This window comes from Phaethon lepturus, unplaced genomic scaffold, assembly GCF_000687285.1.
Source record: "Phaethon lepturus isolate BGI_N335 unplaced genomic scaffold, ASM68728v1 scaffold1688, whole genome shotgun sequence".
Classification (NCBI taxonomy): domain Eukaryota; kingdom Metazoa; phylum Chordata; class Aves; order Phaethontiformes; family Phaethontidae; genus Phaethon; species Phaethon lepturus.
In genome coordinates, this window is record NW_010559509.1 from 1,092 (window position 1) to 64,119 (window position 63,028).

A 63,028-nucleotide genomic window follows, 5' to 3' on the forward strand; every position below is an offset into this window, starting at 1 on the left:
CTGACCGCTGAATGCTTACAAGTGTCATGGATGCTGCAAGAATCTGATACCCCCAGTGCTGTGAGCTGGCTTTCCCTGTAGGCAGGAGCGTACACAAAAGGATCGCACTTTAAGTAGACCTAGATTAGAGTCAAAGTTGCGCTTACTTAATGACTTACAGGGGACTCCAAATACCACGTTTTTTATTTGTAATAGGCGGTATTTCAGAGACCCTTAACCATAGCGGGTGAAAACTCGCATCACCTTCTCAACTTTAACGGGTGTTTAATGACAGCGATGTAACTAGCTTCTCTTGATTGGGTTCTTTGGTGGTGGCGAAATCAGAGCAGAAACACTTGGTTTTCTCTCATAAATAAGCAGGCATTAGAACTTACTCGAAATGTTAAAATGTTGGAGATGTTGAAATGCTCTGTGGTACAGCATACTATTGGTGAATTTTCGTTTTGGGTCTTGAATGACTTTCCTGGGAATTCATAAAGGTCACGAAGGCCCCGCTTTGAATCTTAGTCATTTTAAGATTTCATCAGGCTGCCTAAGTGTACAAATGCCTTCTTAAACATGAACAGAGAAACAAAAGAAACATACCCAAGACTATAGAGATTTCCAGACTTGTCCTTCCTGTTATCCATAGTTCTCTAAAGCTGCAATTTTGACAGCTTGACATTCATTCAGTAAAATTTTATTTTAAGGAAGAAAATCTGCAAAGAGTTTCTTGTTACTAATTTGCAGACAGAAATCTTAGAAGTAACTATTAAGTACGTGTGCAAATAGATAAAAATTATTACACAGAAAAAAACTTAAAACTTTGATTACCTTTTCTGTGAGCAATGGTGACCTTGGTAATTTGGAATTTAAAGTTTAATGAAAGGTCATTCACAAAAGATTGACATATCTTTAGAAAGGGATCAACTGTTCCTCTCATGCAGTAAAATATATACTGTACAGTACAGTATGGGTTGGTGAGAAATACAAGCAGCAAACAGCCATAGCCGCCTGCTTACTGTGTATTGAAGAAATTAGGATAATTGCACGCAGAACTCGCCAATAACTTTTCTGCATTTTTTAGAACTTATTTTTTAATCTCCTGTGAAATGTAACTGTAAAGATAGCACTGGTGGTTTCTTTAAGTTTGTTCTTTATGTGGTAAATCACACATGCTCACTTTTCTGACAAACACGGGTTTTTGCTGTTGCCGGGGCTGGAGGAAAGCGATCTTGGATCATAAGAGCCAGTCTGTGCACTATGAGCAGAGTTATTCATAAAGTTTGTGCTACAGTTACGGATCCTGCAGTGCAAGTGATGCCGGGGCTGGAAGGCACCCTGCTTGTCTTTTGTGCCACAGTGAAAAACACTGTTTACTTGCAGAGAGAGCAAATCTTTTTTTTTAATATGAAATTTCCTGAGGGAAGGTAATGCTTGAACGCCCAGATGCATTTTTGTAAAATTATTTTTCAAAGTACAGCAACTAAACGATCATCATTTAAAAAGTTGAGGGATGATGTCCCCAAGTTGCGAACTTTGCCATGCACTCTGAGGTTTAGGGCCTCACACCGGGGGTGGGTGTTTTGGCTCTGGTCTGGAATTTGATCAGGTGCTCAACTCTAAGCAAAGTTAGTAATTCTGTTGACTTTCATCTCCCTTTTCCTGGCTAATGTTGGAGCTTTCTGGCCTCTGTGATCCTCACCTACTCTAAGGCCTCGGCACCCAAGCCGCTGTTAGAGCCTCCTGAGGCACAGTCAGTTCTGACACAAGTATAAAAAATCCCAGTTGATGTCGGCATGGAGCAGGTTGGGCCCATTATGGTGACCCTGAATATTAGGTTTAAATGATGTTTGTCCCCGAGAGACACAGGTAACTGTGCTGTGTCATGTTTTCTGTAGTTCTGGGACAAAGAATGCATTTAGATTGAGGAATATTTGTCCTCCCATTATTTATTTGACTCTTGGGACTTCACTAGAGTATTGAGTTGATTGAAATGTCTGTGTGCTTTATTGTGTAATATAATATATTTCATATAACACACGGCATGCGTTCCAATTTTTAAAAAGTTTTGTGATAGGGCATTACCATTTTGCTGGAAAGAATTTCACTTTTAAAGATGAGTGAGCTAGTGAGAATTATTATTGCTTCCGTGTTTACTTGCAGCAATGAAAATGGTTAAAAACACATCACTGCTATGAATCGCCTAGCTTGTAACTTCAATTTTGCGTGTGCTAATGCACAATGTAGCCGTAGACAGAGAATGGAGCGTTGTAGAAAAAAATATTTAAATTATGGGGCTTATTATTAAATGTTTTACCTAAATATTGTTGCCTTTTTCCAGAACATTGTCATGATTTTACGGTTTCGCTCGCCCGTAACTATTTACGGCGACTTCTGCTCCAGAGAGAGATGAGAAGGTAGGCTGGGCGGAAAGAGGCAGCCCCTTACGGCCGGGGTGGTGTTTGTCGGCTGCCGGGCACCGGCAGCTCCTCTTGACACAGTGGTTTGGGCTGCTCACCTCCTCCCAGGATTTGCGGGCAGAGCAGCAGTTAGGTGTCCGTACAGCTGTATCGGGTACCTGAAGGTAGAGGGGAGTGAGGAAAGGAAAGCTGGGAGGGAGGGGAGTCTGCAGAAAAAGAAAGGAATTGAGGTTCCCCGGGGGGGAAACGGGATGTAAGTAGCGGAAGCAAGGAAGTACAAATGAGGGAAAAGGGGAGAGAAAAAGAGTTTTGAAGGGAGAAAAGTGAAAGAATGCAATACCAGACAGGAAAGGAGACAAGCAGATAAAAGGAGAGGGAATGAAACAAAAGGAAAAAACCTAACTCTTGGCAGAAACAGGATCCGTTGTCAATAACACGCAGCATAGTTCAGTTGCTGGAAAAGCTATTTCACATGTGGGGGAGGAAAAATGGGTGGGGATCAGCCAACTGACCTGAGATGGGAAAAGTTGTAGACAGGAAATATGGAAGTAAAGAGTAAAAGAGAAAGGAGGAAAATAAAAAGACAAAGACGTAAGAAGGCTAAGCCTGACTGTGCTGTTTTCTGGGTTCAGCGACGCCCCAGCATGTACAGACCCGGCTGTTTTTCTATATTTTTGTTCCCTGGAGTACTAGACCTTGGGGAGGTTAGAAGTACAAACTCTGGTCCTGCTGAAGCTGATTGTAGAGGTTTTTCTTTTTATTTAATTTCAGCAGGGAGCGGGTGTTGTCCAGACTGTTTGGTGTTAGGTAATATTAGTGAAAGTGACAGCAATTAAACAGTGACAGGTGATGAAGATGGTATGACCAGTTGTCACTCAGTAGGAAGATGGTAACTGTTGTCGAAGAAGGAAAATGTGAGGCGCTAAACAGTGTGAGATGCTAGCATTTGTGTGGAAGGCATATATACCCAGTCTGTTCTACTTTCTCCAGAGGAGATAAAAATTTTGAAGAAACTGGTGACATTCCTTGGCAATTAAATAATTTCCTTCTTGAATACACTATTTGTCTACAAATCTCATGGACTGTAGTTCAGTTGGACTTTGTTTTCTGCTAAGATTTTTGTAGGATCTCAGTAGGGCATGTTTGGTGGTTGTAAAAAAAATTGCTTGTTTTTTCACTGAAATACATTGTTATGTGTGCTAGTAATAGCCACCTGCCTGTCCTTTTGTGATCCTGACACCAATATTTGGATTTTTAACTAATATTTGTACTCGAGGTTAATTGCAAGTAAGAAATAGTACAGACCCCAAATGAATGTCCAGATAAAAAACATATCTTAAAATGTATGTGAATTATTAACATTTGCATTACAGCGTGGATGAAGTAAATGTAAGGCTTAGGTTTATTTTAGTGGGCTTTGGTCTCCTGTGCCTGAATCAATATCAGGAAATTGTACCGGTGCCAGGACTCCCTCAGCCGAGCTGCAGAAGGGAGACTGACACTTCTAGAGGCTGTGGGGAAGTGAACCACAGACCTGTAGTCACTTTAATCCTAGTTAGTCTCACCTGCTTGCCTTACTTGCCTTATGTGCATTCATTTGCTGTTGGAGACAGGCTAGTGCTGAAGTGTAAGTGGAGAGATGTTGAGTATCCAAGAGGGCAGGAGGCCTGGAGCTCAGGTTACGGTCAGAGGCAGCACCGACGTCCTAAAAAGACTGCTGTGGATCAGGACGGTCCTTGGGAGCCTTCTTAAAGACACATTATGTCCTGGCCGCTAAAATCCTTGAGAACTACGGTAGCATAGGTGATAGCCAGTTTCTTGGCCCAGTTACAGTACTCGTTAGGAGAAACATGATTTATGAAAAGCATTTAATGGCCTTCCATACGGGCAACTGTCCTTCCAACAGCTGTAGATGAAGAAGGGGTGCCAAGTACCATGTGCAGGTACTCCCCTTCCCCTGCCAGCCAGTGTCCTGGTCAGAGGTACTAGTTGGGGTAGTCTCCTTTGTGAACTGCCAGCTCCTCCTGACTTGTGTCCTTGGGCGACACATAGTCCCAACACCTCCAGCTCCTTCCCCACCTCCTGTCCTCTCTTGCTCCAGAACTTCAGTTTGTCAAAATCCCCTACTTCAAAGCCTGTTGAATGTCCAAACTACTCATTTTCCCTTACTGGTCTGCCTCATAGGCTCCTTCTTGGTCCCAGGCCACTCTGCCAGATAGGGCTCTTCCCCACATCCAACCTACATGAGCTTCACCTCTGCCTGTCCCTTCTCATGACAGCTGCCATGGCCCCTGGCCCCTCAGTGCCCCTCCACCAGGCTCCCTACCTCACACACACCAATGCCAACTGCTCCAGACCTCTCAGCTTGTAACTCCAGAGGCCCATGCAGCTGGGTGCTGCTCCTTGGCTCTCCATCACCCTGCCCCTTCCAGCACTTGAAGCTTCAGGTCTCTGCATCTGCATCCCCAAACTCTTTTTACCAAGAGGGGAAATCTTTCACTGGATTTCAAGCCGCTTTGTTCTAGAGGGAAAATGAAGTTAAGTTAAAAAAAATAATCTTACTAAGCCACTAAAACTGAGGGCAAAGTGCGTGGGAAAATGGGAATGTCTTCCTCAAATGCTGTACTTCAGTAAAAATGGCCCTTTCCATCAGCTGCAACAGTCTGTGCAGCTCATTTACAAATCCTGCAGGTCTGTAAAAGAAGGGAGCTGTCTCCCATGAGGTCCTGTGCTGTTCTTGGCCGTGCTTTCGCAGCACAATCCAGGACTGTCCTGTCCGGGAGAACATAGGTCATGGGTGGTGCACAGCCTCCTAGGTAAGGAAGTTCCCCCTGAACTGAAACAAAGTCCTTGTGGTTATGATTTATACTTAAGGCATACCTTTTACGAATGCAGTGCTGCAGGATCCTGGTGTGGGCATCACACACACCTGCCTTGGCCACCTGTGTGTCCTGTCTGAGGCTTTTTTGTTCACTCTTTGCCTGGTGTACATCCCCTTCATGTGGTGAGAGGAGATAGAAAGGAGAGAGAGTCTCTGAAGGCACGTTGTGGACTGGGGTTGCTGAAGTTTTTTTTCCTTTTAGCAGAAGAATATGGAGATTCTGAGTCTGTAACTGCTAAGCAGTAAATGCAACAGAGCTGCGATGGTGTAATTCTTTGGATTTGTACCTGAAGAGAAAGTACAGTGAGCCTTGGGGGCAATGGGAGTGAGGAGAGCAAACATAGAACACAAAATCCACAGAAAATAGTTTGCCAGGAAGAAAGCTTTGTTTATGTTAAACTCACGTTATGGAAAAAATCCTCATAATCTGTAAAAACACTGTTATATCTTCTCAAACAACTCTTGTGTTTCAAAAATAAGAGCAGTTTTCTAAATCAGAGCAAAGTTTTTTTTACTACCCTTTGCAAAGTATAGCCTGAAAAGATTGAGCAGGGAAGATAATAGGAATCCGGAATGAAAGTTTTCAGCTGGACTCCACTGCTCTGTAAACATCTCTTGATTTTGTTGAAACAGATCCTGTCTGGTATTGCAGGTTTACCAAAGGACCATCTAAAGAAAGTAAAGAATATGGGAAGTTGAAATCCATTAGTAGGTACTTCCTGGCATCATTTTTCATATTTGCTACCTCCCTGAAATTTTCTTTAAAGATGTCATGCCTAGTACTTAGTAGCCAACACTTCTTGCTGTATTCTTGGAAAGCAGACAAACTTTGAGCAAATATTATCAGCTGCCAAGTTCAATGGAAGCAGACGGTTTGCAGTGAAGCTGGAAGTAAATAGAAGTTGGTGCCACAAGTTGCTTCTTCCTGCCTTCCCTGACTGCCGCCTCCATTCAGAAGAGAAAAAAGCAGTGGCAAAGGTAACCAGTCATAGCTTGGGTGAGACAGCAGCAAGTTGTGTTTCTTCTCCTCAGCTTCCTAAGGAAAAGGAGCCTCAGCTGGGGAGAACACAGCCTCTGATGCAGAGAGCTCCTGTTGTCATGGACATCTGATACAGAATTGAACAAAAAAAGTACCTTCTTGATTTTTCACAGTCACAAAGAGAAGAGTTGATTGAAAATTCCTAGGGGAGAAATGAGGATTTGACCATCCTGAAGCATTCTATAAACATTTCCATTTTACCACCTCGGGGCGCGGGGGGGGGAAGGCGGTGGGGAAGGGAGAGCAAATTGCAAAAGCATCTAGCTTTGATGTTTTCTTTAGTTTTATTTTTAGAAGTATTTAGGATCAAGGGGATTTCTTTAAGGTTTTTCAGAACTTCCAAAAATATGGAAAATCAGTTGTTTGCATACTTCTGCCGGTAAGATTCATGACTTGCGAGGTTTTGTGACTCATTTACCAATATAAGCTTTGCTAGTAAAATTCCTTTGATTCAAATCCCTTACAATACTTCAGACACTCATGGTGTGGCTAGTGAGGATATCCTCAGCATTCAGATCTCAGTGAATTTAAAGACTTGTGTTCAAGTGATCTATTTGTGTAGATATTGTCACTATAGGAGTACTATTTATGATCTCACATAGGCAATACACCTATTAAAGTCTGTCCCAAGCTGTAAGGAACAACAGTGTTATGTACGAATACAGCAACCTTGGTAGGACTCTGTGTGGGAAAGCTACTGAGCATCGTCCTGAGGACCTGTACCAGACTCTTGTCAATGTGAAGAACAAGCTGGTAATACAGGGAGACCAGGATGAGGAGGACATTCCTGTGCCTTCCTCCCAAAGGAATACTGTCAGTGGGTGCTACTTTTCCAGGATAGTTAACCACCCCTAAGCTACCTATCAGTTCAGAGGGCCTTACCCCAAAAGGAAGGGAAATTCACTTTAAAACCTGTTCTAGCTGGAAAAATACTCTAACTCTTCAAGATTTACTTAGAGACCATTCTAAAGTAGTAATGTCAGTGGGATTGGATTCATAAAGAAAAATGGGGTATTCGGAGATCATAACAGATACTAAGTTATTTTATTACAGAGGATGGAAAATTGTCTGTCAACTGTAGAAATAAAGGAAACTTTAACTTGTCAAATAACTTTGCCACAGTGAAGTGTGGACTGTCAGACAAAAGATTCACTTATTCTTAGATTTCTGCTTTTTAGAAAGGAAAAGGAAAAGGGAAAGGAAAAGGAAAAATTGCTGTTGGAGCATCAACAAGGAAAGGATTGTTGTTGGAGCAAATAGTGACTTCTTTTTTTTCTCTCCGTTTATTTAAAAAAATGCATTGGACAAAAGTAGAAAAAAGTTCTGCTAGATTCAGAGGACAAAACCAGCAGTCAATGTCTGCAGCAAATCATTCTCAACTTCGTATTTATGTTCCTAAACTTCAGTCTGTCAGTGGTCAGCAACATGTATTCAATGAGCAGGTGTCTATTGGGCATCACCGAACCTCTTCAGTGAATGTTATGGTGAGCTCTGCTGCAATGAAGACTTGTACTCGGGGCCTTCTGCTAAGCGTGCCCACATTGAGAATGTAAAGATGAAAAGCGAAATCTTGATGGCACTAAAGTGAATTGTGAGACTGATTTTCAGGTACAGTATTAATAGAGTTTTTTCACATTCTTTCAAGTGTGCCTTGGGTAATAGCTGTGCCTTAGAGTCAGAAAAGCCTATTCATAAAACAACATTCATATGTTCAGCCTATTTTTGAACATATTTTAAACCTAAGAACTAAATAATTTCTTGATCATAATTTGCAAGAGACCTCAGCATGCTTTAGGTTTTTAAAAAATCAAGATACTCTTTAAGGTCTGTACTTAAGGCCCACAAGGAGAAAGATATTCCTGGTGGGTCAGAGTTCCAGCAGAAGTCTGATCTGCAGGACTTAGTCTGGCAGCTGTGAGAGCTCAGGACTTTTCCCAGGCAGTGCTGTAGGGTTACGAAGAGATTCTGGATGCCTATTCACCAGTAGGTTGTGATGTTCGTTAATTTGTTCTATGTGACAACAAAACCTCACAAAATTTCTCTGTCCAAAATACATTTTACATTGTATCTTCTGGCTTTCATCAAGTTCATAGTTAAAACTCCTGGATAATGGTATTTTCTCTCTGTTAAACATGTGTTGCTAATCATAGCTATATTTGCAGTCAACTGCGGAAGCCAAAATCCATTGCAGTAAGCAGTGTTCATATGACACTTCTGTTGCACTGAAATGCCTATGCAGGAGTGGGGAAGGTAATTGTCAAAGATCTCATCACATGTTCTGTGATGGCAAAACAGTTTTTTCAGTCACGGGCAAATGGATGCATGCAGCATCAGTTCAGATTTGCAGACTGCAGCTGGCTTCTCCATTACATTTTTGTGGGACGCAACACTACTTCAGGTGCCTTTTTAGAAGAAAAAGGTTGCTACAGACCGTCCTGGTTTCTGAAGATGAAGTTAAGTCTTTAGTGTTAACAAACAAAAGGTCTGCAACTGAAATGCTGATTGGGACAGCGTGTTTATGGGACAGTCTCTTCGGCTATTACCTTGAGGTTGGTAACTAAACCTCACTGTAATATTTTGTTTCTGCTGCAGGTTAATGCAGCCACTTTTTCTGAGATTTTTGCTACCTGTTGACAGTATCACTGTGTATCAGCCTCTAATTTCTCACGTCCTTTGATGTAAGGAGATTTGTGGATGTAAGTAAAATTCTCCACCCATTCGGCTGTTCTTGCTGGATCTGGGCTGGTCTTCTGGCTGTTCTTGTTTGCACCTGAGTTCAGTAAGTGAATACCCGAAGTTCCATTTGGCTCTGCGGAGTTTAAGGTCGGCACTTGGGCAGGAACGAGGTAGCCCATGTCTCTGAGGTCCCTGGGTCTGAAGAGCAACTTGGCTTGCTCTGTACTCAAAGCCATGGTGATAGCCTATATTAAAAGCAAATTAATAATCCAAGCTTTTGGTTTTATTATAGCCCTGAGTTAGGAGGAAAGCATAGTTGGATAGTTTTGGGGTTTTTTCATTGATTACTATGGTAACCTGTGTGTCTAAGACACAGTTTTCTCTCTGATGTGTAACACTACACCAAATGCATTGAGAACCGCAGGATTGCCACTTCATCATTGTATTCTTTCATTTCTTTGCATTCGCTAATGTGGAGAGGGGAACCTTATTGCATTGTTCAAAAACTGGAAGAGTCTGGACCAAACCTGTTGGTGGGACTTATTTTCTTGCCAGCCTTGGTAGAATGAACTTCTGCTAACTGCCCAGATAAGGAAGCCACCAGTACAAGATTGATGGATATGCTAAGAAAGAAAAACAATGCACGAGAAGAGTATTTCCTGTTCAGGCTTTTTCCATTAACATGAGGCTATCAAGGTTGCAAAAGAGCTTTGGGTGGGAGTGGCTGTCAGAAGTATGAAGGTCTGTTACTGTCTTTCCTACTGATTCCTTGAGTTGATAAACTCTCCTGGGCTCAGCATTTTGCCCAGTGTATTCACAGTCAGTTTAGGCTATGGGCTAGTGACCTGCGTTGTAGAGCCCATGCACATCTGCTGCTAGCTAGGATTTATGTGTGTTGATGGGTATTCAACACCTCTGAAAATAAAGCCACTTCCATGAGTTCTGAAATTCCTAGGTTGGTGTGCCTGAAGGAAATGATACAAGTTTGAAAATGTTGACTTTAAAATATACTTTGGTTTCCAGTTTTGTAAGTAGACAAAATGAATTTCATACCACATGGGGTACACAGGAACTTAATTAAGGTGAATTCTTTGCAGAACAGAAGCTGCAAAGTGTGTGCAGAATGATAACACTACATGTATCTTGATCAATGAGAACATTGGATTCTGGGTATAAGAAATGCTTTTGGAATAAGATGTGGATAAGTTTATCTCGGCTTTTTGCGCTTAACTGCCTGGTCACAGTTAACATTATTTTAGCCTTCCCTGACCAGGACCCACTACTGTTAATTGAACACAAGGTGATCATAATAGCCTTGCTAGGCACACTGTGAACCACAGTATGTGACTAAATAGTATATTACACTGTAAAATAAGGACTTTGAAAAGGGAGTGTTTCAGATAAAATGCAGAGCATTTCACATCGTAATCTTGAGTTGTCCAAATAGCAAACATGTAATAATGGAAGAAAGGCAGAAACTTTACCTTGCTAAGGTATTGCACATATTTTTAAATCCTGCTTTTGTCGTAGCATTTCACTGAATTATATTTTTCATTAATATTTGGGAAAGTTTTCTGCATATAAGCAGTGATCATTTCCATGTCTTCCGTATTTTAGAATGTATCTTAAGGTTTTAACAGTACTGCTTGGTGCAATATAAAACACAAATATAATGTAATAGAGAAAATTTTTTTCAAAACCTAAAATGTAGCGATTCACACCAAAACTTAAAAAGCAGAATTGGCTCCAAGGAAACACATCAGTTTAAAACATGTATATCTTTAATCACTATATTATCTTTACTTGGTTCACTGGAAGAGCTCTCAGTATAGATTAATTAGATACTTTGAGTAGAAGACTCCATCTCTTCTTTGCCACGTGAGAGTTCCCTGTGCTTTTGGTAGAGGCTGTGCTGGCTATTAAGTTCTTATTAAACTTTTATTAAGGACTTCTGTTCATGCTACTTCCCATTTTAAACATGTTAAAAATACTAAATACTTTTTAAACATTCCCATATAGCAGTGCTGGTCCACCTCAAGAAACAGTAACTTCTCAGATTGTTTAACTGAAAAAGTAATGTTAAGGATAGTTGCAGCTGCCAAAGTCTGGAAACTTAAAGTTACACCTGACATTTCATTCTTCACCTTAACTATTGAGCCTTGGCCATTCATTGGTTTTTCACAGTGCTTTGGAGTTAGAAGGGAGTTTTATAGATGAAAGATGAAAATCAAAATAAACTCCTTTATCAAATAAACCTTGCAGGGGCATTCTGAATTTTATAATACACAGGGAGCTGATTGTGATATAACATACAACACACAAGAGTTGGAATAAACAATTTATCCTCTATCGTTAGGGGTGGCCATGCATAACTGACTTACGGCTCTGGTTTGCTCTGCCACTTGTTATAACGTGTGCAGTCATCCCTAACTCATACCAAAAATAGTTCATCATACTCCTGTGTTGCATCGGTTTTATCAAATGTTCTCTCATTAAAAACTTTACCAGGGAGATTGAGCTTTTCAAGACGCTGGCAGTGCTTATGAAAGCTTTCCCCAGAGCTTGGTCTCACTGGGTGAAGTCGGTGCCCACAGTGATCATGAGATGGTTCCTGATATCCTCCACAGCTACAGTCTGGTGGGCAGGTAACAGTCATCGTTTGACAGTACGTGGCACGTTCAGTGCAGAGGCCGAAGCCTGAGGTCAAAGGCTGGCTTGTCAGAAAGACTGAAGGACCGCAGGGACTTCCCCCCAAGTCACAGAATCACAGAATTGTTAAGGTTGGAAAAGACTTTTAAGATTATCAAGTCCAACTGACAACCCAACACCACCATGCCCAGTAAGTCAGGAGCAAAGCAGAGGGATAGGACACCATGGGAGAATATTGCAGTGCCACTGGCCCCGCCGCGTAACTCCTGCCCCTGCAGTGAGGGTTTCATTTCCTCCACTGTCAGTTCAGGACCTTCCCTGAGCCTTAAATCCGTTTAGAAACAAACAAGGCCGTCTGCCAGCTAATTCCCCGGCCATCCTTGTGATAGATGTATCTGCAGTCTGTAGTTGTCCCTTGGACAGCCATTTGAAAAGTTCTGTTCCTAAGCATCCTGTGGATCAAGCCTTTAGCTGTGTTCTCCCTTCCTGAAGGAGGTTCCTTTTGGGTAGTGTGTGTCTACAGCACAACCTAGTTCATTTTGCCCAGCCTCCTCCAGAGAGGATGCAATCTTGATACAAATGTGAATTGCTGGGTCCCCAACTCTCATTCTCGGTAGCAGTTGGAGCTCCTGGGTGGCCGTTTGACCCCGCTGCGTGCAGTTGTGGTGGTGGGGTTTGGTTCTTGGCATTCTGTACCTTTCTTGGCCAGGAGTGTTTGCTGCAGACTGACACGCGGCTTGCTACAGCGATGTTGTGCTTGGGAAGATGTTGGTGTTCGGTAAAGGCTGCTTTCCATCAAGTGCATGGTCCCCCTGCACATTTGTTCGTATCGATGCGTTTTCTCCAGGCTACGTCACCTTCCTACTTCACGGGAACGTTTTGAGCGTAGACCTTTTATCAGCGTTATCACACCCAAGCTTAGTATAACTGATGAAAGTTCAATTATACGCAAAGTGGCTATTAAAGCATCAGGGCTCATCTGGGGGTCTGGGCCTCCCCTCCCCTTTTCACTTACAATTGTGCTAAATCCCTTAATGTTGGAAAGAAATCGTACATTCATCAGGTGGAGCGTTGGAGGGCAGGGTGCAGATAACCGCTTTTACTGCATATGAGACATTGCAGTCCTGTTCTTAAGAACTGCCAGGCAGATTGGGAATCACGGTCACGGTTAATAGCAGCGAATTGCCAGCTCTTGATGGGTGGGTAGTCACTCCTTTCAGTGGTTACCCCCTGGGGGAGAAGGTAGAAAAACAGAGGGAGGGAATTAGAGTGACTTTGCACAGTTGAGCAGGTTCATGCCGCTGGATCAGTGGCAAGCATTGGCAGGGCTCCACTCTGGGGAGGCTCACAACAACATCACAGTCTCATTTTTACCAATTGGTGTTGCTATAGCCAGTGGTGCACAGGGGGGGAGCAAAGAGAAGGGGGAGAGCCGGGGGGGCAGAGTGAAAGCAAGAGTCTGGACTAAATTAAACAAACAAAAGTGCTTGTAAGTAGCATTTAACCCATAACCATTAGCCCAGTGCTGCTAATTGTACTAAACTATATATCTGAAGTTCGGTGTGTGATTAAAGAGTTGGCTCACAAACTCTCTGCATAACCTTAATTTTTTCAAGGTTCTTTGAGTGTAGAATGGCTTATAATAATGATTTTGACTAATACGATTTTTGACATGCAACTTTAATGCTTAACCTCAGTACAACTCCAGAGCATTTCATGTGTATTCAGCTGTAAAGAGTGATGATTTAAAGGGATAATATAAGAAAAAGGTCGTTCTAGAATGAACCTCTAACAAATTGCATAAAGGAAGCTTATTATTCCATGAGTAGAGAGATATGCAGCTTTTCTGATCATTTTTCTGCTTGGTTCAAAAAATTGTTGAGACATGATTGGGGAAAGAAACACAAAAAATGAAATAGAAAACTGCAAGCAGTGAACATTCTTTTGATGGTTATGGTTTTGTTGCCACTAAAAATACTCCTCAGTAATGTGGTTGTTCATCTTTCCTCTTGTTTTGGGTGAAGAATTCGTTCCAATAAGAAAATGCTGTTATTGGTTGGAGGATTGCCTCCCGGACCTGACCGGCTACCCAGCAATTTGGTTCAGTATTATGATGATGAAAAGAAGACGTGGAAAATACTGACAAGTAAGTGGTTTATTTTTGTACAGTTGTCTTGATGAATTTAAAAACATGGTTAATCAAATTAGACACTTTATTGATTTGTTTCTCTTCAGAGATTTGTTTATGTATCACAAGGGGCTTCACAATGGAGCAATAAATTGAGATTGCAGAAGATGCTAATTTTATAATAGGATAGGCCTAAATTAACATTGGCTTAAAATCATTCCAGTAAGTTTTTTAAGTAAACTTGTAAGTCTTTCATACTGCAACATGAATACATGCATATTTATGTACATATGAATAAAATCTGGTTTAGGGAAAAAAAAGGCATTGTTCGAGACAGTTTTCTCAGAGTCAGATCCCTGGTAAGCCATAGTATTAGAGCACACCTTTGATTCTCTTTTGCATTTTCGTTTCCTTCTTCCAGCTTTATCTGTTGTCCACAATCATTAAAGAAAGGTTTCCTCTGTACTGCTCTGCGTCCATTGCTGACAGAAGCATGGGTGGAATATATCAGCTACAATAAACAGTGCATGGAGGCTCCTATCACAAAATTCTTACCCACCTTCTTTTAAAGGTTGATTGTGTTTTAGAGTAAGTATTTTGCCTTGAGCATCGAGATTTGGAACTTATTGTTATGTTGGTTGCGATTCCCAGTCTCACTTGGTCATGGAATCAAATCATAGCTTCTTGAGTGCAGCAGGCTGTGTGTGCATTAGTCCCCTTGTGGCTAAACTGGCTGCATTGGTCAATAAAACTAAATTTTAACTGTCAAAATTGCCCAAAGCAGTATAGATAAAATAATAAATGAGCATTTTTGATCCATAAATCAAAGCCATACTTCTAAAACTGGACAACTGGTAAAACCTGGATTTCCTAATAGACCTGCTTTTTTTCCCCAGTAAAATACATTTTACAGGATTCTGTTCTTCATCCCTTACCCAAAGTCCTTTAATGGGATACATCCACATTAATATATGCACGAGTTAGGATGAAAAAGAATTAAGGCGGCTGCTATGATGCAGGACTTGAAATGATACCATTGCAGATTGCTTTTTCCCATGGAAAATTTAGGAGCCTTTCTCGAAGTGCTGCAACATAAAAGACTGCTTGGGTATAGATGCCCTGGACTAATAGTAGAGGGGATTGTGCAAGAATGGCAATTGCAAAAGGTTGTATGAACTGTGCATTAGGAAAGTCTACAGCATCTGTACAAGGGAACGTACTATGCCTCACATTTTTCAGAATAATGAGATACGGTACTCACCTCTGTACACTACTTCTAAGAAAATTCTGAAGATGGTAAGTCACTGAAAAATCAATGATACTGCATAAGGCAGCAGTGTTCAGGTTTTTTTAATTTATTGTAGCTAATCCAGTGGCTCACCAGGGGAGGCAGGAGAAATGGACCTCTTGCTTCAAAAGCTGAACTCTCCACTGCATTAACGTAAAAAGCTTTGTTCTGAATCTTACCTATCTGTAGTTATGTCAGATTTTGTAAGAATGAAATTTATTTTCTTGGTTACTTACATTGTGATGCTTCTCCAAGATTGTGGGAAACTGGACCCAGAGGCTTGATACCTCTGGTTAAAAATCCATCGCTAGTATTTGAGTAACACCACCATCTATGGTGGTATTGAGAGATGTTTCTGAATAATTATATGTAATTTTATCAAAAGAATGTAGTCTTTTCTGTGTTACTGCTAACAAATAGTAACAAATAGTAAACAAAAATTCTTGTTCTATTCTGGTTAATGCGTATAACCTTCTGTGCTGTGATTAAAAGATAATGCATCTCTAAGAGTCCTAGCTAGCTCATGTTCAAGCACTTGGTGCTCAGCACTGGAAGTCCTGAAGGTCCTAGGATGCCAAATGCCCAACCCTCTAGTGATATGAGTAAACCTGTTCTTACAAAAGTGGCTAGAAAAGGGTGCCCTCTTGGCCTGGACTACTGTTCGAGGAACACAGAGGAGAATGGTTGTCTTTTCAGGCTGAAAAAGAATACATGTTAAAAGGCATGATTTCTTAAAACGTGTTATTACTACTCACCAAACGGTAGCAATAATTTTTTTTTTTTAAGTTGAAATAAGAGTTTCAGGTATCTTCTGCTTTATTTTCTACCTCAATATAAGAAAGGATGGAAAATGGAGACAAGTTGGAGTAGAGCTTCTGTCCTGTCCTTTCCATAAAACATTGAAGGACTCTACAGCACAGGAGTGTGGGGACTTGAACTGTGATCGAGCAGTTTTAGGGAAGACCACAAACTAGTCACCTTATAACATGGTGATAGTTCAGTGCAGTCATGGTGTTGTATTAACATAGTATGACATTTATGGTGTGTGGGAATTTAAGAACATTGTTTAATCTTTATTTTTCACATACTTTCTGCAATTTAGGAAGAAGTACATTTATTTCCTTCTGTTACCCTTTCGCCTCTCTCCCAGTCCACAGTTTTGGAAAAGAATTAGTCTGCTTATTCTTATCAGAGATGTACCATTAGCAGCAAAGGAGGAAGATTTTTTTTCTGTTTCTTTTTCACTTGTTTAGACACTGCTGTCAGTCCTGAGGTTGCTGTTCACCCCCAGCTATCAGTGCAAATGAGGAGTTTGCTCCCTAGTGAACAGGGACAGAGCAAAAGCTGTGTCCTGCTCCTGAGGTTCTGTGATGGGAAGAATCTTGCACTTGTAGTGTGTAGTAGTACAATCTAGTATTAGCACAATCTGATCCTTGTACTCTGGTATTTCAGGGCCTTCTATCTTACTATCGCCTTAGGTGTGTTTGATTTCCTCCTGTACTAGCAAACATTCAGAAAACCTTCTGCCCTCCAGTAGACTCTCCCACGGACCAACAAAAAGCCGGGCTTTGCACTTAGAGGCTTACTGGTCCAGTGTAAATGTGCACAGAAATCCCCCTTTCCCTCCTCCAGACCCATCGACATGACTTATTTTCTGGTCACTCTGCCAGCGGCATTTGTGGGTAGGGAAGGTGGGAAAGAAGCTTGCAAACACTTAGCCCTGGCTGCAGTGGCAGGTCCACTGAGGAGGAGATGGGTGAGATGAGACTGAATCTCCTCTTGTCACCCTCCACTGAGAGGGGCCCCAGAAGTTACTCAGCAGCGACTGCAAACCTGTTTGAGAGGGAGCTGCCTGCCTGTTGCCTTTTTCCTTCTCCGCGCGGAGAGCGGCTGTCGCAACCCCTCAGCTCCTTAGGGCTCTGTGCGCTGCCTTGTGTGATGCATAAGGAACAGGAGAAGATCAACCATCAGAAACTACTCACTCCACGTGAGCCGTGGCGCTGCAGTTGGAGCTATGAAGACAGTTGCAAGTGGAACAGCACAAGCTATCGAGTATGACAGCTCAGCAGAGTAGCAATCTCATTTTGTTCCCGTGACAAGACTAGATCTATCGGTAGGGGATACTGCCCACCTCTCTCTGCCTGGCTACCCAAAGCACCAAATGCATCAGTACTAATGGGAGTAATTCTAAAGGTATCAGGAAAACAACTTGCCTTGTTCATAGATCCAGAAGAGGAGGGGAAGCATGCACCCATTTCCAATTTTTTAATGTCATCATCTATAGGCAAGAATGCTATGGCTCAAGGGATCGGTAGGTTTTTCACAGTCTAGTGTTACTGTGTATTTTTCCTCTCTGGTATTTCTCAGAGTTAGTCTATGTTGGCAACAAAGAATAGAGACAGAATAAAGAAGAAAAAAAAAAAAGAAAGGAAGTGGCATTTTACGAACATCTTCTGCCACCTAATTTTACTGGATGTGGGCACAATCCTAATCTGAGTTTCATAATGTGCACATTGCTGTTTAATTTGAAACATTACTTATTGCACAGTTGTGTCTTTTATAGACTTTTTATGGCAAAGTACAGCGAAGAGATCTTCACTGTGTGGTTTCTTTTCAGGCTTGCTTACACATGCACAAACACCAGTTCATTTTTTAACTGGGTACTACCTCTGTCACATAGCAGCAACAGGCTGCCACTGCCCAGTGGCACTAACTGAACAGCTGATGGGTGTTTGACAGACCTTAGTAATAGCAAAAGTCCTGCTCTATTCATGGGGTTTCGTTATTCCATGATACTTCGCAGTCTTCATCACTACGTACTGGATGTAGGGCAGTGGGAGTGTCTCTGTGTCACCACCTCATGCCTCACTGCTCAGAACCAGCCACTGCTGCTTCAGTTTTAATTACCGGCTACGGTCCTGCCAGGAGTCCTTGTTTAATCCTAGAACTCCTTTGGTTGTTTGTTTTAACTGCAATATTTAAGATTAATTAAACTTTAAGGAAGTGAAACACTGGGGGTTTTGTGAGAATTATTCTATAATAATTGCAAGTTTCAAAATCCAGAGCCTATAAAGATTTTTTGTGTTCAGAATTGCAGAGCTCTCCCAAAAACCCTACTGCTAAGGCAATGATGTATTACTTTCACTTTCATTATATGTTTTTAATCAGAGCGTGACTTCACACTAGACAAAGCGATGCTTTATGCATGGTCTCCCTTGTTTTTTGCTAAAATCTTTTGACATGATTAATTTTACTTTAATGCTTTTGTCTTGTTGTAATGTTAAGGATGATGGGTATAAGCCAGGGCAAAAAATACATGCTTTTCTGTCATGATGCTTCTAAGCATTTAAAAAATATATTAAATGAAAGGAAAAAATATCACAAGAGACTGATCCAACTGGAATTAAATTTCTTGCTACATGAACAGAGAATGCAAGAAATAAATAAAAATGATGCAGTCATTGTTTTAGTTTTGGGGTTTTTTTTTTTGTATTTTTTCCATAGCAGTGTATCTATCTGTCTGATTAGAACTGATGAGTAGGAGACAAATTGTGTCTTACAGATTTCTAGGTATACAGCGAAGCCTTCTTTCAATGCAAAATTCTCTTTTTTTCTAAAGCACAAAAGGGTAATATCTTGGAAATGTTACTGAACTCTTTACACGGCACGTGCCATCCATGTGCAGCTGCAGTTGCAGCAGATCTTTCTTTCATTTCAGTACTTTGTTTTTCAGTAAGATGCTAATTGTAACATTTCTAGATAACCACATCATCTGGTTAACCACGGAGGGGATTCAGTGAGCATCAAAACAGTGGCAAATACATGTGTGGGCAATAATGTGTTTATGCTTAATGGATTGTACTAGATTTTGATTTTAGTCCAATGTAAAAGCCAGCAGCATTGTCCTGTATAATGCAGGCAATATGTTTGGATAGGAAAGACGGGGAAATGTCCAGAAAGTCATCAGACTGGAGAGTTTAGTCAGGATGACTAGCACCCCATTTCTCCTTACCTCTTTTCCTAGTCATCCCTTGGTCTTACCTTAGTTGTCTCGACATTCCTGCCCTTTGCTAGGTACATTTCCATCTGCTGTGTTTGGTCCATGTGTAAAGTCAAACAATGAATCGGGCACTTCGATTTCCTTCTGTATCTCTCTCCTTCATGCCAGCAGCAATCACACAGTATCAAGGAGTTGTCATTTATTTGTCTCCCTCTGACTCGCTGATCGTAACAGGCAGCTGGTAACCTTTTCATCCTCGGTGCTCTAATAAGGGCGGTCTGCCTTCTCCTCCCTTCCTCAGGTTGGCTCTGCTTTCATGTTCACACAGGGCAATCTCCACTGCAGGTAGTCTAGTCTGAATACATCATCTTTGTATTTCTGTCATTTTGAATTTTTAAATTTCCCTTGAATATGTTCTGTGACATATTCAGCATCATTATTTATGCGTTTTACCCACAGGGAAGTCAAATAAAAGGAAGGTAGAATGGTTTGTTTCATGTCCTAGTCATCGTCAGAGAACCTGGGTCACTCCACTCTGCAGACTACATCATTTCTGCTGGAATAGGTTGCATTTCTTTTCGATTTTCTTTGGCAATTGTGTGATGCTCGGTTGTGTCAGCCTTTCCTATACAGGATGATACTTTGTCCTTCCTGGCCAAATTAATAACAGAACTCTTATTCCTCTGTTTTTCTGAAATGGCTTTGGAGTTACTAAATTTCTTGGTCCTTCTTGTGTTGGAGTGCTCTATCCAGTTTTCTCTTTTCCAAGTTGGTTACTTACAAGCCAGACAGGATGATTTATATGCTCGCATCAGAGGTTCTTGGGAGAAATTTTCAAAGGCATAAATGTCAGTTTAAGTACCACAAGATGCCTGGCCACCCATATTGTGCCTTTGGAAATGTTACATCTTTTAAGTAAACAAATCCATCCACTGTAGAGCTTTTACTTTTTAGAAGAATGAGAGTGTGTTAGAAGCAAAGGCTTCCTCCTCCAATTCCCCCCCAATCAATTGGTAACTGAATAAAAGAAGTGATGTTTGCAAAAGCTGAGTCAAGTCAGGTGGCCAGGTTAAATCTCTTGACACATGCCAGTTATAACTTCTTCCCCCTTTTTTTGTCACCTGCGAGAATAGTGCACACTTACGTTAATCAAAAATGTGTCTTGATGAACACTTCTTGGCAGCCCTGATAAATCTCATCTCTCTTACTCCATTTATCCAGCAGTCGGGAATGCTGCAGCTTCTGCTTCAGTGCTGTGTCAAGGATGGTTTCAGCACTGCATTGAAAAGCTTGAGCAAGCATTAGCATATTGCTAAGGCAAAAGTCTTGGTATTACCCACTAGACAGATTTAATAAATGTGGTAGGTGTATGCAGAAGTACGTGTACACGTATGCACATGCTCATATGTAGCCTCCTTCTTAAATAAACACACTGATGGCGCTAAAAGCTAATTTTAAACATCAATTCCATCTATATTTTTCATCCTCCTGTTTAGACCCTTTTAAAAGGTTCAAAACCAGGAAAATGTGGTCACAGAAGAAGAGAAATTCATACACGAAAAGTTGACTGATTGGTATGACTATCCAACTTTAAGCCTGGATTTAGGAGATTAATTCAAGGTGGTCAGACACGTTGCCAATAAGCCACATGCTTTACGCATACAGGGAGGTGAGAATATAGAAGTGAGAAGCAGAAATACAGCGAAGAGTATTTTTTTACATGTGACATACCAGAGGTTAGCCACAACTCCCATTCTGAGGATGATGCATGGGAATTCAACCATGCAAGTGCTATTAATGGTGCACGCCTGCATATCTAAGAGCAAGACAGAGCTCTAAGAATGAGTGAAAATGTAGCATGTTCTCACAATGAATGCTGTATTTGTGCATTAAATATTATTTTCTTCTGCACTGCCATTTGAGATAACTTTACAGAAATGTCAGCACTCCTGCTGTGCATTTTTCTTTTTGATTACGATGTTGTTAGCTTCTGTTTTTACACAGGTGTTACTTGACTGTGTATATCTTTTGTGATAACCTCTGTACTCTGTGCCTGGGTTGACCAAGCAACCTCTTAACTTCATTTCACTTTCTTTCAGCTGAAACCCTCAGGGAATGAAGGGCTAGTATAAGTAAATTATTCACACAAAAAAATTATAATTTCAGTTGAGATCTCCTGCTTATTTACAAAGCAGATTACTCTGCATATTCCCCTCTTACATATAAGTGTGGTGTTTCCTAGATTCTGGACAACTTTCTCTTCCTATGTTCCCAGTTCTTTTATGTCTTCCTGTGCTGTGCTTTTGAAATGGCCAGTCTTACCACTGCATTCAGTCTGTTTGCGCTGAAACTCTCAAGTGTCTTTCAGCTTCTCGTGGCTACTTTCTGCCCTTTGTTGTGGATTTGTGAACACCCATCTCTCTGGAAACCAGGCTGTTCGTTTTCGTCCACATATATGAAGATGCCGGAATCTACTCACCTTCACCCTCAGAAACTCCACCGGCAAACAGTTACTTTCAGGTAGAGTCCAGAAGCATTACCCAGATGTCCACTTCCCTGCTTCTGCTCAACCAGGACCATTTGTGGTTGAAAACCTGTGTGGGACAAGAGAACAGGACGCAACCTGGTTCTGCGGCATCCTTAGGCAGGGCACCGAGACAGTGCAGAGCTGAGCCGTGGGTGGCTCCAAGTAAGGTGGCCAGTGTAAGGCCGGTGAGTTATCAGATGATCTGTGCCATTTCCAAGCAGATGCCAAAGTCAGGCTTCTGCGGAGACATCTTACAAAGAAAGCTGCTGATTCCTGGAGATGCCGCTCCCTGCCATATCCTTGCAGGTACATCAAAACCTTTAACTCAAAACCTTCCTCCTGGATCACAGAACTTAGTTTTTCTACCTCATCTTTCAACTTGAGTTACGTGTCTTTACAGATGGCTTGAGGATGACAGTTCCATTTTGCAGCAACTTCTTCAGCTTTGTTCAACGCAAAATGAAAACAAATTCCTTCAAATATTTTTTGCAAAACCAGAGTTATGTCAGAATGTCCCTTCTCATCTCGACATCTCTTGTGGGTTGACAAAGAGGCAGGCAGTTGAGGTTTGAGTCCCTGCTTTCCTTAAGTCAGAGCACAATTTTTTAACTTCGGAATCCCTCGTGTATGTCCCAACGGGTATTTCACAGCCCCAACAAAGAAAGTTTTGTCCAGCTTTGCAAGGTTAACTGCAAACCAGAAGCTGCATGGCTACAAATAACAAGTTGCTGTGACTTCATCGGTAGGTGAGCAACAGAGTGTAGATGCTTGGGCTTAATGCAGTCCTAAAGGATCTGCAGTGTATTGAGTCATCTCAGCCTATGGGCATCGTGCGTCTGCTATGAACACACATTTCCTGGTCCAGTAGGAACTGGGAGCTGTCTTGTCCTGTCTTCTGTCCAGAGCAAGTGTCCCACCTGGCTAGGTACAGATTTCAGTAAAGTCACATAATTTCTAGTGAAAGGAAATCTCGTCAAAAATGTTCTCACCAGATCTTTTTGTATAGGTCCTTTAATACTATTTGGCCACTGTCTCTAAAAAATTGGCCATCTGGAATAACTTACATGCAAAATTATGTGGCATTGTGTGAATTTAGTGCTTGCTGCAAACATGGCTTTCTGTTCCTTAGATGATTTCAGGTAAAATTTATGTGTTTATTCTCATCTAGTTGCTCTGGGATTTATGTAGCATTAATGGGAGCCAGGCATGTATGGAGATGAAAATGAACTCTGGTGTGTTTCTAGTTGCTTACTTTAGAAAGCATTCCCTTTTTCAGTATCTAATGTGACATTTTATTTATGTACAAATGGGTTGCAAACAGGATGGCAAAGCACTGCTAGCTGGGCAAAACTTAATCATAAATATTTCTTATAGAAACCTTTGGACTTTTTTGAGAAATCGATACATGGTTTATAAATTTTCTCTTCTCAAATATTACTGAAACAAAAGGCAGTTTCCTTCCAAGAAGTGTTTTGTACACAATAATTTGCAATACAGATTTCAGAAGCCTGCCTTAGCTTTCTCAGTTTTGTAAGTGCTATTGATGGCAAGAGGTGCACATTTTGCATCCTGAACTTTATTTGCTGTTGTACGTCCTTATTGTGTTGTAGTGGCTCATTGTTTGTAGGAATTAATTCTCTTTTCAATTTTCCTCTATTTTCTCACAGCTTGAGTAAGTTCCTTTCTCCCTTCCCCATCCCTTCCCCTCTTCCCTACTGGCTCCCCTACTCTCGTACCTTCCCTCTGTTTAAGACAGGAATAAAATTTATTACGGACTTGAGAGAGGTTTTTTCTAAGCTTTCTGTCTCATACCAGGTGTTGTATGAGCTACTGCTTTCATTTAACTGAATGCTGGAGTAAGTATCTGCAGGAACAGACTCATACATCTTTATGGGGATGGTTTTTGGTATGTTGTTTTGTCATATTTATATATTGTGATTCTACTCCCAAATGGAGATTGTGCTACTACAGGATATGCAACTGCAGAATTACTGTTCACACCGAGGAAAAAAGTGTTAACAAATTGAATAATAATGAATTAACCTGCAGAAAAAGCATTTTGCCCTAGTACACAGAAACCCTGCATAACTAGAGCATATAATTTTAAATGAAGCAGGCTCTAGGAATGCCTCAATGGGTGTGATGTCGACAGTAGCTCATAATTCATGGATATGAATTATGGCTGAATATCAGGAAAAAACTTCCTGACATTGAGATCTATTAGGTTGTGGAATAATCTCCCACGGGAAATGGTGGAAGTCCCGTTGCTTAAGATCAGACTGAGCACTAAGAAAGGTACAAATCCTGGCCTGGCCTCAATTTTTGTGGGCAAACGAATTAATTGCTTTAACATATGCCCTCCTGTCATTCTAGCCAAGTGATGTCCTCTGGTATTCTCCGGGCACGAGCAACAAAGGCAGCTGTAGTACGAGCTACCCTACCTTTCCCCATGACTGCACCCCTGCTGCTTGTGAACAGATCACCCCCGGGATACAAAAGAAGGGGTGACTTTGAGCCCCTCACGAGCTGCCTTGGAGAACCACTCTACTGGCTTCTTGAGGGCCTTGGCTTGGGCCCTGGGGCTCCCTGCGCAGCTTGCAGCTCTGCTGCGGAGGGGAGCTCATGCCCACCCTCCGCACGAGGTGCGGGATGCCTCCGTTCCTCCACCGGGGTCTCCCCCAGTGCTGCCCTAAGACTCCTGCTGCTCTTAAATTAAATTAGTGTGGATGAAGGGGTGGGAGGTGCTGTCACAGTCTGCCGGTCTCTTTATAACAGGACACCGAGGCGGTAAGCCATGTCGCAAGAGTGTTTGAAGGTGCGAGGCCTACTCAGGTGGTGTCGGTGGGCTGGGGTGAGTGGCCAAAGCCCGACGTGGGGTGGTCTTCTCCGTACCGCTTGCGGGGAGCGGTGTGTGAAATAAGCCGGGCTGTACTTTCGGCACAGAGGGTGCAGCTGGTTCCCAGCTGAGGTGCCCTGAGCTAACCTGCGTCCGTGTGAGGGCTGAGGCGTGGGAACGAGCCCGGCACCCCGGCCGTTTGGCGTGAGAAACCCCCACTCGGGCTTCTTGGGAGCTGGTGAGAGGGACAGCGAAGGGGAATTGGGCTCTTTCTCGCCCTGTGAACGTGTGTTACCCACGAACCCACGTAATCCTACCCAGACGCTGACTGAGCTCGGCAAGCACCCTGAGCTTTCAGTGGTTGATGTGAGTCTGTCTTTTTCAGCAACAAATTATCTGTGACTGAGTAATTTTAAAATTTCCCATTTTGTTACAAGTAGATAATGTATTTAATGCACACAATTTAGCTTTTAGGGGGAAAAAAGTCTTCAACTGTGAGATGGCTACAGCTACAACTATTAAATCATGCTTGTTTTCTTGTGAGTAAAAACTACATCGATGCAAATGGAGTGACTGTTTTGCAGTGATGACAATAACAAGCACTTTAATGTATATGGGTAGGCCAATGAGTTATGATTATTTAAAAAAACAGGAAGAAAAAAGGAGAGGGGGGAAAAAAAAGGGTTTGCCTCCCAAACTTGAAACTAGGAGATGGTAAGTGCTTCTCCCTAGGTCAAACAGGAAAGGAGAAATTCGGAGAGATGCGCTTGCATCGCTTTCAGGTAGGGAGGCTTGGCAAATTATCATTAGAATGGTGCTGTATAGATATATAGAAATCATTAAAATAGATGTAAATAGAATTACCATGGTAAGTGGTGTAAGAGCCATGTTTCTTCTCTTCCTGTCCCTCTCCCCAGTTTTACACACGGAAGAACAGAGTCTATGGCTCCAATCTGTACTCACCAGCAGCTGCTTCCTTGCTGGTCAAGAATTATAGCTGCTGTATGTGCACAGCCTTAACAAACATATATATCGTATGTAAAAGATACTTTTCTGATTGAAATGACATGAAGAGAATGTCAAAGAGCTGCCAGATCAGAAAGAAGGAACCCGTTTCTTTTTTCCTGGATAGATCATAAAAGACTAACACAAAAGAAGTCCAATTAAAGGTCATGGAGCAGTCTTCTGCCCTCATGCATGTGAAATGCATTGTGCAGGCATAACTAAGGGAGAATTTGACTCCCAAATTAACTCATTTGCTGGATGCAAAACTGAAAGAAAATCCCTATGACCAGCTTATAAGTGTATATAATGAAAAATTACAACAGCAGAAAAATGTATTCGTATCATATCTCTAATTCAGCAAAGCATTAATCACGCTGATGTTCAGCAGTGTGTTTAAATACATGCTTAAGCACTTTACTAAGTACTGCTTGTAAACAACTCTGTATGACAGTGCATTAACATAGGATGGAGTTTATCTCTATACTCTCTCCAGAGAACTACAATTATTTTAAGCCCCGTGCCAGCCGGTACCACAGAGCTGGATGATTTGTGGTGTCCAAATCCCATCTTTTTGGCTAGTCCCCGTGCAGTCCTTGCCTCCCAGCTGCATTACCCCTAATGTCTGCACAATTCCCTTTACACTTTGTTTTATTCAGCAGAATCACAATTGCTGGAATCAGCTGGGCATTTACTGGCCCCCCATTAACTTCAGCTCCAGGAAAGAAAGATACACCTGGGGCAGGGGTGCCCCATGTAAGGGTTTGTACAGCGCTCAGGCCTCCAACTTCAGTCCTGTTAATGTGCAGCGTGTTTCGCGGGCTCTCTGGGGCACATTTCACTGGGCAAGGTTGGAGCCTCCGTCCTCCTGTCAGCCGTTGGGCTGCCTCCAGCGCAGCTCCAAGAAATGATCATTTCAGTGCTCAGAAGTTTGATTTTTCTTAACTATAAAGATTTACAACAGCAATAAAGCCCTGACATAGCGTCCCTTTTCCTGAAGCCATGATTTGGCTTCACCCCAGCTGCTTGATTTTAACAGCCTAGCGTCCTCTCAGAGCGGCAAGGCTGCTGTGGAAAGGGGTTTCCCCTTAGGCAAAAAAACCCAGCGCTAGCACCCGCCTGAAGCCGTTCCTGCTGCTTGAGGGCATTCATTTGAAACTTTCAGTATTGGAACAGAATTCATTGTCCTCAGAGAAAATGAGTGATTCATTAGAGAAAACTCCTCTGGCTTTACATAGCACAAAAAAGTAGTGTTCAACAGGAATGAAGATACATCTTTAAATAATAGAAGAATTTGTTTGAATAATGTTAAACTCACTGTTTCAGGAGGAAGTGTTTTTATACGGAGAACTCGTATTGATTTATCACCTTATATTGATTTTCACCAAAAAAAATTCTTCCAGGGCTGGCCATTTAACCGTACGATACCACGGTTATTTACCTCCGCTTCTGAAGTCACTAATTACCTTTTTGCAGTAGGCAAAAAGTGTTCTTGAGAGCTCTGCATTTCCCCTGACACTGGAAGACTAACGATTACACACCAGTTCTGGGTGTAAGGAACCCCATGGAGGGTGCAGGCAGGGTGAAGGAGTGGCTGGTTTTGGTTGGTTGGGTTTGTTGGGGGTTGCATAGTTGGAGAAGGAGGGCAGACCCCAGAGCTGCCTATTGGGTCTGTAAACTGGAATTCATCCTGGGTGGGCTGGTGCAAAAACGTCGTGCAAGTATCAAAGGAAAAAAACACAAGCAAAGGAGAGTCTGGTCTGTTCGAGATCAGAAAAGTGAACTGTGTGGACCAAATTCATACCACTCCATGAAATCTGTGGATGAAATCTGTTACTAATTTAATATTTATTCTGCTGAAAAATATTTGTGGTTGTCCACTGGAGCAACCCACAGACAGATACTAAACATCTGAAAAGAAGTATTTGATTTACCCATGTGTTCATTCTTCCTATATGCCTTTGTAACATGTTGTTTCCCTGCCACCAGTAGATACAGCACCTAAACTGGGACCTTTAAAACAACAGAGAACCTGAGAGTACACCAGTTGGGGCTAAGTCAGTAGCATGACGTTAGTTCAGGTATGGCTATACCATACTTCAGCAATTTTGGTACTCACAGTTCTACCCTGGGACTGTCCCCTCACAGCGCAACTGTAATACTGCCCTTTGTCATGCGTCTAAATAAAGCCCGAGTACCTAATTCTGATGATTTCAGGGAAGTTGCTGCAGAATTACATTAGCACTGTTGCCAACAATTTTATCTCTGATCTTGCACATTTAGTATATTAAGACAAAGCTTTGTGATTCAACTGATTATTTTTTAAATGGAAGGTTTTGATCTTAGGGTTGAAAATTAAAGCAAATTGAAAGTAAATTGGAGAAAGTAAATTGAAGGGGCATCAAGCATATGTAGTGTCTTGGATTTAGTGGTCTGGATTGTAACTTTTGAAAATGTTTTGGGTTATCAGCACTTGTACTGTAGAGTAGGGAACAAATAACCAAGCCCACAAGATTTGTAATGTGATTTGAAGACAAAATTTTTGCAAAAATGCTTAGTATTCATGTTGATCAAAACTGTGTTTATGCACCCTGGTACTGCAATAGGAATGAATATATTTGTGAACCTCCAGTGACATTGATCTCAGCAAGTGTCCAAAACAGGTTTTTGTAATCGCTCAGAGGTTCTACATACCGCAGAACACCAGAAAGTACTTCTTTATGTCAGAAAACAAAATAAATTCTGAGGACTTACTCTTTGAAACTCTACATATAGCTGATCATATGGAGCTATCTTGGCAGACTCGATGTGTAAAGTTTGGCTTTAGGGACTCTACAGAATTTTAATGAAGGTATTTCTCTAATAAAAACACCACACTGCTTCTTGGGATTTGTATAGTCACTGCAAAATTTCCATGTTTTTTGTACTGTGTAAATATGGTACACTGGCATAAGGAGTAGGCTGATTTCGCCAGCTCATTTTGCAGGTAGTTGCTATTACCTGTTTGTTATCTGTGAAATTTTTTTGAGTCTAAACCTTTCACAATTTTGTTACGGTCAAAGGATTGCAAGTGATCCAGCTCGTCTGCTTTTCTCTAAGGTAGCACCTACTAGTTGAGCCTGCTAGTGCTCATATTCCTAGGTGGTTACAAATGTAAGGTAAGATGTGCTCTTTTGAACAATCTAATCAGTGCTGTAAGATACTTCAAGCTAGTGGCTTTTTCTAATTGTAAGAGACCAGAAGCAATTGCTGTAGCCCGGATGATAAGTGGTGACTTTCACAAGCACAGTGCTTAAACCAAAGCAATTGCGTTGATCATCTGTTCGTGCTCTGTAGTATCAATCAAATTTGTTTGTATCAGTGGTAACCTAATTTGTGCAAAAAACACATTTATTTTAGCCAAATGTGGATCAGCAGTGTCCATATGTATATATATGATCAAATGCACTGCATTTGGGATTATATTCTGTCTTGATTAATTTATAGGAAAACTGCAAACTCCTCAGACAGGATTGGTCTGTATCAATGTCCGGTAATGATGTGCTGTGCATTTTGTCAGTGTTTTTGCAATGGATTAAAAAAAAGAACTCCTTAAGTGCACTTTTTATTTTATTTCCTTTGTGTTCCTTTTTTTCTGCCACATTTTTTTTCATTTGTTTGTCTTCGTGAAAATCCACATTCATCAGGAATGAAGGTTGAGTTGAGTTTTCACCTGCAGGGCATGTGACAGGACATACTGTTGGGCAGCACAAATCTATCTGTCCATGCTCGTCTCACAGTTCACAGTTAAGGTGTAATCCTGCCTGATAAAGTGCTGCATTGCCACTTGGGCGTACCCCCTGTGTGGTTCTTTCAAGATTGCGTTGAGACACGAGCGGGGATACAGGCCTGTGCAGCGCTGGCTGCGACAGGCTGCAAAATACAAGTTACTGTGCAATACTCTACCCGTTACTGGGGTAGAGAGGAGAACTGAGGGTGTACTTAGCCCTGTCAATACTGCTGCTGCATGTTAGGAGCATCCCTGGCAGCTGCCCTCAGGTGGTCTTCGTCTGCTGAGTGGGAGGAGGACTTTCTCTACCCATGCCAGACAAGCAAAAGAAAAGACTTAACTTCAAACTTGATGATCTTAAAGGTCTTTTCCAACCTTAATGATTCTGTGATTCTGTGAAACTGATCCTGGCTTTTTGCTCTCCTTCTCTTGGCCATGGAGAAGAATAAGAGGAGTCCTCAGGGGCTTACAAGGCTGGACCGGGTCATGAGAAGGTGCTTTGTAGGGGATCTAGGATATCTGTATTTTTGTGGGAGGCTGGAAGAAGCTGGATGTTGGGAAGGAGTGCTTGGTTGTATTTTATATACAGGTTTAATAACAGGTAATGTTACTGGGATGGTCATCCACTACTGCCTTGAGAGGGACAATTCTTGTAAGGAGTTGGGAAAGAAAGAGAAGGTGTAATTCGGCGGTGTTGCATATACAGGTAAATACTAGTCCCTTTGCACATTCCTGATGGAATAGGCATGCTTCAGCTTCTGCGTGCCTTCCCTGAAAAATCGTTCTTTAGAGGGATGAGAAGAGAGCTGTAATCTGGCCACCTTTATGCAGTTCGGTTTGAGATTAACCTTGAGGAAAACACTGCGTTTCCGTTGGAAAGGAGTGACCATTTTAGAAAGGATTCTTTCTTTTTCCCCTTTAATCCTGTCAGTGTTTTTTTTAGTATCAGTTTCCTCATGTCCTCTTTCCCCTTCCTTACCCCTGTAATGAGGAAGCATGCTCTTTGTCAAAAGCGAGCACGTTGTTTTACCCAGCTTCCAGATTATTATTAAGAGAGAGAGATTTGGCGGCGTATTGGTGGGGAAGGGAACCGTGCCTGCTGGATTTTACTAGGACTGGCGTGTGGAGTAGAAAAGCAGATGTGTGTGGACTGCCAGAGAAATCGCTGACGGATCCTCGCGCAGTCTGGGTTCGGGGAGCCGAGACAAGACGAGGCAAAGCAGGTATGACTGATAGCCCTGCCAAAGCCTGAGCACCCGCCGTGCCCATGGCAGGCAGCGGGAGCCGGGGGGGCGCAGCATCCACCCGGATTGACGCGCCGAGCGTTCGCTGGGGTTTGTGTACTCCGTTTGATTTGTTCCCTTTCACGCTGAACACGAGGAACGAGCCGAAGTGAACTGCTTGGGAGGAAACTGGCTATGGCTTTTTTTTGTGCTGCGTTTCACCTCTTTGTTTTTTTGGTTGGTTGCAAAACCTGAAGCCAAAAGATGATTGAAATGCCTCTCCCGGGGGAGGGGGGAGCCCAGCACACTGCACCCCATCTAGTGGCTTCGCCTCAAACTGCCGGCGAGAGGAAATGCGGCAGGAGGAGGAGGAAGAGGAGGAGGAGGAGGAGGAGGAGGAGGGCTCCTGCAACTCCGGCCGTGGGCTCTGTAGACTTCGGACTCCACAGCACCTAGGTGGGTGATTCAGAGATGCTGGAGCAGCTGCAGGGTAAGGAAGGCCATAGCTCCCTGTCAGACCTCGGGTGGATCATGCACGAGGGACTTGCACCAAGCTTGAGAAGAGCTTAGGCAGACGGCGGTACCAAGCCCTCCGGAGTTAGGAAATGTGAGAACTGAGCTGCTTCTGCAACCTTAATTTGGCCTCTGTTTGCATAAGCGTTAAGATATGATCTCTAATGATATCACATACTACTCTTTGTCACATGTCAGTGCACAGAAGGGACTATGAATTTTCTTCTCACAGTATTTTGTTTTCTCTGTTGCTCAGCAAGTAGATCTTGTCTGCTAAGATCTTCTGAGGGCAGAATTTTTTTCACAAGGTTTCCTTTATTGTGTTCACAACAACAGGGACCAACTGCTCCATTGGCATCTTACTGTATTTTTGCACCATCCTCTTTGTGAGGAGCGTAGTCCCTCATTTTGCAGACGAGGAACAGAGGTGCAATGAGGTTAAAGTCAAAGGTGTCCTTTATTTTGGGGTGCCCATTTCAAGATCCCTCCACAGTTACAGCGGTGAGCACAGAGTGCTCCTGCGTATCGGACACAGGGATCAGATCAGGCTCTCTGAAAATGAAGCACAGGTAATTAATGTTCTCAGAACAGGAGAAACGGGTAGCTGTGGAAAAAATTAGCTTAAGGGACTTGTCTAGCACTGCAGTAAAACTGTGTGGCAAAGGCAGGGACAAGATCCCGTCCCACAGCTCAGGGGAGCTCAGGGCACTGCTACCTTAACTGTGAGAAATCCTGTCTGCTCCTGCAGCCCCCAGCCTCTCCCTACACACCTTCCAGAATTGGAGCAACCTCTTGGCAGTCAGAGGTCTTGTTCACTGTTACCTGGGTCATTCATAGGGCAGCTTCATCCCCTGCATGTCCGTACAGTAGGTGAAGCTGTTGCTGTTGTTTCAAGTTCCTTTCCACCCAAACCCCATCCCCTGGTCCTGTCTCCTCCTTCACGTCAGTTCTGGAACTCATTTGACTCCTGGGTGAGCCTGCTCAGGGCATTAAACCAAAATGAAACTATACTCTCTTGTTTTCTGGGTTATTTTTCCACCAGGTTATTGCTTTGAAAGGGCTCACTGAGGGCTGCCAAGGAGATACTGTGCTGGCACGAAGAGGGGCCGGGATTACCTGGGCTGTGAGAGGAGCAGGGCCACAGCAGCACTGGGTTAGACCCATTTAAATGGTTTGGTATCACACGCTGAGGTTGTAGTTTCACAACCACGATAAGCTGATGCAAGCTGGTGCTGCTGCTGGTACACCAGTCCTTCCCTTCTTCTCACGGCCTCACACTCCTGCTAACTCCAGTTTGTGAGGCTAGGCAGGGAAGCTTGGTGGGGAACAGATCTGGGTTAAATTCAATGCACTTAAAAAAATAGTGTGGTTTCTTACTTGTTTCTTGTTTGGCTGCATGCATGCATCAGCCATCACAAGGAGTGATGGGACTTGGGCCAAGAAAGGGCAGGAATTTTTTTTGCAGTGGCAGCTTCTGCAGGTCTCTGGTCTTCGTGGGACTGAATCTTACTGAACCTTCAGCAAGATGGGCAGTTGGGAAGTGTCGTGGTTAGCTGTTTAAGGCTCATGCCAGCACAAATAAACAAAGAGGTGCCGGAGGAGATGTGCACTGCAGCCTCTCACAAGGGCAGTCCATAACTTCTGAGTGCCCCACATCTCCTCAGCATTTACATGGAGGTGAAACTGCCTTTTCAAGGTATGCTAAGAAACAGTGCGTCATGTAGGCTGGCTTTGTAGGTCTGCTTGTGCGCACCTCTGCCTTTTGAATCCAGGCGGTGGCTAGTGACAGCGGAGGCTATGTGCAACATTGACCACGGGGTGTCAACAGCACAAATGTCCACCCAGATGTGCTGACAGCGGAGGAGTGTGAAGAGAGCAGGACTTGGGGCTCTAGATCAGTATGTGCTGCTGTGTTCGCAGACTTGGCCATCTCTTCTTCCAGTCCTGGTCTGGAAGACCTTCTGCCACATCTGCTCTGACCTGACCTGACCCATGCCTGTCTGTTCATTGCAGTTTCATTCCCTTCTTGAATTCAGTCTCCACCAGAACCTGGTCCAAGCCATGGTTACTAGCACAGGGAGACCCAGTTTTGTTCATGCAGACTCTGTGTCTTAGTCCTTCGCTTCACCTAACTAACTGAAAATTATACTTTCATGAACAATACTATTTGTGAAATTAACTCCTTCCACAAAAAAATGCAAGCTAGTGGAGGATACTTAGTTACGTGTATTTTAAGTACTTGGGATTGATCACGACGACTTTAATTCACTCTACTGGACATGTTGAATCCTGCAGTCCTGGCATGGCCAGTGTTTTAAATTAACCTGACCTTCCATCCTGTTTGTCAGCAGTCCATGACCATGCAGTACCGTGTGATTTGTGAATTATTTGTGATTCTGTGTGAATATGGTTCAGCCCATGAATTTTGACACCGCATGATTTAAATAGCAGCTACTTGTGCAATGATATTCAGCTTGGTATTTAATTTTAAGAAACGTGGTTTTGCTTCTGTTTCCTGACTGGATGCTTTCCAAACCCACAAAGAGTTTTTGAGGAGCAGAACAAAATTTTTGGTATGAGTGCTCATATGGAGGGAATTTTTCTGATTGTTATCAATAAGCATCACAGCACATTTTTCATAGCAGTTTTTCTGAAAATACTAAACAGTACTGTTATTACAGAAAGCAAAAGGAAATTAACAAAAATTTAGTCCAAATCTATTAATGGAATTTTTTTCAGGTACACACTCTCATTTCATCTTCTGTGTATAGATTTGCAAAGTAAGTGATCTGTGCCAATGTTATGTAAGTATGTGGTTTTGCTGCCCAGGTCAAGTTTCCTTCCCTGAATTTGAGAATCGTCTGTGGGTCTGCCATTTCCCTTCCTTGGGATCCCATCTGTGGGGAGAGGTCTGGGAGAGCAATGTTTCTGCCTGGTTTCCATTGGAGAAATCAGTCTTCGGTGTTACCCAATTCGTGTGGATTGATTCCCGTGTTTACTTCTGTATTTGTTTGCCCAATGGCCAGTACATTTCAGGGTGGACTCTTACTGCCTATCCTGAGCAAAAAGAACAGTATAAATTATATTTAATTCTGCCCATCATGGAAAAAGTGTTAACGGTAAGACACTTGTCTCCCGGTACTTGGACGACCATTTTGGTGGTGGTAAGAATGTTAAGCTCTGCTGAGGCATCTCCAGGTGCCTTTTTTTCTCAGGGTGCTGGTAGGGATGTGCAGAATCGAGGGAAAATCTGGGCTGCAGTCTTTGCTCAGACAGCAACATTCCTGCCTATGGGTATGTGTCAGGGTGCAGTGGGGCTGGTGGCTCCATGAGGACAGACCTCAACGTGGGTCCAAGGCAAGGCCAGATACGGGACTGGAGACACGCTGCAACGTATCTATATGTGGTCCCTCCAGGCCAAGTCTGGGTGCCCAGGCCTGAGCTGAAATGGGGCTTCTGCGCCCATGGGCAAGTGGTATTGGGGGAGACCCCAGGCTGGTCAGGGCCATTACGTTCTGTTGGTGCCCTCAGCGCCCTGACAGTATGTTGTCCGAGTGGCCTGCCTGCTAAAGATGAACTCAACCTTCTTGCGGTCCCTGACAGGGACTCCTGAGCTTTCTCTGGGCAACCTAGGTATGTTAATGTAATACTACATTATTTTTACTTCTACATGATGTGCTTGGGCATGCTAGAAGTTACACATGTTGGAGCTTGAGACTTTTCTTCAGATGCCTTCGGGTACCCAGATGTCTTCTGGGAAAGAAAGCATTTTTAAAGCTTTTTTCCTGGTGGTAAGCACTGGACAGATCCTTCCACCCTCCTCTGCTTTATGTCTGGTGCTTTAGGTACGTGCTGGAGTCTCTTGTAAACAAAACCTTTTGTTTGCAAATACAGAAGTATTTAAAAGGAAAAGTTCAAAAATCCATAGCAGTGCAATTCTGAAGGTTTCAATTTATCTATTATGAGTGAACTTAAGTGTATCAAAACCGCTGTTTTAAAATGGTGAAATATGGGTACGTTCTTCCTCCATGTAGAGTTTTCCAAATGGAAAATCACATCTTTCTTTTTCTCCTGGAATGACTTCAAGACTTAGTGGGAAGAAAAAAAACCTTTTGGTTACTTTAACATAATGTGTTAGTCAAGAGTGGAGAGCAGCATAAGAAGTACTGAGACCGAGAGAGAAAACAGTGAAAGATTTGCCTTTCGGGACAGTGAGGGCCAACTAAGGTCTTGCTGCATGCAATGAATTTTTTTGAAGACATGGGTCCCTGAGCAGCACCGACAGGATCCAGCCAGGAAAACAGAATGGTGGTTGTGGTTGTCCTGAGCTTGGAAGGTTATCTTCAGAGGAGACCAGGAGAATGTGTGCATCTCAAGGTCAGGTAGAAATTGAGCCATGAATGGGTGTGACTGGTCACAAGCAGTTGGGTGTTAACACACCACTCATGGTTGGAGTCTTCTGTCCTGTGGCAGTGTTAGAATAGGGAATGCCATGTCATTGACGTCTTGGAGGATCTGAAAGCCTCCAGTGGGACAAAACAGTATTTCTTCCTGGAGCTTTCTGGCAACTCTGCCGTGGTTTTCTCCCGTCAGGGAATATTGATCATTTCCTCCATGAGGAGATTTTGTTGTGTGAAGTGTTACACATGATTGTTTCACCATGAGACTGTTACGATGTGCCGAGATGTCATTCCCCAGTAATTTATGTTGAGCGCTACTTTAGCGACCATAAATCCAGGCCTGAGTAGGTGCACAGCATATTCTACTGGGAAGCCACCATCACTGAGGTAACATTGCATAACTCACGGTGGTGGACAAGAAGTGTCTCCCGATAAAAGGTGTGTGGGAATTGGTGGGACATCTGGGTGGCACATTGACAGGTAAGTCAGGGGTAACAAAACAAGGAATTGTTGCTTTGAACCTTCCCACAGGACCATGCATTACATCCCCTGCTCCACGTCATGCCAAGAAGTTCGGTGTATTCACTTACATGTGCTTCTGAGATGCGGTATTGGCAGTTCAACTGCACAGAGTCATGCCCGTGGGGGAGGCGGCAAGGGGGGTCAGCAGGATGGAGCTATACATTGCATGGGGACGGTTGTGTCAGGATTTTGGTACAGGAGCATCAGTTTTTAAGGTGGAAATGCAGTATTTTCCTACTTTATCCAGACACTGTTTATCGAGTAGGCAGCTTTAATTTATTATTCAGATTAAATCCAAATGTGTGCTTGCAGCTTTGAAAACATATGGGTAAAGTTTGTTCTTGCAAACAGCCAAATACATGTGTTGCTGAAAACCCAGTAAAACTTTCTGCTATGGGGTGGGTTTCACCCATGGAAGTAGACAGGTCTGTACTCAAAACTTCCACCCAAGTGACTTGAAAACAGTTTATTTCAGGGGGGAACTGAGCGTGACAGCTATTTCTGATGTTATGTTTGCCTGATCTGGTGCTTCAGTGTGAATTTTGTAAGTATCTTATTTTAGATGCTCACAAATGAAAAATTTAGCCCATTAAACAATTAAACTGTGACCCTGCTGAACAGGCCTGGCCGGTGTTATTCCAGAGAATGTATCAAAATAATAACTCCTGACATTTGAATGAAAAATGTGATATTTTCCTTAATAAGAAATATCTTGATAATGTGAAATACCTTAATTAATATGAAATACTAGTCACTATGTTGTGAATTATTCCAAGGACTTTCATCTGCTCAGATGACTTTTTCGTAGTGCTTATGTTATCTTGAATTGAGGGTAGGTTTGGGGTGGCATTTTGCCTTTGCTTACTTGCAATTTCAGGTGAAGTAGGGGCTGTGTCCTAGATGAACTCTGCTGGCCTGTGTCCATCTTACCTGTGATGGCTTGAATGGCATTGCCACAAAACTGAAATGGGGATGAAAAGGTTGTGAAGTTTCTAGCTGAGCTGATGGAGTTCTCTGTGGTGCAGATAAACCGGAGCTATACCAGTTACCTGTTCTCAAAGGTGACTTTGAGGCACAGTGCTTCATCCTGATCATTTTAGGATTTTCTGCTTATGGTGACTGCTGTTGGATTGTCCCAGGCTTCCCCCAGTGAGGTGAGCTCAGACTCAAGATTGGCATTGGTGTGTTACCAGAAAAAATGCTTCCCATGTATTTGATTGAATTTGAGGTGATGGTGCAAGTTTTGGCCATAGGAGTGTTAACAGAGGTACTTGTCATCTACTGTTGATTGTTCTCCTCTTTTAACTTTGTTTCATTATCTTTTGAGCAGAAAATACCAGTGGGTGAAAACCTAGTGCCTTTAAAGTCAATGGCAAAACTCCCACCACGTTCACCAAGGCTACAATTTCATACTTACTGTGGTCAGTCTTTCCCCACAGTTATTAAATAACAAACAATTGAAGGGAACAATTCACAGAGGAATCCTAGCGTTTATTTATATAACCTCCTTGGTGAGAAATGACAAGTGACATTCAGTAATAAATGCATAGTTTTCCTGCAAATGATGTGTGAACCCAAGAAAGGTGAACAGTATCTGTTACTCTGTTCTCAAGGAGTAATTGGACCGGGTGTGGTGTGGCCAGCATTTTGGGGAGGGGGGTGGGAATGAAATGAGTATTGTGTCTCTGCCATGAGCAAATCACAGTCTCCTAAAGTGAGTTTGGAGGTGCTTTCTGTCCTGGAAAGAAAAATCTTCTCATGTTACTGTGCCCTCTGGAGAGCCATGGAAATAACGAGTTTTCAAGTAGCAGTAGTTGACTATTATGTAGCCCACAGGTTAGGCTGTTAATATTGTGGGAGGTCATTATTGACTCCGTTTGTCCTCCGGTAATGACATCTTGGTTCTGGAAATACACTCTTCTCTTGCGCCATGTGCACAGGTCATTAGAGATGATAAGCATGACTTCTTGGTGTATTCTGAGTCTTGAAGGGGCTATGCTCCAGCTGTGCAGTATCTGAGGAAGAGATTTCTTGGCTTTCCTCACAGTACCTCCTGTACCCCAAGCAACTGAAGGGTTCAGGGCAGTGAAAAATCTATGGGTTCTTTTTTTTTTTTGACTTTGAGCAGAAGACTCAAGTGCGGTTTCTGAAAGTAAGTTTTTAGCAGAGCGGGGGAATGGCTATGGGCTGTATCACAGCTTTCAGATCTCCTGGGACCAGAGCTCATCCCTCCTACTGTCTTGAGAAATGCCACTCCTGTTTCCCCTTCTTCCCTGCCTAGTTAATGTTGAAGTGACAATAGACAGGGGAAGGTGGGTTTTAAGGAGAAGGAGGAACTGATGACCCCTTGATTAATGCATGGAGAACAACCAGAGGCTGTTTCCTAAATGTGCAATTGTTGGCAGAAACTAAGCAAAACGGGGTAAGAAGAAGAGCATACACTACTGTTTGTTAGGTGGGTGAGGTGTTTTGCTGTCACTCCCATACAAAAGTTGGAGGTGCCTTTCGAGCATCATTGCATCTGGCTGACCTCATAGGCATTATGGCTGAGAGTGTTTGGTTTAATGAGTGGTTGGTTATAAGCTGTAGACTCCATTTTTGAAAGTAGGTCCCAGAACATTATCTGGTGCCTTTCACTAACTAAGGTTTGGTATATGTGAGGAGTTTTTGCCTGGGACAGCTATCCTGATGTGCAGAGTGCTGCTGTGTCTTCCACCTGGGTCTGCATCTGAACGCCCATGGGTGTCGCCTCATCAGTGTCACTGATGTTTGTGTAGTGAAGTATTTCTTAGCAAACACCACTGCAGTCTCGGACTGCACTGCCTTCCAGATCGTTCTCAAGTATAAATCACCTATTTGGTTTTGACCTTGAAAGCTCTGCATGTTGTGTATCTGTACCTGAGAAACAGCCTCCCACCTTACCGAGGGTCTGCTACCAATCGTACATCAATTGCATGGAAAGGGGGCTGGTGGGACTGGTGTCTTCTGTAGGGCTGCTTGGACTCAGTGCTCGTGGTCCAGGAAAGCACAAGTTCATTAACCATGGGCCTCCCGAGCTTTGGGGGGAGTGTGTGAGGGGCAAGGGCTTAGCAGAGGTGGTTTCTGCCTGCTCCGACTAATCTGTTTGTATCTGTCCATCTCACATAATTCTCTGGCACCTATCACCTTGGTAGCTAAGCATGTTTCTCAGATGACCATGGCTTTTTTTCATCTTCTCCTCTTTTTAATAGTCTTCTCCTTCCTTTTAAATCGGTCTTTAATAAAGTTGAGAATTCTTGCACAGGGTTTTATAAACATGTGTTATTAAATTTTAAATCTGTTTTGAAAGTGCCTCTATCCTACTCCCTCCTAGTAAAGTGACCTTTTTAAATGGAGGGAAGTGGGTTTAGATGACAGTCATGATAAATGCGGTCATGTTCACTCAATAAAATAAGGCCCAGTGCATTTGAGGATAAATCAGTGAAATGTACAGCCCCACCTGTCTGTCTCCATCATTCATTTCCACTGTCACTTTCACAGTGGCTGATGGATCACAGTTGCTGTAAAATTAGACAGCCTTTAATCTCATTTCATCCTGATTAGCTTCTCCTTACCCTTTCCCTCTAACTCACTGACTGACACGCTAAAAACTCACACCGGGCTGTGTTTGAGCGTGGCGTACAAACTTCTCTTCAAATACCCTTTTTGCGGGGCAGACAGGTGTTGGGCTGAGTTGAAATCAAAAAATTAGAAGATGAGATTTTTCACATTATTACAGCAAAACAGCAGACAGAGGCTCATATAAAATTAATGAAAGCAGCAGCCTGGCCAGATTCTGTGATGGGCCAAATTCTTCCTGTTACACCCTGACAAACCCAGTGAGTTCAAGAAGATTGTTCCTACTAGAGACTGAATTTAGCATGCTCATTGCCGTGTAATTTTGACTGTATCTATGAAAAGTTAGATCTATATGGCGGTGTGTTCATAAGGAATTGCGGTTTACAGCACAAGTTTTCTGGTGCTTTCAAAGGGACATTTTATAGCAGTAAAAAAAAATGTTCATTCCCAGAGTTTTGATTTCTGTGTATAACTCATGATTCTCAGGGACCTTCAAAATGGTCAGGAAGAAAGACTGCAAGGTGGATGATTTCACAATTTCGGTGCCAAAGCTTCCTCCCCCTTAGATGTCCACAGTATGCTCCATCCTCCCTGTTTTCTCCAGCTCCCTTCAGCCCCGTGGGCAGATTCATGAGACCGCGAGCAGAATTTTCCCCAAAGCTCTATGAGAAGCAAAGGTCATACTAAAGGTCTGCAGTGTTCTATCGCAGTCGCCTTTCCTTCTGGGGCCCAAATACTACCCTCCTTTCTTAAGGCACGTTTCCCTTTAGCTTTCCCATGCATTCAGAAAGGAAGATTGGGTCATTTGGGCCCGATCCCCTGTCAGTGGGAATCTTGCCATCAAGTCAAGTAGGAGCCAGGATTAAGCCCCTACTTTTCAAGGTTTAATTATCATCGTAAGTGTGGGAATCTTATTGCATAGTTTATATGCATGGGAACAGCAGAAAAGCTTAAAAGACAATTTCTTCCTCTATTGGCCCTGTTTGTGTCAATATGGAGGATAAATAAACAAAAGTGTTTGCGAAAGTGAAAACAGAACATGTGAAAAATTTGCATGTATGCTGCCTGCAGATAGTTCTCTTGATAAATGCTAGATCTTTCCAGACTGACCCATGGAAGAGCCTGGTTGCGGGTACAACCACTGTCTTGGACCTAATTTGAAAACATAAAAGAGCATTGAATTAGGTAAGAATCGAAGCCCCTGCAGACTGATCCTGGGGAGTCTCTTCTTGAGAGGAGGGGTCCCAAAAAGCATCTAAGACTGCAAAGTTCCCATGGGAGACCCAAATTCATTCTGTAGTACAAACATCCACAAAACAAAAGAAAGTGCTGGGGTTCTGAGAGAAAAGATTTTAAAATGGGCAAATGTCTGAGATTAAAGAATGAGGTAAATATGATATGGAGGCTAAGAAGATAACAGAAATCTTTTTCATTCTTTCATCCTGCTGTAGGAATCTATAGGTAGTAAAAAATCTTATGCAATGCCTAGTGTAGGATTACTTCCCAGTTATATAAAGTGTACTAGTAACAAATAACCTTAATTAATGAACTTCCACTGTACCTGACCACCCAATTTAAGAATTGCTTTACTTACATGACTTATAAGAGCACAGACTATGAAAATGATATTTGACCTTTACTAGAAACTAAAAATGTACCTTACTTATTCATCACTGCCTTGGCAAAAACTAAGCAAGAAGCTTAAATAAGCCCACTTGATCTTCAAGAAAATACGTCCTAAATAACAAAGCTGTGCATATTTCTTCTTCTTCCTATTTGCATATGCTATACTGCACAACCGCATTCTGAGAAAAATAAAAGATAATAAAACAAATGAAATGAGAGATATATCACCCAAAATAATCCAAGTGTGAGATAGGCTGCCTCTGTTGGGGTTTTTTTTTTTTGGCATTGGCAAAAGAGCACAAAGTAAGAGCTGGCCCTGAGTCATATTGATTTCCCACTGCACTGGTTTCCTAAGTGCTCTGTTGATCCGTGTCAAGCAATAAGTTCCCTGCCTGTACATGCACATCACCTCCCCATTTGTCCTCACCTAGATTTAAGGTGCCCATATGATGAGCTGAACAAGGACATCATTTTTCCTACTGGTGTCACTGGGCCAAAACTACTCTGTGTGGTATGATAACTAATGCTGTGTAAGTTTACATTTACCATACAATATCACAGTAGTCCTGTGTGGCACACCGCAATAATATGTACATATTATGTATATATAAGCCCTTATTTATGTGTCTTAGTACTTGCAGTGAAAAATGCACATTTAAAAAAAAATTTATTATTGTGACTGTAGTTGGTCCACAGTAATCCCAATACCTCCAAGAAAAACGGATATTGCAAACCTAATGCCACAGTTTTGATCTTTGTTAACAAAGGGCTTCCTGATTAGAGGAATAGAAAATGTGTGGTTGTGCTGCTAATGACATTGTACAGGAAATTAAGCGTATACATTTGGAAAAGGCATTAAATCAGCAGGACCTTAATTTAAAAACTTAAAACTGTATGGAAATGCAGCTTGTTCATTGCTGTGTAATAGAAAACTACTGAACACATTGACTCTTCTTGTGGAAGAACAAAGCTGGGCTGAGGGGTTTTTTTTAATGTTTCCTAGCATGCTCGGATTCCTAGCATGGGCTTATTTTAAGGGAAATACCAGGCAACTTCAGCCCTTTTTACAAGTTGTTTTTAGAGCAGCGTATACAGCAGTCGGCAGGTGGGGGGGTGCAGAGAGACCAGAATTACAGCTTTTTTCCTCAATTATTTGCAAGATTGAATAACGTAAGATTACTAATAAGTGGCTTTGCTGCTAATTCAGTGGACGTGCATGCTTGGGGTGATGCATTTCCCTATTATTTCATACAGATTTAGTCCCAGTGTTGTATTTTGTACCTTTGAAAATACTTGATGGAATCAGTGCCCTGAGCTGACAATTCTTGCTTTGCTTGCAGTTATGCCATATAACAGTGCCCATCACTGTGTTGTGGAAGTGGAAAACTTCTTGTTCGTGCTGGGAGGAGAAGACCAGTGGAACCCTAATGGTATGTATAGAATATTAAAAGGCACAGGCAGAATTTGTGTGTGTCTGTCCCTCAGGTCAGCTGATGTGGTTATTAGCAAGGGAATTGGAGGACCCTCAGCCTAATTGTTGAACTAGTAAAGGCTACTTTTAGATACTGATGTAATAAATATCTGGTACTTCAGCATCTCCATCATTCATCAGCTCCCACATCCCTTGAGAAATGCCACAGGCAGCAGAACAGACTCTTTCAAGTGCATGCACCAGGCAGCAGCTGTTAAGAATTTTAACCTTCATTTCCAGTCTCCTTCCAGTCATAATATAATAATGCAATTGAAGTAGATGAATGCTTCCTTTCTATTGTCAAACCAGATACTTGCAGCTAAAGTTGTTAATGTGTTAATTATCTAGACTCTGAGATTCTTAAACCGGTCCTTTTTTTAGTCTTGTGCAAGAGCTTCTCATATAGATTATCTGCTGCTACCTTCTTTGATTTGATTACTTCATAAATTTACCGCAAAGAGAAATTAAACAATTTAACAGGCTTCTGAGCAAAGCAAAAGGAGAATACCATGCCTTGCAAAATTCACAAAATTGTCAAGACATTGTTAAAAAGCTTGCACACGAAGAAAGAGTTGTAGTTGTAGCAGTCTGTGTAACAGAGATAATTATGACTGAGAAACCATAAAACAGCTTGCAGGTACACATTTTTACTTTAAAACACCAGAGGATCCAGCTGAAATTACATATACTGCATATATTTTATTGTGAATGCCCCATTTCAGCATCTGCACTAAACCAAATTATAGAAAATTGTTACATCTGTTCACTTCCTAAAACCTGAGACAAACAATCCAGTCCACCCTATTAGCATATTTCCGGTGTAGTTAAAAATATCACTAAGTGTCGTAGGAGAAGAACGCTTCAGTTCTACTGTTGAATCTCCTTTATATTAGACAGGGGATAGCGTGGTATCATTAATGACGATTATTATTAGGAGCATCAGACACATCCAACAACTGGGGGCCCCTGTTGTGTTTGGTGGTAGGCATATGGATAATAAGAGGCAGACCTTGCTTCACACAGTTTATAATTAAATGGCCATGTCACATGAAGTATAAAAGAAAAGAAGTATAATTACCCACAATTTAAAGATGTGGAAACTGAGTCACAAGGTGGTGCAGAGATGTTAGAAAGGGTACGTATCCTGCATCTGAGGTAGGAGTCGAGCACAACTGTTGTTGAGATGGATAGTACATTATATCTAAGGACACCTAGATAACTGCTGAGCTGAGGATGTTGCTGAAGATGTCTGACAGCATCCTTGTTCTATGAATACCAGTGCTGTGATTTTTCTGTAGAGAAGATAGGAATAAAAGAGGTAGGAACATTGCTGACACTGATCTCTTTATGAATTTATCCCAAGAGAAATGGATCTTACTTGTCACAAAAAGTGGACCTGAAATCATAAACTACATCCTGTACTATTGCTAGACTAGTTCCTTTTTGGAACTGATTTGCTCTACATGTGCAGCTACATGGAAACTGCTCACACGTACCCTCTTGAATTTATGTAAAGGCCCTTGTCCGCTATCCTCATAGCACAGAAGGGGCTTCAGATGGACCTAGCTGGAACTGTCTCGTGCAAGGTGTTTTTCCTATGGAAAGAATTATCCTTGAGATGTGGGCAATGGAAGGATCACCCTACATTTCTTTCGACATCAGACCCACAGATTCTGGAGAAACTGGGTGGACCCCAAGGAATGCCCATGCCCCCTCCATGCTGCTCCTTGACTTCGGACATCCTAGACAGCATGGAAGACATTTTATCTCACTTTTTTACCTCCTTTTATGGCTATGCCTTTCCAATCACAAAGATCCCCGCACAAGTAAACGCTGATGAGAGCAGGTTGCAGAACACAGGCATGGATGTAAGACCACCTTCAGTGCCCTTCAGCTTCTGGCATGGCTGCAGAGACCCTCCTGTAGAGACCAGAGAGCAGCATCTGCCTGCTTTTGGCCCGTGATCCTGATTTCCTAATCCTGATTTCTGATCACTTCTCACAGTTTCTGCATTCTGACAGGCGCTTCCTAACATGTGTAACCTCTTGACTGATGAGCAAGGCAAAATAATGGATCCAGTTCTCTTTCAAACTGAAGTCTATAATCAAACTGGAGTCAAACCAGTTACACTAGAGTTTAAGTGGGTCATCAAGTCCTTTTCCTGCCATCACAGGCATCATATAGTCCCATTTTGTAAATTTTCTAAGCTCCATTCAAAAAGCAGCTGGATTTTTAGCCCCCACTACTCCTATTGGAAAGCTGTTACAGAATCCAATTGCTCTAAATGACTAGGAGCCTTATTCTAATTTCCAGTAAAATGTATTCTTTGACTGTCTAAATCACCTTATTCTCGTGCCAAAGTTAGCCTTTAGCTTAATAGTTTTTCCCCTCCTGGAGATTTGTTCCTCTAATGTATTACAGGCAGCACTCCTATCCCCTTTCAGCTTTTGTTTTCCTAGATGCAGCAAGCCACGTTCTTTGTCTCCTGCCATAAGGTAAACTTTCTGTTCCTCCTGTCACCATAGTAGCTCTTCTTTGTGCCTGTTCTACTTTGACTGCACCTCCCTTCCCGTGAACAGATTTCTATCCTGTATTCCAACTCCAGGCTCACTGAACCCTTCTCTTCCTACCCTGTCCTATAGAATCCTCTACATACGTGGTATTTATAATTAATATATATGACACATGTTTGGAGGCCAAGGTGTCAGATCATAGGTTTGTATGGCAAAAATTAAAAAGTTGCTATATAACGAGTGACCACTAAGTCCCCAGTAATTCTGAAAGATGTAGTCAATATGGCAGCATTAAAGCTTCCTACTAGAAAGTAGGAAGGTCCAAACTACTAGAGGTCCAAACTTATGATCAATACTTACATTGTTTTGAAATCCTGCTTTCTGAAGTAGAAATAGATTAATACATGTCCTAAGTAGTGAGACCTAGAGCCAGTCAGGTCATGGAGTCATAGAATAGTTCGGGTTGAAAGGGACTTTAAAGGTCATCTAGTCCAACCCCCCTGCATTGAGCAGGGACATCTGCAACTAGACCAGGTTGCTCAGAGCCCCATCCAACCTGACCTGGAATGTTTCCAGGGATGGGGCATCTACCACCTCTCTGGGCAACCTGTGCCAGTGTTTCACCACCCTCACTGTGAAAATTTTCTCCCTTATATCTAGTCTATATCTGCCTTCTTTAGTTTAAAACCATTACCCCTTGTCCTATCACAACACGCCCTGCTAAAGAGTGTGTCCCCATCTTTCCTGTAAGCCCCCTTGAAGTACTGGAAGGCTGCAGTAAGGTCTTCCCAGAGCCTTCTCTCTCCAGGCTGAACAACCCCAACTCTCTCAGCCTTTCTTCATAGGAGAGGTGTTCCATCCCTCTGATAATTTTGGTGGCCCTCCTCTGGACCCGCTGCATCACGTCCATGTCTTTCCTGTGCTGAGGGCTCCAGAGCTGGACGCAGTGCTCCAGATTGGGGTCTCAGCAGAGCAGAGTAAAGGGGCAGGATCACCTCCCTCGACAGATGCTTGCTGTTACTGTTTTACTATTTATTGAATCTATAGCTCTCAATACTTCTTTTTCTAAATGGTCTGTATAGACTAAAGGAATTCAGATAGAGAACAAGAGCAAAGCCTCGCTTTACTAAACACAGTGGTAAAATGACCAGTTGCGTTAGTGTATGGGGATCTCACCTTATGTCTTGAGATGTGTTTGTGTGGTGGTCAGCATAAAAGGCTTTGGTCCTCATTGGGCACCACACTGGATTTGAAGGGAAATGCTGCATTATTCATCAGTCTTCTGCTTTACCCATCTCATATAAAACAGACCTATACGTAGTGAGGGAAGGAGTTTGCTTCCAGATGGAGTGGTCAGCATGGTTTCTTTCTCTGTTTCCTTGTAGAACATGATCTTAAATTATTATGAATATAAAATTCTAGCTGTGTTGTTACTCTCCTCTACAATCTTGTTGGTCTATTGACACATGCTGAAGTAAGTGTGGAATGAAACAAGCAAAGTGAGCCAATCCTACAAAGACTTTTCCGATGCAAAAATATTCACCTTGTAGAATACCCATTGACCATTTATAGAACTGTGACATATGCAGTTGGGTTATTCAGCTGGCCTGTGAAGCCTCTAATTCAATTTTTTAGTCACACATACATAAACAAAGGTTTCTGTTTCCGAGATGCTCATCTGTTGAAGTCTCAGGTGTTACAGGAAATTGCCATACACTCTCTTGATTCAGTTTCCTTGCTTTGATGTCAATCTGCATGCAAAATAAGGTGAAATCTTAATATCGTGAAGACATGAATACAGTTCTTGGACTTGACAGCAGGGATAAGCTAGTTAGCTGGTGTATGTTGCTCATGTTTCATATTTTAGCTAACGCACTTGGAATAAAACTCCCTAAGAGTGTATTCCCCCTTCGATGCACATGTGCAATTCCTTCTAACTTAACACTGAAAGTACATGGTAGAATAAACCATGTAGTGCAAACACTGCATACCCCATGCTGATGGCTTATGCAGCTCCTGGTTATTTGCACAAGGTTTTTTTACCGTGTTCCACATAGAGATGATGTGAGGAGAAAGAAAAGCGCATGTTCTCCCTTTGATTTTTTTACCTGACACAAAATACTCTACTCATAAAAATGCCGTGGGGATGCCCTCTTTTGGGCAGTGATTTTATTTAGTGCTGTGATTTATTGTGACTGTGAAAGTACCACAGCATCTACGAGTAAATTTAAATACACATTTTCAAGATCTTATTAGAAAGAGCAAGAATAATCTCTTACCTGCTCTTACTGCTAACAATTGCTAATTCAAACCTTGCAGTTCCCCGTTTGTTGAATTATTACTGTACACATAGTGTAATCATACATTGTTGTAAAAGGGGGAACCCTTCATAAAAGCTGTCAACTTGTGAAGTATATGTAATATATATTACAATCATGATGTTAAATACATGAAACAAACAGCTGAGTGTCAAAATAATCTATCTTTACAGGGAAACACAGTACAAACTTTGTTAGCCGATACGATCCCAGGTTTAACAGCTGGATACAACTTCCACCCATGCAAGAGAGGTAAAAACCTACTACTACATGTTGTTCAATATATGTTTTATCATCCTAGGAGCAGATGAAGTTTGTCTTAGTTCTGGGAGTAAGGAGGCGGACAAAAGCATTGAAAATACTGAGATAAAACTGCAGCATGCAGTTGTGTCCCATATGTCTCCTAATTTTTTTGAACTTTCCAAATTCAAAATGCCAGATGCCAGATCCTGAAGTGCTAACTCATGCAAAATAACCATGGACTTTGTACAATTACTGGTTGCCTGAGTACGGTCTGAAGGATTTTTATGAAGTCCTCATAGTGTCCTGTCATGTTCCCTGACTGAAGCGTCATGATGAGTTTGCAGTGGATAAGCAGTATAGTCAGATATCTTACAGGGAACTGAAACGTTCACATGTTGACCCCATCCAGTTTCACCACACCAGCCATGAAGACGTCTCCTCAACATGACTCACCTTGTTAATCATAGGTGGTCTTTGAGTGAATTTGCTGTCAGCTAATGCATGTTAGAGTAGCATACATTTTAATCTTAACTGTGTACCAAAGAGCAGAGATGCATGCAGAGGTGCATGTAGACTTGAGCAATGACTGGTAAAGATGGCATAAACTTATCCCTGGATCCCTTTTTACCTTGGCAGGTAAAAAGTCCCCCAAACGTGAACTGAATGATGCATGTTTCCTAAGAAAAATCTCAAAGGCAGAAAATGATATAATGTTGTTTTATGAAAGAGCATTCAATGTCCATCCTTCAGCTCAACACCCATCTTCTCATGGATCTAACGTACGAGAGATCTCATGCCACCTTCCTAAGACACTTTCCTTATTCCATGTGCTATCAGTATTATAGCTCTTTTTATGTTGGCTGCTCCCAGTGTGCAGGTGTCTGGCAGTCATAAATATATTGAACTCAGTACAATCTTGCAATTCAAGGTGTGCATTATGAGATGCATGGAAATACGTCTGTCCTTTCCAATTTTCAGAGGTAAAATGTCAGCCTGTAGAGTTTTTGAGGGACCTTTGTTGAGGGTTCAATTTGATTGACCTAGGTCCGTACACAGACCCATGTGCAATGCTTGTCACCAAAAAATACTGCCTTGTACCACTGCATGAAAAAGCACAAGTGGAACAGGTCTGAGGAGGTTCCCTGTTGGAGACGAAGGAACTGGTAAAATTAACCATACAAATAGAGATCAGAGCATCACAATTCATCATAGTCTCTGGCTTCTCCCTCCCTCCCGCCAGCACTGTGGGGTGGCCCCACAACTGGGTTATTTACCGTAAAACAGAGAGACACCTTCTGCTCTGGTTCAGCTCCCCGGACTGAGTCACCATCAGCTCAGGTGTTGGCACAGGGGAGAGAGGAGGTGTGCGTGAGATTGCGCATCACCATGCAGGTCATCCTCAGTGAACCAGGAGGCTGACTAGTGTTTGTACAGAGCCTGAAGCTCTTCTGTGGAGCCTAATTGGTGTCCTAATTAGGCCCTCTGGGTATCTGCAAGCAAAACTCTTGAGGGGCATGTGCGGCTGGCTGAACGGTTGGGTTTATTTGGCTGACAAACCTCAGAAGGCAGAAGTAGGTAGTTGAGGGTTGGAGAAAGCAGACAATAGGAGTTTTTCCATCTCCACAGTGGCCAGTTGTGTTTCACTAGAAAATCAGTTTATAGTCGGAGGTGCTGACTTGCCTCATGCTCTGGTGGAAGCTGCCGCCTTCAGCCAAGAGTTAGAAACTCTGGTGCACATTGTGATTGCTTAGCAGCTGCCCAGTAATAAACTGTAATGCGTTAGCATCTCAGCGCTTTAGAGTGTTATTTGAATGTAGTGGTCCACTCATAAATGGTTCTTTCTGCAAGGGGCTTTATGATGACAAGGTTAACTGTCACCTCTTTTGTTCAGGATACATAACTCATAGGCTTGCCCATTATTTTTCTATAAAGGCTTCTAAGCTTTGGGGGTATTGTTGGAAAACAGGGATTTTCAAATTACTTTCTAAAGTGTTTTTAATGGTTTATTTGCTCATCCCTAATGATTTCTTCAGTGTCGTTGCAGCCTTTAGAGGTAGGGTCTGGCCCAGTTTTTAAAGATCATACAAACAAGAGAGAGCTTTTATGCAGTCTCCTTTCCCAGCTCCTTTAGTCAGATAAAGTTCCCATTAAAGTCAACAGGCTATTTTTTCTCCCCTAGGAGTACAGGGTCACGCCCTGTCTCTGCTGGCATAATGCAGACACCATTGACAAGACAGACTGTTTAATGGGTTCTTCTGAGTCATTATGGTCCATCAAGTCAAAACCTACTTAGGAATTTTAGTCTGAGAATAATTGGCTGAATAGACTATAATAGCTCCTTTGAAATGACTGCCAGGTAAATGTGGGTCTCATTCACAGGCAGTATATTCTCAAGTTGAAAATCTGTATGAAATATTTGATGAGTAAACTTCTATCTCATATGCTAAAATCCATATCTGATTGATTTTGCTGTATGAGCTATAAAGAAAAGTCTAATCCTGTTATGGATTCAGAGCCATCAGTATTTTCTTTAAAGCCAAGTTTGGTTTCTTTTCAGTTGAAGAACATCTCAAAAATACATGCTTTTGAAAAGTATGTACTATTTTCAGGCATGCATTCTTTAGAGAAGCAGCAAATGACTCATCGGCTTTTGAAACACATCCACCTGAAGATGCAGTAACAACGGGATGCTTTTTGGAGAGCAGTTCAGTTAGATTAACATGCTTGCTGAAGGAGTGGTCTTTGTAGCAGACGTTCTGAATCTGTGGCATGAGCCTCAGCTGGACACCTCAGTCAGTACTGTTGCATCTTGCCAGCTGAGCCCAGAGCTGGCCAAGGTGTGTGGAACATAATAACATTTAAAACATGCTTTTTTTTTTTCTTACATTCTGAGTTAGAAGTTTTTGTTTAAAGACCAGCAAAAACCATGGCATTGTACCAGGGCCTTAAGAAGCACCAGTGGAAGTGAGCAGTCAGAGTCCTCACTGAGGCCAAGTGAACTGCGAAACGAAGCCACAGAAAGAGAGATAAAACAATTTCACATTTTATTTTAGTCTATTAATAATAGTAATGTTAACCCTTATTAAGATTAGTTTTTAAAAAGTGAAGCACACACTCCAAAAGTGACTGTGAAATCAGGTCCAGATACTACGACGATCAGTAATAGCATTGATAGTTTTAAACCTCAGACTGGGGTTGTATTTCTTACTTCAGGGCATAAATTCATCGTCTGTGGAGATCAGAAAGAAATTCTTCACTTCTTTTATGTGTGTGTATGTATGACAAGTTAGTTGGGTTGATTATTGAGTGAAAGGGTGTGAAGGAAAAGCATTTCAGAGACCAGTGAATGTCAAGTACTTGCAATCCTGAAGAAAACCACAAAATACTTGTCTTACTGTCTATATTCAGATGCTGAGGTGGATTCCACTTTATCTCATTAGAATGGATAGTCTCTTCCCAGTTTTGTGGGGGAAGTTGTCATGCAAAGATTGCTGGAATATATTTTGATCTGAATCATACTTTACAGCAGCTAAAAAGTCATCACTTAATGGCATGTCCCTTACACACTGTGTCACTGAAAAGTAAAAACCAAAAAAGCTTAAAATACTTGTGCCAGAAACTACTGAGTGAATATTCACATCCAAGCACAAGATTGAAGCGTGCTGACACTTTCATTTTTGCTCCTTATAGTGACACTGTGTGGATGAAACCAGGAGTACACGTACAGAATAATGTCAGTGAAATTCTAGTTAAAACAGTAATGCCTGACAGTTGCACCTACCTCCGTTTATTAAATGTGAGTGAAAAAAACCCATGCTGAGAGCAGTTCGTTAAGAGGTTCATCAGAGGAGGTGATGGAGGACAAGACAAGTGGGCATGTGAGGACCCCAGGCATTGACACCAGCCACCTCTGGGTTTGTGCCTTGTGGCTGCCGGACACAGGAGGGTCGGAGAACGTATGCCTGCCCATGTAGGCTCTCTGATGTCTATTAGGATGTGACCTCTGCAGCTTTTCCTACTTTTGGGGTCACTACAGGCTGTCTTGCCTGTGGCCTGTCACACACTCTCATATAGGCATATAGGCACTTGATTGCCTCTAAGACCTATACCCTCTGTCAAATTAGAGTGAAATCAGCCAGCGGGTTTTTGTTGAGGAGACAACACTCAGGCAGACATGGGTACACGTACAGTGTCATCAAACAAGCTTTGTTTCCATAGAAAATCAGGCTAAAAACATAGATGCACAATTTGCTGCCCGACCATGCAGAGCAATATACGCCATCAGCTTCTGTCTGCCCATTGACAGATAAATTAAATGATCTTATTTAATTCATCAGCTGAGCTGGAGACACTTAGCAGCACTGCTGTCCTCCTCTCTGCATCTTTTCTTTGGGTAGCCTTATCCCTGTGCCAGTGTTCCTGCTCAACAAGGGGTGCTGCCCCGCATCATTCAAGTTGCCCGTGGGCAGACAAGGTGAACGCAAAGAGGTAGACCGGAGGCGCTTGGTGACGCAGCTCCTCGCCAGCCAGGCTGAGGTGTGCACCAAACCCAAAAAGTAAGGCCAGAAGCAGGCAGCACTGCGTCAGGTCTGCTCCCTGAACACCCAGCCAGCCCTGCTGTTTCTGCGGCTGCATCTTTGTCTCTGCCCGACGTCTCCAACTTAGAAACCACCAGCCAGTGTCAGCCACATTTAACAAAGAGGGAAATTTCTCCAGAATGTTAAAGCATATTACAGATTATGTGAAAACAGGCAGCTGGGTAAAGGAGGGAGATCTTTTTTGTGCTGAAGAAGATGCTGAAGAAAATGCTCCTGGACATGTGCCTGGCTAGATGGCAGGTTAGAGACACAGCACACCAGGCTTTGCTAGCTCACCTGGTCATGGGGTGGCTATAGGGAAGCCTGGGGAGGAGTTGGGACATACCAGAGCTGTTAACTGCAGGGTGATGTGCTAGAGAGCTCATCCCAGATGCCTTGCAGTGGTCTGCAGGATGGAGCCCTTGATGGTGCAGGTGACCATCAAGCCCCCAAGATTTACCATGCGATTCAGGAGTACAATATTCAGCAGCTCCCAGGTTCAAATTTGGGTGCCTAGGCAGGAATCAGCTACAGAGCAGGGTTTGGCAAGCTGCAGCCCCACTCCAGCACGCCTGTTCCACAGGAGCTATCGGAGCTAGACCTTGCCGCACCTGACCTGCCAGCTTGTCTCTGGGCTCGCATGCCGCTCTGGTTTCACGCAGGAGAAAATTTGAGGTTTGGGACCGACAATTCTTGTCATTCAACGTTTTGTACAGGTCTTCATTGCAGCCTAGCTGTGCTCTTTTGCAATTTTCTTTCTCATACATCATTGCAGCTTAAAATTAAAGGCCTCTAACCTAGTAAACCTTCCTGCTGCTGAATAATCTAGGGAGCTCTCCCTGAAAGGGGATTACACCAAACGGGGTTTCTCAAAATTGTCTGCTGCTCTATTTTCATCTCAGCAACAGATATTCACTGTTAATTTTGGAGGCATGAGGAAGACAAACTAATACATGCCTAGCAGTCCTGACCAGAAAAAATAAGTATTTTCCTGCATACTTGAGTTGCATGTGAAAGCAGACAGGTGGCTAAAACTTTTCTCAGAGTTAGCTGGATGGAGACAGACCTCTTTTGAGTTAAAGGGCGGAAATGTAATATCGTGCCTAGCGTAAGGAAGGTTCTTCTATTTGCAGTACTGCAGAAAGAAGAAAAAAATGATAATTGAAGAAAAATTTTGATGATGTGGTTCTCTTAGTAAATTGGGAACAATGACCCTTGAAGGACCATAAAGAAAGTGAATGTCAAGATAATTTATTATTGTTACATTGTCTACCTCATTTTTCACTTTGTCTTACTGAGTTGTTATATCCCTTACAAGGTAATGCCCCAAACATTAATGAGCACCTTTTTATCTTTCATGGGTATGAAAAATCAACAATCATCTTCAGAAAGGAGTATTTTCTGCCAGATTTATATGTGCTTAATTGTTTTGACACCAAAAAATGAAGTGTTTATTTGATGCAAAGCATGTATTTGGCTGGCAAAGCAGCCACTGTCTCTAAGATAGCTGTAAGCATGTGAAGCTCCTGGACTTTTCTCTGAAGTCGCATTCTGAAGGAGCTGCTGTCCTAGTCCAGGGAGTCAGCTGGAGAGAGAAAAAACATGGTTGATGTGGCTAATTGGTTTGTTGTTGGCTTGTTTTGTGGTGTTCTGCCCTGTCCTCCAGGAGAGCCAGTTTCTACGCCTGTCGCCTTGACAAGAACTTGTATGTAATCGGTGGAAGAAACGAAACTGGCTACTTGTCCAGTGTGGAGTGCTACAATCTGGAGACAAACGAGTGGCGTTACGTGTCTTCGTTACCACAACCTTTGGCAGCCCATGCTGGAGCCGTTCACAACGGCAAGATATATATTTCAGGCCAGTATCTTTTATAATTCCTGAAAAAACAACTCAAAACAACAACAAAAACCCAGAACCCGAATTCGTAGAGCTAAATTACTGCTGCAGCTCAATGTCTTTATTTACACTAATTAACAGAAAGATATTTACTTTGCAGGAGGTGTTCACAACGGAGAATACGTCCCCTGGCTGTACTGCTATGACCCTGTGATGGACGTCTGGGCCCGAAAACAGGACATGAACACAAAGCGTGCGATCCACACTTTGGCTGTAATGAACGATCGACTGTATGCAATTGGAGGAAACCATTTGAAAGGTCATATTTTTAATAGCAAAAAAGGATTTCAGTGTCTCCCGTCTCCTGATAAAGAATATTTTTGTTAGACAGTCATTGTTAAATACATTAAAAACCAGGCAACACAATTTAACAGGACACTTGAGCCAGCAATTCTAAAAACATTTTATGCAAATTATTTTAAAATTATAACACTACATTAAATATATGAGTAATGAATACTTTAGATAATAAAAATGGGAGCTTACATTACTCAAAGGCATGGACAATTTGTCATTACCAAGAATTCAATGAAACAAACAGATTATTCTTTGACCCGAAAGTACCAGCAATATTTTCCTCTGTAAATCATTTTCCAAAACGTGCAGTTAGAGAGAGCTTTATTCAGAGCTACACACAAAAACAAGCTCCTGATTTAATGAAGAAAAAAACCCCAGACCTCCAGCCATTAAATATTAGGACTAGGCTCTTTAAATCCCTTTTTAGTATTAAATGTAGCTTGTTAATTATAATTCTTTTTAGAGATCTCGTTTTCTTCTTTTGAAAAGGTCTCATATTAAAATAACTACTGCTTAGGCATCTGGTATTTTTGTCTTAATACCTACATGCCATTGCTATTATTGCTAAAGAGATTCTGCTTAATCCAGCCATTTGGACAAAAAGCACAGCTCCTGTTCCTTTGTCCTCTGACAATATTTGACAGTTTATATTCCCTTTTTGCTTTCTCTTTTCATGCTTAAGTTAAAAAAAAAGCTTCACAACAACAAAAGAGAAAATTGTAAAGCAGAAGAAAAAGTGATGCTCACTGCCAGTGACACCAGGCCACGTGCCTGGATGACTCCAGTACCCGGAGCCCCTGTGAGACTCTGAAACCACATGCTGCTTTTGAAGATCTGAATGCCTGTGGAGCATGTGGGGGACAAAGTCTCAGCTGTAAATTTTCCCTGGTAAATAGTACTGGTGCATAAACCCCTGCAGCCAGGTGCAGGGCTGCTGTGCCTCCACTTCCCACCCCCAGTTGTGATGGGTGTTCCTGGACTGGACCTTACAGGGTCCAGCAAATTTTGTAGAGGTCGCAGAGCTCCACAGTGTTGGCTTCTTCTCCTACTGAAGTGGAAGTTAACGCGTCGCATGTGGCCCTTGTACGGCCAAAGCAGATGCTTTGGTTTGCATAGGTTTGAATTGTTTCCATCCTTCTCCTTTCTTCACCCAGTTTCACCTGCCATCCCCTGGGAAAGAAGGAACTTCTAATAAATGTTGCATTTTTGCCTCTACAGCCGTTGCCCTAGGTGCCTTTGTTCTGTATTGATCACTCGCTGTTGTGAGAGGTATTTACCATCCAGGCTTCTGGAAAGCTGCCTGCTGTCTGGAAGAAGGGCTTTCTGGAAAACTGGTTTCTTCTGTACGGTGAAACAAAAGGAGGGACTGCAAGGAAAGGGAGGAAAGGAAGGGACTGAGGTGCAGATGAAAGGCTACAAATTCTCCAGCTGGGTGAGAGTAGCAGGACTCTACGGCACAGCCCTCCTTTGTTAAGCTGGGTCTGTATACTAGTGTCAGCAGTGCATTTACTGCATCAGAGCTAGTCATGTGCACACTGCAGTTTATTACGGGCTTTTGACAGATTCTGGGCGCACTGCGGTGGCCTTTCTATGGCCCCTTGAAAACTTTACAGCAACGAAAAATTACTTCATCACAGCTATTCATTCCTGACATAAATAATACTCGTACAAGCAGCATCATTGTGAAGTGCCAATATCACCAAATGGCCTTTTCCAGAAAATCTAACTTCTCTTTTCTATCATAACTTGCTGGAGAAGACAGTAGTGTGAAGTAAAGCGTCCCAGCAGATTAAGAAAGCCATAATTCTACTTCGGTGCTCTGATAAAAAAGGTAGTTTGAGGTAGGGAAATGTCTAAGTATTGGAGCAGGAACCAGGACTCCTGGGTTCTACGTCCATGTTCAGCTCACTTAATTGATACTAAACATCACAGCTTGAGAGTCTTGAGCTGAAACCCATCTGCCCTGGGGTGATTACAAAGCAGCAGATGCATGGAGCCTTTTTCAGTCTGTCAGGGAAGGATGGGGCCACCGTTTTTTTTTGTTACATTTTCTGTTGTCTTAAAGACTTTGTCCATCACAGCTACTTGCTTGGGGTACACCTTAAATCAGCTTGAAAATTGAAGCTGGTACTGAACATCACGTCCATCGTGCTAAACACCTTGTCCCTCTGGAACCGAGTGGCATCATTGTCTGGTGTCTAACCTGACTTGTTAGGCATTGTTTTCTAATCGAGATTTAATCTGTTGACTTTTGAATAGATCACATCTGATGACCTTTGAGAAAGACTACCAGGACAGTCTTTTCATACATGTTCAAACTCGCATTAGCTCTGATGGATGAGGAGGAATATTGCTTGAATCTGCTTGCATCATTGATAGGTTATTACTGAGTGTTACTTTCTGATCTGTTCAGGTTTTATATGTACTTGAATTTGCAGAAAACTGTAGAACTAATGGTAAAAGCTTTCAGCAGATTTATTTGAACTGCAATAATGAGACATCAACATTACAGAAGATGGCTTAAACATGTATGGTAATATTTTCTAGAAGAAAGTTTAACAATGATGTTACAACTGGAGTAATACAATTGTAACTGTAATTTAATAAATTTAACAGTAAAACAAATAATAAAACAGTATGTCATAACGCATGTTCTCTTTTCTCAATGCCCTCACCCAGGTTTCTCCCATCTCGATGTAATGCTTGTGGAATGCTACGATCCAAAAGGCGACCAGTGGAATATCCTCCAGACTCCTATTTTGGAGGGTCGCAGTGGCCCTGGATGCGCAGTCCTTGACGACAGTATTTACCTTGTAGGAGGCTACAGCTGGAGTATGGTGTGTACCTGCTTTCTACAGTGACCCTTCCAGTGACCCTTCCACTCCTGAGCTCTTAGCAGCCAGTCTGTGTATTACTCAGATGGCACGGAGAGGAGATGAGGGATGAAGTAGCTGTAGGGGCAGGTTTTGGTTTGGTTTTCAACTTGTGGACAACATGGAGTCTTTTTTTCACCTTTGTGTGTTTCTATTTAGATGAGCTATTACCAGATTGTATTCACTGATATGGAGTAATATAAAAATGGGGTGCAATTTGGTAAAAGTGACTGACTGGACTGTATGCCTATAGCTCTGCTTGTGAAGGAGCCTGATTAGCAGAGACTGGGTACTCAGCCCATATGAAAACCAAACCTCTTGAAGAGCTCTTAAGTTAGTGCCCAAAACTACAAGTCTCTTTCAAAAGTGGCTTTTCATCTTTAAAGCTGATGTGTGACTTGGATTTAACTTAGGCCACATGTAATATGACTTTTTGTTCGATTACAGGGAGCCTACAAATCTTCTACTATTTGCTATAGTCCTGAGAAAGGGACTTGGACAGAACTAGAAGGAGATGTTGCTGAGCCACTTGCGGGACCTGCTTGTTCAACCGTCATATTGCCAGCCTGCGTACCATACAACAAATGATAGTCAAGGAGCACTGACACGAACACTGATTGCATTTGGGAAGATAATGACGGGTGACGTAAATATTTTATTAGAACAGGATTCCTGTTAAAACAAAGCTACCATAATTGACCCCTTATTCCATATTTATGCTTTAGGAGCAAACGAAAAGAAAACAAAAACCAAGTGTTGTCCCATCTCAGATAGATGCCGGTGTCTTATGAAGCAAGAAGCTAAAACACACCGAACATTACATGCTGACAGACTGCCATTTCAGACTGATTTTAACTTTTTTCCTGCTGCAGAGATGTTCCTCACGTCAAATTTAACTTAAAAAAAAAATGAAGGCTACATGTTCAAATACAGCCTGAAGAGTCAAGATCAGTATTGTGCATTGTATCTACCTGCATGTGATCTGTGTTGAAGTCATGAGGATGTTGTTTTCATGAATGCTTCAGAATTCAGATAGTGAAAAGCTCACACTGCATTGCAGAATTGTCTCCTCCTCTGTAATCCTAACCTACTTCACATGCTCTGCAAGCAACACAGCATCAGAAGATTATAAAAGGTAAAGAAATACCATTCAGTTTTTGCACAGCTTGGCATCTAATACGCTCTGCCTTCAAAGTCCCCATGTGTAAGTGCAGCGGCAAGCAGACTACAATGAAAGCCATGCTTTACAAAGCACTTCTTGCAGTAGCAGTTTAGGGATTAGGATCAAATTCTTCTAATCACACTTGTTGAAAGTCAGAGTCATTTCACTGAAATCACGTGGAATGACTGTTTTTACATTAGTGTAACAGAAATTTGGTCTGACACCTTAAATTCTGGGTTCGTAAAGTAAGTTATTTCTGTGGCCACTTAGCGAGGCACCAGAACCCTTACTTACTTTTCACTGACCTGTTAGATGATAGGAGCATCTGTGCTAGTTGCTTCCAAAGACAGGAAGACTGCATTTAACTCTAAATGTATTACTTTGGACTCTTAAATGATTATGCAGAATTTAGGAGACACACTGGTAAATAGTTAAAATACTCCTCTGTGGTTGATTTCAAAATGTACTCTGAAAGATTTTTACTATTGATCCAAAGTAATATGAGGCTAGACTTTCTACTGCCTTGTAGCCTGTGTAATTATTTACACATTGCAAAGCGAATTCAGAATGCTACCACATGGGACCAGTAGCATTTAGGATTTGCTTCATATGAACTCACAGTTGCTTGCACAAATCAGGCTGTCCATGTTTTAAGCTTACGTCTTTCTGTCCTGGCTTTGCAAAAGCAGTGACAAAATCTGAACCTGATTCTTCACCACGTTGCAGTTAATGTAATCATCTACGCCTCAGCAAAGTATATGCATAATTCTTCCATTGTGGTTTACTGGTGCTGCATCCATTACCCTCAGGACCATCCTCTTCACTGGTACAAACTGACATTGCTCCATTGAAGCCGATGGATGTACTTTGGTTATGTCAGCTAAGAATCTGGCCTTTAATTTGCCTAGTTGTAACTGGCTGCGCCAGATAAAAGGCAAAGGAGACTCAGATCCTGCATTTTCAAGCCCGTGCATACCTTTCATGATAGGACTTAATGCTAGTGCATTAAGCAAGGAGCAGACTGGAGGCTGGTTTCTGCTGCAGAGGCAATAGATGGGAGGAAGGATTCATTATTTGCTTTGCAAAATAGGAAGAGGGCAAATGTACACAGGAATTACACTATATATTGATGCTGGAGAGCAATATAAATAATGGAGAGCAAATACCATGGGACTGTTTCTCTCTGGCATGAGTCCAGTTTTATTGCAGTGCAAATCCCTTGCTTGCAGCAGAATTACATGGTTTTAAAATTGGAGTAATGCAGTAAAGACTGATACCATACAAATGCAATAACCCAATTGATGAGGTAGCTGCACGCCTGGAAAATAATTGTTTAAACAAAATAATTATCTGAAGATGCTAATATTTGAATGTGCCGTTGGGGGAGTTTTCCAGTGAGCATCACTAAGGAACTCATAAAGGTGGCGTGTATATCCTGAAATCTCAATCCATTTCTACTATATAGTGCAATCTTAGTTGGTTTTCTATTTATTTATATTGTTCAGATCCAAGGGATCCCTTGTAAAATATATCTGGTGCAATCATGATTTTTTTTTCCTTTCCTGTTGGAAGTATATAAATATAAATATATATAAAAAAGGAAACTGTTAAGATACTAAGTGAGGAAACCTTGAATGACATTTTAAGATCAGCATAAGGTCTGCCATTAAACACTGACTGTCACCTCTCTCTGCTAAAATGTACCATTTTTAAAGGATATTTGTTGTCCTTTTAAGTGGTTCTTTTTTTTACCAAGATAATTTAAAGATTTATGAGGACTGTATGTAAATCTTTCTATCTTTTAGGAAGGCATGACCAAGGAAAGTGCTAACTGAATAAGTCACACAAAGAATGTAAATTTTGTACAGTACTAGACTGTGTAAATGAAGCTTGCTTGTAGGGGGGAAACTTTAAATAAAACTTTATGTACTAATTCAACTGTCTGCCATATTCCTACTTACAAAGTGTATGTATAAATAATATCTACATTAAATTCTTTGGAACTTTTTTTATCATGTAGACGCGTAAACTTCTTTCATTCTGTGGCGGTACGTAACAGCCTCATTGTTCTGCAAGCGTCATTACTCAGTGCTTGTAAACGCAGCGACGCAGTAAAACGTAGTGAGTCAGAGTCTTCCCCCGAGCTGGCGTGCCTGGCCTGTGCCTCCAGCAGGGAAGGCCCCACCGGCGTGCCCGCAGGCAGGGTCTGACCTCGGAAGCCTACGGATGCGATCGGATGCCCGTGAAATGCCTCTGCCTTGTGCTGCTCTGCCCGTTCCTTCATCCCGTGGTAAGAACAATGAAAAGGACACCGCCCGGTTAAATGTAGTCTCGCTTTGGGGCATTAAATGCTAGTTGTAGCAATTTCTTCCCTCTTCAAAATGTCCCTCCTGTGGTGATCAACCCTTCCAACTTACGGGCATTTCCGTTCTTGGCGGGGAAGCGCTGGTACGAGTCAGCAGTAGAGGAGTTGGGACAAGAGGTATTGCCAGGCTGAGAAGACAAGGTGAAGGCAGGGGTTCTACCAGGGAGCAGAATCGTCGTCGATACCAGTGGCTCTACTACATGTGTTATTTACGCATGCCTACCAACCTGTGTCACAGGCCAGAACCTTCCGCGGAAACGCCGTGGGTGCACTGAGCCCCGTGCTTACAGCAGGTGCGAGCTGTGCCGGGGGCGGCTGAGGGCGCAATGAAAAAATCTGGTCTAACAAGAGGGGATCGGTCCTGTTCAGATCTTTCATGAGGAAGGGAAAGGCAAGCCAGCAACAACTTTGGTGAGATAGCACGATGAATAGGACTGTTTCATTAATGAATTTATTTTGGGAGAGGAAGAGAGATTTATGCTTTTTTTTTTTTTTTAAGTAATGAGGGAGAAAAAGGAAAAGGAGAAGCTGGAAGCAGTGGGCAGAGATCCAATTTAGAAAGGAAGGGAATGAAGTGGGAAAGAAGAGGTAGGAATGAAAGGAAGAAATAGAAGACGAGTGCATGTGGGAGGAGGAAGTGGGAAGTTCTTGTGGATCAAGGGCACAGAGGAAGTAAGGGCTGGAGTAATGAGGAAGGCAAAGATGGTTTCTGAGAAGCACACATTAGAGCAAGCCTGGAAAGAGATGACAGGAGAGGCAATACAAAGCAGAAGGGAAACACAAAAAAAACACAGTAAAAGAGAACATGAAACAAACATGAAACTAAATAAGCACTTGGTGATGGAACCAAGTGCTCCCATTTTCTTCAGTTAATCATTTACACTGGTCTAGCCGTTGAGCAGGATGATCAAATCAGCAGAGTACTCGGGTGTTGCAGTGTTCAAGCTTTCAGGGCACGGACTTCGGCACAACAGAAACGAGTGATGCCCAGCCGCACCCACCCGTGGTGCCTGGGCAGCCAGCACCTGAGGCAAGGGAGGAGACCTGCTGCTGGCGGTGAGCCGCCGAGGAAGGGCGGAGGTGCCGCGACGTCCCGCTGGGCTGGAGGGAAACGTCTTCTCCACTTCTGGTTCGGAGAGGAGAGTCATCTTTGGGAGTCGGACACCAGGACTGTTCCTCTGTTCTCCTTCTCCACTGTCCCTCCTGCCAAACATGAACCCTCTCGTCTTCGTCCTCAGCGTGTCCTCAGCACGACACACTTGCCTAGCTACTTCTGCGGAGCTGGGCCTGGAAAACAACAGGCCCGTGAATGGAATGGAGCTACTTCCCTGTCCCTGAGCTGTGGTCCCATCCACTGCCCGAGAAGCATGAGAAGGCTGGGTTGCTGCTGACTTGCTAATGCACGTGCCCTTAAGGAGAGCAAAGATGGCGGATGCTTTTCGTTGATGATAGCACTGTCCTCAAAGGTACTGCGCACCCACCTCCCAAAAGCTGGCACTGGTTTCCTTCACGTATGTGTCCCCCTTCCCGCTTTTAATACAATGATTTACTCTGCTAGCTGCATCTGTGAGCCAATTTCTGACAAAAATCCACGCCAAACCTCACTCCATGTGTCAGTTTGTATTGTATTACAGTCACTCGCCAGTATAGTACTCTAGTTCTCATGCCTTTAAGGGACAGACCATATTTCAGCTTGCAATTTAAATGGAGCTTTCCGGGTACAAAGGAGACAGAAATCCCAAACAGGGCTGAAGAGGGCAAAAGAGTAATTGCCAGCATAGACGCTCCTGTGCAGTTTTAAGACAGACGTTCTCATTCCTGGTGTCAGTGCAGCAGCAGAAGAGAGTCAGTGTTTCAGCCTCTCGGGTCCAGAGCAAGGAAGCAGTGATGGCAGCGCTGGAGGTCAGAGTGGTTAGCGGGAAGGGAAAGTACGCTAATGAATTCTGGAGGGCTTGTAATGCCATAAAAGATTCAGTTAATCTGCAGCATAGATGTTGATCAGCGAAACTGAACCTAACTCTCTGGACCTTGTCAGATGTATTCTGTGCATGTTGGTGTTCCACACCAATTACAGATTTTAGAAGATGCTCTCATGCAAAACTGTGTGCCCTAATATATAAGCCAGCTCAGATGTAACTAAAATTAAAATCTGACTGTGGCAAATCTCTGTGATCCTGATATATGAAAATCCAAATAAATGATTTGTTCCCAGAAATGAAAAATAACTTCAGCAGG

The 63,028-nt window shown here is 42.5% G+C and overlaps 1 protein-coding gene across 1 annotated transcript; it reads left to right on the forward strand.

The window, feature by feature from the left end:
• The first annotated feature begins 13,675 nt into the window (after positions 1–13,675).
• Positions 13,676–60,444, forward strand: KLHL14 (kelch-like family member 14). Its single transcript, XM_010293366.1, has 7 exons — positions 13,676–13,793; positions 42,419–42,508; positions 47,554–47,632; positions 53,867–54,057; positions 54,197–54,355; positions 57,073–57,230; positions 57,714–60,444. The coding sequence occupies exons 1-7, from the start codon at positions 13,691–13,693 to the stop codon at positions 57,852–57,854; spliced, it is 921 nt and encodes a 306-aa protein (XP_010291668.1). The 5' UTR covers positions 13,676–13,690; the 3' UTR covers positions 57,855–60,444.
• Positions 60,445–63,028: the final 2,584 nt, after the last annotated feature.

Bases quoted from the DNA above. Each gene is read 5' to 3' on its own strand.
- KLHL14 (XM_010293366.1), top strand. From the start codon at position 13,691: ATGCTGTTATTGGTTGGAGGATTGCCTCCCGGACCTGACCGGCTACCC. The intron at 13,794-42,418 runs GTAAGTGGTTTA...CTTTGCTTGCAG, and splicing joins GACGTGGAAAATACTGACAA to TTATGCCATATAACAGTGCC. The intron at 54,356-57,072 runs GTCATATTTTTA...GCCCTCACCCAG, and splicing joins TGGAGGAAACCATTTGAAAG to GTTTCTCCCATCTCGATGTA.